We start from the raw sequence: 72,089 nt of genomic DNA on the forward strand, positions 1-72,089 counted from the left end.
AGCCCATCCGGGTAGGAACCTAATGATGTAGCCTACATGGAATCACTAGAGATGGTTTACCTGTTATGCGTAGGCTTACTTAGCCGCATAATGCCATCATACCAAGCACTTGAGTGTGTACACAGCAAGTGAGTAAAAAGCCCAGTATGGCACTCACAAGCACACTGCAACGATAGTTCAGGTATGTGCCTCTGGGATCCGTGATCAGGGCAGTCCCACGGACAACTCCAGGAACCACGGTCCGAATCGTAACTTAGTACCTGGTCTACTTCGATTCAGCATTCACGCATATCAAGCGCCAAAACACGCAAGCACACAATCCCAATTGTTTAACCGAAACAACGGGCATTAATAGAATTTTCATATCTCATCACAATATAGCATTCGCATTTCAGCATAATATAGCAATTAAGAATAATAAAGTTAATTCAGTCTAACTATACATAATTCACATGTAACAAAATTAACACACCCATGGTCACATAAAACCTTAGTATGTACACATACTCGATAGAAAAGTCTCACTAAGAAGGATTCTTATATTATTAAATCAAATATTTTGGTTTAGGGACCAATTTTATTAGAAAGTACACGTCGCTAGCTTTCCAACAATATAAAGTTTGCGCGAAACGGACTTACGACGCAAAAGTTACGAATTTCTAAAGTTGCTGATTTTTGCACTTTTGCCCAGGGTAACCGGTTACCCAAAATCCAGTAACCGGTTACTGGCATGCAAAATGCCCTGTAACGCAATTTTCTACAGAGTAACCGGTTACCCAGAAGCCAGTAACCGATTACCTTGAAGCAGAATCAATTTTCTGCATTTTAAGGGTTCTAAACCAACCCCAATTGCTCTATAATTGATCCCTTGCATCATATATATAATTCCAACGAATTTCTAACATATTTATATAATCAGAACCACCAGCATGCAAGGATTAAAATGAAAATTAGCATACTTAGCATCATATGTTTATCAATTATCTCACAATCCCTAAGCCCCAATCATAACCCTCACATGCAACCCCAAAGCATCTAACTAAGGACTCACCTTGCTAAAAAGAAGGTTGAGATGATGATTATGCAGCCATTGGGCTTCCTCCTTGATCAACTCTTCACCTCTAACATGATCAAACCCGTAACCACTCTTTAACACACAATCAACATGCATGTCCCAACTTCAAGCTTGCTTTTCTCCTTCAAAACAGAAGCTATGAACGCGAACCATATGTGCAAATCGAAGAGAAATTCGTTAGCTTTCCAACGAGACCAGAATCGTTATGATCGGAGTTACAAGCATAGAGTTGTACCTGATTTAGTGGAGCTGTATCAAGAGTTGCGAAAATGGAGAAGATGGTGATGAATGTGAGTTTCTCTCCCTTGATTATGTCTCTCTCACCTTCCTCTCTTACCAAGAATTCTGGTTTGGAAAATATATCTCTACTAACCATGCCTTAAGTCCATGCAAATATTATTTAAAATCCATAATGCCCTCCAACTAAGTGGTAATTACCAAAAGGCCACTTAGTTGGATTCTAACTAATCCACTTACTTTCTTAGGGTCACACTTAGTATATATGTATACTACTACTTATCCAATTGGAACAAGACTAGTGTATACGACTCTCTTGAAAGTTCTCTTTGGTTCTCTTTGATTTAAATTCACTTTTGATCCTTCTAATTTTATCATTTTTATCTTTTAATCTCTCTATTTTAAATTTTAATTTTTTAGTCTCTCAATTTTATTTTTTCTGGGATTTTGCTGGTCTCCCTCTAATTTTGAAGATGAGGCGATAATGAGTAGGACATAAAATTTATTTTTTGAGGCTCTCGATATCTTTAGGGTTACATGTAACCCTAAAGATATCGAGAGCCTCAAAAAATTTCTTATTAATAGAAGTTTACAGTTCAGTACAAATGGATTTTCGGTGGATTGGAGGAGTACACAATTGGAGTAGGTTCAGTTAGGTATACAACTCAAGAATTAGATAGGAGGTCTGAAGGTAGATGAGTTTCTCATGTGACAGGATAGATCACACTTCCGAAGTCGACATCCTTGAGTTACCCGTTGTTACGCTAACCATGAGTAAGCGTAGGTAAAATCTCTATTGTTAAGATTAGATGTAGTCATTATATTCATGTACTAAACAGGTCACGGCGTTCTATGTAAATCTACTCATGTTAAAATATTGGTGGCTCTTTAATCTTAATGCTTGTCTTTGCTTGCAACCTAAAACTTGTTTTCATGGTGTGTCTTAACATCGAAAGGTGTTTGCCATTACTAGATCCAAGATAATCATCTATTGAGTACTAATCCTAGACATAGGTATAGGCTCATTACCCACGTGCATTGTAGCATGATCAATGTGGAGTCTTACTACTTTGCGACTGTTAAGACTTAATGCTTTATGCTGGTTAACAGTAATGTATGTCGTTCTATTGGGTAAGACATTGATCTCAGGGTGTGGAGACCAAAAGGAAATACAAATAAGGGTAACATGAGGTATTATTATACGTTGAGTAGAATGGGCATACTATTGAACTATGGATGTGCATAATAGATACGTAATGATGAAATCTACCCCAGCAAGCATTCTTACTATTAACACCGAAATCTCCAACTTTACTTTCTGTCATTTACTTATTTGCATCACAACAAACACAAAACTCCTTTCTTACTTAGAATAATAAATTATTTCTACTATGTCTTTAAAACCACCATTTTTAGGAAATACGATAATTGTAAAACTTACTTTTGATACAAATGCAACAATCACGAGTGGCTAAAAGTTCATGCGGTGGGACGCGTCGTAGAGATAGTTTCTAGCCAGTTTCAAGAGAGAAGGAGGCGGAGGTCAGAGATTCAAGGTTACCTACTTGTTTTTATTCTCTCATTCATTTTTTTTTCTTTTAGTGTCCCCTTCTTTGTAATAGAGAAGGTGTTTGTTTACTAAGTATTTGTTTAATTTGTTGTTGGTGAAAATAAAAGAAATCTGTTTATAAATGGTAGAATTTTACTAAAGGGGTGATTATCCAAACAATGGAATATCATTTTATTCCATTCCATTCCGCTCCATCCCATCCGATTCCATCAATCCAAACAAAGCCTTAAAGTAATTCTCTCTACTAACTTTTCTGTTTATATTTTTCTTTCTTTTTCATTAATTTTGGTTTTGATCAAGCAATCTCTCGATTCTCTCTCTTCTCTGATATTCAATTTCAATTCCTTTTTTCCAAAATTATCCTTTTTTATTTATTTGGTTCTCTTAGTTATGTTTTATTACTCAGAATACTCTCTTGAAAGTTCCCTTTGGTTCTCTTTGATTTAAATTCACTTTTGATCCTTCTAATTTTATCATTTTTAACTTTTAATCTCTCTATTTTAAAATTTAATTTTTTAGTCTCTCAATTTTATTTTTTCTGGGATTTTGCTAGTTTCCCTCTAATTTTGAAGATGTGGCGATAATGAGTAGGATATAAAATTTATTTTTAATAACATAATTAATTAATTTAAATATTTTAAAGAATAAATTAATAATTAATTGTTTTAATTAAATTAAATTAAAATAGAAAAGAAACTACTGGGCCTCAAGCATATTACGTTTCAACTGTTGGCATCTTTTAATACTACACCATCATCTTTCCTAACAAATTCATGTTGCACCATCATCTTTCCTAACAAATTCATGTTGCACCATCATGCTAGAAAGGCACTCTAGCAACTCTACTGTTAAGGTTCTCTACAAGTAACTACAAGATAATGAGTGAAAATTCACACAACTTAAGGACCGTAGTTTCAATCGAGTGTTGAAGAAATTATGTGCTTCCGTAGAGCCGTCTTTGAGGACGTGCAAGACGACCTACAACACAAAGCCTCATACTTTTTCATGTTTAAGTTATGGAAAAAAGAGTCTCCGATTATATATTTCACTGCTAATTTACGCTTAAATAAGACTCTTTAAAAAATTTTCACAATTCAAATTGAAGATAACTTCAACTTCTTACACAAGGCCTCTCCAAAATTTGAGACAGCTCTGTATTCTCGTAGGTCCATTTTGCCATCATATTCCTTCATCACTAGAAGTAAGAATTATCTCAGTATTGGCTCTTTTCCTTAGCTCCAAAGCTGCCAAACATCTCCTAATATTTTCACTTAGTTTAAGGATTGGTTACATGTAACCCTAAAGATATGTTAAAGAAATAAAAAAAGAACCACCTGAAAAAAAGTTGTTTCTCACTTTGTCTCCATTGAAAGATTTCTTTATATTTCAAGTGAGGTTTATTTTAAAATACAACATCTTTAAACTTACTTTAATTATTCATAAACTTTCCTCATTGGATTTAAAGGCAAATGTCTTACTAGTTGCCAAGAAATGAAAACATGTGGGTTTTCACAATCATGATATTGTTAATCTAGATATTTGATAAAACCAGGGACCTAACAAACTTGTACTTTAAAAAATACTTGTTTATTCAAAATAAATTAGTGCATAACAAATGGCAATTACATATTCATTGAGGAGTGATTGTTAATGGAAAATTGGATCATCATACTTGACAGCTAAGCAATCAAAATTTCATTGCACACTCAATGAAAACACTTTATTTCTTGCTTGCCACCATTTGAACACACAAGAACTTAGTAGATTAATTTATGGAATCTGGTTTCCCTCATTTTACATAATTTTTTCTTCTTTCTTACAAATTGAATTTTGCCTTTTTAAAAGATATTATAACTATAATATGTATGTTTTCCATTTAAGAGTAAGATATTATACTATCCACTTCAACAATTTAAATTTAAATTATGATGCTCACATTATTCTATCTAGACGTGACAATAAAGTCCAACTACAATCCCTTATTGAAAATGGGAAAGGTGTTCAATAGTCATCCCTAACAAAGTTTGGAGGCGGAGAGATAAGGAAGGAAGAGGTATTCATTTGATATATTGATTTATTTAAGAGATATTCTGCTAAAAGTATAATAGGTGATAATTTCTAATGGTGTAGGGTTGTATGAGAATGTAGGGTTGTTGTTGGTGTTAGAGCCAGCTCACGTGGGGACGGTGAGAAGCTTTGTGTTTACGTAGTTTTTTTTAGTGAATTGAATATCTCCATCAACTCTACGAATGAGGTGATTATAAACGTCTATTGGGGCTAGATCTTTGGACCCATGAGATGATTATTTTGTCCTCCAAACGAGAAATTTAAGTTGAGTTTCTCATGCGAGACTTTTAAGTTGAGTCCATCAAACGAGACTTTTAAATTGAGTCCTTCAGGCGAAATTTTTAAGTTAAGTTACTTGTTTTTTTTGTTTGTTAAAGGATACATGGTATACTTTATGATTCGATGAGAGGATTAATTTTGGGTAAGGTGAAGCTTGGGAATTTTTTTGTTGGCCCAATAGTTGTATTGCCCCCATGAGCGCCAAGGATCTTCCAATGGAAGTCCAACATTATTATTTCCTTTAAGGAAGACAAGGATCTTAATGTTAAAGTCTAGCATTAATATTTCCTCTAAGTGCGGCAAGGATATTCCATTAGAAGTTCAACATTAATATTGTCTCTGAGGGCGGCAAGAATTTTTTAGTGGAAGTCCAACATTAATATTGTCTCTGAGAAAGGCAAAGATCATCTAGTAAAAGTCCAACATTAATATTTTCTCTAAGGAAGACAAGGATCTTCCAGTGGTATCCAACATTAATATTTCCTTATCAATATGTTGACATTATGTGAATAAGGTAATAGACAATTTTTAAAAAAGTTCATACATTGACGGGTTAAATTCCTTCTGCCTTATACAAAATAGAAAAAAGAAGTGATTAACTGTAATAGTATATCGAGTTAACGGAGTTCATTGCTATTGGGATGAGTTTACATTTCATCTCCTCGAGTTTATAAGCTCCACGATGTAGCTTCTGACATATGCGGTATGGGCCTCTCAATTAGGTTGTAGTTTCCCTAGTTCGGCTAGCACGATAACCTATCTGAGTACTGGGTCACCCTACTAAATTTTTCTTGAGACCACTTTTGAGTTGTACCATCTGGCCACCCTCTCTTTGGCAATAAATTCCCTAGTTTAGTGACATTGTGGGTCTCGTCGATGAGGTCGCTTGCACACCTAAGTTTTGTCTCGTTTTCTTCTTTGTTGAATTGAGAATGCCTTCATGTGGGTGTGTCGATTTTGACATGTAGCATGGCATCAGCGTTGTAAATCATTATAAATGAAGTATATTTGGTGGTTAAACAGGGGATCATGTGAAACGATCAGAGTACTTTGTGGAGCTTTTCAGCCCAAATCCCTTTGGCTTTGTCCAACTATTTCATTATCCCTTTGGCTTTGAACAACAGAAATAAAATTCGCTTGTACTCCTAGGTCGCGATAGAAATCGACCACTGTGGAGTTGGTGAATTGAGTATGATTGTTTGAATGATAACCCCTAGAAAACCAAACCTAAACGTGTTTTGTTTCCAATAGATGCGACGAACCCCTTTTGTTGTGATCTTGAAGACGACTTCAATTTCTATCCATTTAGTGAAATAATCCACCCCAATGATTAGGAACTTCAGTTGGTCAAGAACTAGTGGGAAAGGGCCAAAGATGTCCATACCCTATTGGTAGAAAGGTTAAGGTGAAGTGACAGAATGAAGTATCTCAGTTGGCACATGATGTATATTGACATGCTTTTGGAATTTGTCACATTTTATAACGAATATTGCATTATCCTTCATCAGAGTGGGCCAATAATAGTCGACTCTAAGAAATTTATGAGCCATTGCTTTCCCGCCAATGTGACTACCACATGTCCCCTTGTGGACCTCTGTAAGAACCAAGGTAATTTTATATTCTCTGAAACATCTTGGCATGGGGGAAACCCTAGCCGTCTTATAAAGCCTACCTATTATCATAGAGTAGTTTGTTGCACGCTTTCGACTCTATTTTTCTTCTATCTCGTTTAGTGGGAGCTCGTCTGAGTATAGATATTGTATTATAGGCACCATATAACCGTTGGTATTTGATACTTCAAGCATGTTGGTTTTTTCTGCCTCGATACTAGGGGCAACGAGAGTCTCTTGAACTATAATGAGGTTATGTTCTGCTCTTTTTGTGATGGAGAGCTTAGAGAGAAGGTCGGCCTTACAATTTTGTTCCCTAGGTACATATGTTAACTCAAAAGCCTTAAATCATTTAGATAAATTGTGCACCTTTATCAAATATTTAATAAGTTAAGGCATTTTCTCCTAATATCCCCCGACAACTTGATTCACCACCAGTTGTGAGTCGCTTCTAGATTTTAGACTTGAAACATCCATCTCAAGGGCGAGGACAATGTTAGTGATGAGAGCTTTATACTCGGCTTGATCGTTGTTAGCCTTGAATTCAAACTTCAAATATTGCTCGATCAATAGGTCATTTGGTCCTTCTAAAACTATTTCGACGCCACTTCCTTTCAGGTTTGAAGCGCCGTCCACAGATAGTATCCATGTGTGAGTGGCCTCCTCTCCACTAGCAAATTAAACTCTACCAAAAAAATCAGCTAACATATGTGACTTAATACTTCATATGAGTATATATTGGATATCATACTTAGACAACTCAACTCCTTAGGATGTCATCCTTCCAGCAAAATATAACTTCTTCAAAACTTGTCAAATAGGATAGTTAGTGTTTCTCATTACCAATGCCCTTGAAACTAGGGGTTTGAGTTTCCTTGTCATTATCATGACCCTTAAGGCGAGCCTCTTAATATTCTAGTACCTGGTCTCAGCTCCATTGCAAACCTTTCTCACAAAATAGATAGGTTGCTAAAATTTATCTTTCTCTTGTACGAGTTCAGAGCTCATCGTCTGATTTGTAACATATAAATACAGATAGAGGTCCAAGAAAGCCATTGGGAGTTTCTATATGGGAGGAGGCACTAAGAAGGTATTTAAGTTAGAGAATTCTTCCTCACACTCGCTCGTCGATTTAAACTTGTCCTTCTTCCTCAAAGTGGCAAATAAATGGAATGTCTTGTCACATGCACAAGAAAGGAAACATGTTAGGGAGGCTAAGTGCTTTTTTAGTTGTTGAACTTCTTTAATATTGAATGGGATTCTCGTGTTCATGATGGTTTGACATTTTTTTTATATTCGCCTGTATCCCTCTCGTAGTTATCATAAACCTCAGGAACTTACCAGTCTATACACCAAAATAGCACTTGGTGGAGTTTAAGTGTATGTTATACCTCTTGACTGACTCAAGAATGTCCTTCATATATGCAATGTGAATTTTTTCTTTCTGACATCTTTACGATCATATCATCAATGTAGATTTCCATGTTTTGTCATATTTGCTTTGAAAATGTAGCATCCATAAGCCTCTAGTAGGTGACACCTGCATTTTTCAATTAAAAAGGCATGACATTGGAATAGTAGTTTCCATGATTGAACATGAATGTTTGTCATACCCCAAAATTTTCCCATCATATTTCAAATAATTTGGCTCAAGCACTAAGGAATAAGCTCACTTACCTGTCTCCTAAACAACAACCCTCCAATTAGGGTTTTGCTTTTCTCAAGGTAAAATCAGATTCTGATACCTCAAATGGACTTCATGCCTCTCATATACTTCAAATAATACTCACACCAAGTTTCAAACTCTGATTCACAAGATTTCTTAGTCAATGGCTCAAAGGATCAATAGTCGACTAGTTTGACCTAAAAGTCAACTATGGTCAAATCACAGTCAAAACTCCTGATTTTTTGCCAACATCAATATTTTGAAGTTACATTCATCATTTGATCAAAAGTTGATCATGATTCATCAAGGAAAGTTCAGAAATCAACAAAACTTAAAGTTTCTAAATTAGGGTTTTTGACTAAAAGTCAGTTGAACTTTGACCAGCCATAACTTTCACAAGGTTCATCAGAAATTTCCCAACAAAATCTAATTTTGAAGGAAATTGAATTCTCTACAACTTTGTCACTCTAAATCCAAGGCCAAAAATGCTTCATTTGAGATATATGAGCCAAAACATTACAGGTCCTTTCGAAAGTTCACAAAAAACTATTTTTTGTCAGGAGCCATATCTTCAAGATAAAATCCTCAAATGCAAAAAGTATTCTAAAGTGTCTTGTAGAGGACATCTTGGGCTTTCCAAAAAGTCCTAGAACATCTCCATACAATAAAAATTGAGAGAGATATGATTGGTACAAGTTGGTTAAAATTCAAGGAAAGTGAGAAACCCTAATTTGCAAAAATTCCAATTTTTTACTAATGGGCCAAAGTTTCTTGATTTTAAACATGTCCATGGTATATTTAGAAGTCCATCACGCCATTATTTCATTCTTATCATTATTACTTATTTTATTTTGAATTATATTCATTATAATTCAAAATTTAATAAAAGAAATCATGGTAATTATGAAAGATATGATGTTGACTAATTTCTCAATCAAATATTGAGCAAATATGACCTATAAATCATGTGATATTGATTGAGGAAGATTGAATCAAAATTGGGACAAAAATATAATAATTTTCATACATATTTAGTCAAATCTCCAAGTCACCAAACAAGCAAAGATCCAAGCTCATAACTTGACCTAATACACTCTATTATATATGCTTATCACGTTCAGACCAAAAGAGGAGGAGAAACCTGAGCCAAAAAACCCTAACCAAGACTCCATAAAATTCAAGAAGTTAGGGCAAACTCAAAGGGAGATTTCCATACATTTTTAATCGTATTCATTGATTCAGACTTATTTATGAGGTGTTAAGGAGTATTACCCGACTCAGAGACACGTCCAATCATCTTAGAAGCTCTCCCTCACGATTGCATCGGTTGGTAAGATTTTGAGACTTTCAAACTCTTGATTTAAGCGTATTCCATGCCATATTAATGCTTGCTCAAGCTTGTGTGTATATTTAGAGTATTTCTAGGCAATCAAATCGTAAGGTTCGCGCAGCTATCGCGTTCCACCATGGCCATACCGTGTGTCATATTTTTTATCGCATCTCACTGTACAGGCGTTTTCAAGGCAAAAGGGCAACACCATTGGATTCGCATACCCCCAAATAGGGGGTAGGGTGGTCTTGGTTCTTTTATTTTTTCTATTTTGAAGGTTACAGAAACGCACCATCAGAGAAGATGGTGGTTTCAGCCACTCACTGTGACGCTGACCGGCCTGTAAATGGTGTGGCAAAAAGGATGCCCACGATTGGTTTATTTGAAATCTGAGGGACTCACGAACGCGCGCGCAGGAACCTGATTGGCTGGTCAAACGTTCAAGACGCTCTCTCTTCTCATGATTGGTTCGTCAACACACACAGGGACCCAGGCTGACCATTCCTATTGACTATTCATAAATGCTTTTTTATATATATTTATTTATTACCATGCTTTTAGTTAACAAGTCATATATGCAGCATAACTGGTAACGAAGGGAATGATGTATCCATGAGGACCTGGGTTCGATCCCCAAGCTAGACATTTATTTTTACCACTTGCAAACTTTGCAGGTCCCGTACACGCAATCAGTGCAACCCCATGCTGCACCCTTACGCACCAGCCCTCAGATCCATCAAGCTTCAGATCTAACGCCCAGGAAGCATGGCCCCACAGTGGACCTTCAAGAGCCCCCCCCCCCCCCCCCCCCCCCCCACACGAGATCCAGCACCCCATCAGCTTGGTTTTTCCTTGTTTATTTTGTCTTTTTGTTTCTTTTAAGTTATTTATTTTTGTTTAAGTTTAGTCACTCTTTTTTTAGGTTTAACCCTTTAACTCATCTACTATTTAGGATTAAGGTTTTTGATAGTTTTTTTATTTGTTCCATTTAGTAATTTAATTAAATTTAGTTTAGTAGTTATAAATTAATTTAAATAATTAAGTTTTTAGGTTAAACTAATTAGAAATTAGGTTTTAGTAAATTAATTAGGCTAATTAATTTATAATTTAGGTTTAAGTAATTAGGTTTAATTTTTACCTACAAATAGTTTTTTTTTAGGTTTAGCCTTTAACTTTAAAAACCATAGAAACCCTAAGGCATACATTAGGTAGGTGTTGCCCATTAACTGTAACCATTAGGTTTTTACCCAGTTTTCTCCCGTAGGTGAATGGTGTCATTAGGGTTTTAGCCATAAGGTTTGTAACCATTAGGTTTTTTAAAATAATTTAACTTAGGTTTCTCATTAACCTTGATTTTTTTCTCTAACTATGATTTTCTCATCGCGATCTTCTCTTCTCATCTTAAAACTCTGTGATTGTCGCATGCCTGTTAATTTTTATTTTTATTTATTTAATTTTTGTAATTCAAATTCTAGAAATTATGTATAGGCTGCAATGTTTTTTTTTGTAATAGTAATTAGGGTTTTATTTTCCCGATTTACTTTTTCGCACCTCTAAATTATGTAACTGCCCCAAAGCCATGTAATAGCTTAGGACTTTTATCTTTCCGCATTTATTTTCCGCACACTATAACTATTTTATTTGTTTGCTATTAACTGCGTGGTTAGTAAAATAGGGAGCGACAACAATTAATTGAATCTAATTCGCCTAATGCAAGATAAATATTTGAATCAAATTCACATGATTGTTGCACCCACACACCTTTAAGGTAATCTCCCTTATGCTGCCTTTTGATCAAAAATAGTCAAGTCCCTCGGATGTAAGGATACCTTAGCACATGTTGCCTTCAATTCAAAATTATCATAGTCCCTCGGAATAAAGATCATAGTCCCTTCGAGTTGCCTACGATAAAATGATCTCGTCCCTCGATGTTGTCGCGATAAATGATGATAGTCCCTCCGAATGCTAAGGTATCCTTATTTGTTGCCTTTATGAATATTCTCATCAATTCATATGACTTCCTACCCTTCTTATGGTATGGATAGCCTTATGGAAAACGATGACCCTCGATGACCCGATCACATCCAATGAAAGGACTACCTGCCTAACAATTGGTAGGATAGCCCCTTCAAACGAAAGACTTAAAGAACAAGAAAGACGAACTTAGGGTAGGTAGCTCTTAACTGCTTGCTCTCAATCAATTCAAAATTCAAAATGCTTTTCACACCTCCTTTTCAAAACAATTTCCAAAAGCCTACACTTATTTACAAGTTAAAGTCCTTATTCAAAAATCTTTTCTAATCACACACTACACTTCTTTCAAAAGATTCAAAAAGTGAGCTAAGCAATTAAGAGTCCATGGATAACCATGGATACAGATGGTGCTTACACCTTCCCTTTGTATAACCTACCCCCCGAACTCAATCTCTTTTAAAAGGTATTTCCTGTTCTTTTTTTCTTTCCTAATTGGATAAAATAAAAGTCGTCGGCGACTCTTGCTATCCGCATATTTCTAAAAGTTAGTTCTCCCACCGTATTACAATGTTATCTTGGACGTGTCCACAAGATCCATCTTAATCTAATTGTAGCAAACATAGGGTTCCTTAAAGCTCAGCTTTTGTAGCAAAAATAGGTAGTCTATATTGGATAGTGGATATGGATCTTTAAGGCATGTGTCATTTAGGTCAGTGAAGTCGACGCACATGCGTCATTTGTTTGATGACTTTCGCATTATGACTGTGCTACCCAACTAAAATGGGTACTTGATCTCGACTATAAAGCCTGCCCTTTTTAGCTTTTGAACCTTTTCATCAATGGGTGCCTTTCTTTCCTTGTCCACCTTATGTTTCCTTTCAGAAACATGCTTCAATGTGGAGTTAATGGTGAGGCGATCAAATACCTCTTTGGTGTCTATCCCTAGCATTTCAAAGGGCGCCCAGACGAATAGGTATATATTCTTTCTCAATAGGGCAACTTGCTCTTCCCCTCGGCATCAGACAAGGAGGTGCCTAGTTTGGTGACTTGATGGTCTAAGGGTCCAATCTGGAACTCCTTTAGGTCCTATGTGGGAGTGGACCTTTCGTGTGTGCATGGTCGTGGGGTGGCGCCTGTAGCGTTTTGCTCCCATCTTATTTCCAGACTGTTTTGGTAACATTCTTGGGAAATCTCTTAATCCCCTGAACCACTGTGACTAGCCTAACGGGTAGTGGGTACTTCTTGCTCAAATGGAGGGTAGACAGGATTTGCTATAACCTTATCTTTGGACAGCGAGAGGTGTTAGTCATACGCTCACCCCCAACTGGCTTGCCTTGCCCTCCTTTCGTTTACCTTCTTTGGGGAAAAATGGAATTATCTCAATAAAAATTCAAATAGTTCAATTAAAACTTTCATTAGATACTGAAAAGCATGAATGTTTATGAAATTTTGTATTAATGAAAAATTGAGTTATCTTTCATCACAAGGTTACTTTCTAATTGGAAAGACAATGTATGAAAAATACAACAAAAACAAATCTACTTTTCAAGATAACATTTGCTGAGACTTTTTGCAGTATGCAATTGCTCCTTGGATTGAATTCTCTATCTCAGAACTTGTACTGCTGCATCTTTTGAGAAGCTGGGGAGTTTGATGACATCCATATAGTTTGTTTGAAACTGAAAATGACGACGAACTCGATGATGATTTGTTTCCAGAAAGAAGCTTGATTCCAACAGAAAATGACCTTCTGTGATGATTACTTCCATCCTCACTGCTCTTTTCTTTGAATTCTCTCATAACAGAAATTGAAGACTGATATCTATGCCTCTGAATTTGGCCATATGGATTTTTATTTGCTCCTTGAACATGCTTATTCATAATTTCCCTTGCTTTTGAAACAGAACCTTCATCAGCAACTTTTGTTGATGATGTTACATAGTTTTCATATGAACAACCAGATTTTCCAAACAAAGACTTAAGATAAGCTCTTGAAGCCTTCAACTTTGAACCTAAAGAAGACTGTTTCAGCTTCTTTGTCCACGACTTCTTCTGGTTTTCGATAACGAATCCGCTTATATCTGTTGGTTGGTAGCCGAGGCTATAATACTCTTCAGCATTTAGCTCTCGGCTAACTTGACAAGAATCCGACGGTGAGATATTGCAGGACTCAAATGGCGTACCGGTAACTGGTGTTGTAAAAGCAGTAGTTGCTAATGGTGTGCTGTAGTACTCTTCGAAGATGTATTTTTCTTCTTCATAAGTTTTGTGAGGGTTTTGAAGAAGTTTTTCGACCATTTGCAACCGAGGCGGGAGATGAAGAGGGAGAAGTTTTCCTTTGTAGAAAAGCTCGTCAGCCGGAGAAGTTGTCGGCTCCTTCTCTTGAACAACAGAGGACATTTGGAACTCAAATTCTCTAGATTTTTCAGAATGATGATTGAAGAAGTTGGAATATGAACTAACTTCCATGTCAATGTAATCATCATCTGAAGGGTCACATGCTAAGAATGTTTCTGAAGCTGCCATTTTAGTCTTTTTCAAGTATTTTGAGAATTCTAACTATGGTAGCTGAGCTTTTATTATGGAAAAATGAAAGCTTATTCAAATTTTAATGCTTTTAAAAAGTAGTATACTAGACTTAGTGGTATTCTAATTTTATTGATATTTAATTTCTTATTTTTCATTATTGAAGGAGTTTGTCTGCACTGCAGGCATCCAAATGTAAAATTAAAACCTGATTGATTTTCTTGTGGGGGGGAGCACTGACCCACAGGACATTGCCATTGCAAATTTTACAATATTTTGTATGACATGCAATTCTGCATTCACTAAAGTCATCATTATAGTATAGTTCAATGCATCAAAAATAATATTATCAGAAAAAAGGGAAATATCAGTTGGCTGCATTTGATGATTAAATAATAATCATAGAGCTAATCAACTTCCAAGGATTACATACTTTCCACTTTTTACTGAATTTCTGGTTTTGTTGTAACATACTTTAGTGTAACTAGCACACGGGTAAGGTAAGGTAAAGGACCTGCTAAGGCCTTTTTATGTAGACAGAAACAAAACATGGGATTCTTTTTCATGTTTTTTCTAATTATTCTGTCTGTGTTTATTGCTGCTAACTTATTTTGTTTTCTGTTTAACAGTACTATTTTATATATTTTAAGTCCTATTGTAAGTGAATAAAGTATAGTAAATGAACACACTGAATAAATTGACTTGAGGAATGTCCCGACAAATAATGGTGGAGGGAGTGGAATGAGGCCGGAATGCCTGCAAAGCTCAAGACTTAGGTATGTTATTAGTATTTTATTTAACATATTGCTACCTACTTTGTGTTTACCACTTCTCTTCTTTTTTTTTTCAAAGGGAAGCAACAGGGTCCTATCTTTTGCTTCTTTTTCTCCCAATATGTAATGTTTGTTTGAGATGAGTTAGCACACATTCTGAAAAATCACGAGCAACTGTTTAGTGCTTACTGGTTCATTCTTTTTTGGTTATCGACCCTAGTTATGGTACTACTACTTTCGATCACGGTCAGAACTAATTGATTTTTCCTTTGCATCATAAATAACATTCATCTATTTACCCAGCTTAAAATTTACAGCTATGCTAAACATTTCAAATCATTTGATATTCTGTCTACGGGTTACAAATTAGGTGTTTTACAGATAAATTAATAAATTACGATCATTAATCTTTACAAATTCAGAGGCCGTCTGATCTTGCAAACTTCATCGATGGCCGATCTATAGTTTACAAATTTATATGATACTTGCACTTGCTTCATTATAAAATTACAGCAGCAAGCATTAATGTCTAAGAAAAGAGATGGAAGTAATCACTTGGTGCTACCAGATGTAAATTCTCTTTCAAGCTCATCGAATTCCCAATCATTAATTTCCTCCGTTGAGTAATCTTGAGTAGTACTAACCTTTCCAAACTCAGATTCCAGCTGGGCTAATTCAGCTTCATGGTCCAATACCTGATCTGATTTAACTGAAGGGGATTTTGGTTGTTCATCTGTTTCTGTCTTTGAAAACTCGGTACCTTGAACTGAAGCAGAAGGTGAAGGAGTACCATCTGATTTTTTCTCAGATGGCAATGTTTCGGTCTTTACAGGTGGGCTCTCTATTTCAAGAATTGGTCTCTCTATAGACTCAAATTTAATTCGTAACTTTTCAATGGCATCAAAAAGGTCTTTGACTTTCTCTTCATCTTTCCTGTATTGTGAACCCGATAAGTGAAGGTAAACGGATATATTGTAGTGTATAAGAAGAGAATCGACAATAATTAGCGAAGAAAACCAACAAAGTTACTTAGAAAGAAAATCCAAAACCTGGTAATATTCCCCTGTTGAGCATAAAACTGTTGTTTCATGTTATCCACTACACTGAAAGTGGTAATAATCTGAAAGAAGAAAACATTGACAATCATGGACAACGAAGCATATAGTGTGTAACAGATATTAAGGGTTGGGTATGCTAAGTAAACAGCACAACATTAAAAAAAAATAGTATAAAAAAACACACAACTACAAAAGAATTTACAATATTGTTAGGACAGTGTACTATGAATTGTAGCCACCGAGCTGAAAAAAATATTCAAGAATTGTTAGCTCAGTCAGTGGTAAGAGGTTATATTTGTAGCCTTGTAGGTCAAAACTTAAATCTCATCTGGAATAGTTGTAAAATAGTCATTATTGTCATCGATATTAATAATAATTCCCCTTCTCCAATTTAATTTTAAAAAAAAAAAAGAGTTGAAAAAAATTTTAAAAAAAAAAAATCCAGGATAAAGATGCATTTTCTCTGCTAGGGAGGATATAATATGAAAAGGTACAGATGAACATGCCAGCAATTCAAAATCACTCGAAGTTGCATATTACCTTGGCTTCATAGGTCAAATATTCCTCCTCGAGATTTCTCCTTGGACTTAATAATTTTGACTCCTCAGTATCTGCACTGGGCGTCATTTCTAACCTGTCCCCTCGAGAAAAATTAAGGAAATAGATAGATAAATACATGACAACACATGCATAGGCTTTAAAATAAAGTGTAATATTTGTGCGCAAATTAGAGTACAGACAATTTGAAATCTTTTTTTTTTTTAAATCTAATTTTTTTTTGTGTATGAAGGCATCTATACATATATAAATATGCATAAATGCATATTTATATTTAAATAGTAAAAAAAATTTCACAGTCAAAGAAATTGCCAGCTAAACAAGTGCCCATGTAAGACAAAATTTAATAAAAAATAAATTACCTCTGACTCAAATTCTTGAGGTTCACAACAAATGTTTGGATATGGTTAATACAAGGCTCTAACTCTTTCTGCAGACAACAAAGTAGGTCATATTACATATGGGGAACAAATGACGAAACAGAAATGAGCCCTTTCCACCCATTGTCTGAATCTGTAAAGGAAATTAAGTACCTGGTAAGTAGTAAGAAGTTGAATGACCAAGTTCACAAAATAGTCCTCATGTCTCTCCAATTCATCACTTCACAAACAAAAGCATTAGTGAATAATAATAAAATAAAGAATAGTGGGATAGGTATCTAAGGACTTGGCAAACCCTCCCTTAAAAAGCTAGATATCCAGGGGAAGAACCAAGACACCTAAATACATCACCGAGCATTCCATACTACTCAATGCGGGACTTGGGCACCCCCATAATGCTTAAGTCTCGATCACAACGGAATAATGATTATTCCAGATCTCTGGTTGACAGATACTTTGGTAGAGACTGAGTATATGTGGTTGTAATAACTTGACTGTGGCTATCACTTACATATCGAAAGTATATGTGACTAATACTGAGTATATAGGAGACAGCTAGATGAGAGGAAAACAGTCTTGGGGTCATTGGAAATGGAACTAAAAGATATCATAGCCTTTCCAACACCCTGAGAGCTTAAACTCTTTCAACAGTCTTGTTACTTCAGCACAAGTAACAGTATAAGATCGATGCTTTTCTTATTATACTAGTAAACCTCACTGTATAATAAGAATAGAGTATATTCACTCAAAAAACACTCCTCTTATAGATAGTAAAACAGTCAGTAATTAAGTTCAGCATGTGAAGTTACATACTTGACCTGCTTCTCATGGATTTCTGTATTTGACTGCTGGAGAACCCAGGTATCTTCCAGAAAGTTAATCCAGGTTTTGATGACATCTGATTCAACCCGACATGAGCTAATTGATTTTGTAAGTTCATCTTCCTGTCAATCAAGCTCAAATCAAAATTTCAAACTTGATGGTGAAAATAAAACTGTATTAAATGACATTGATTTAACATGATACTCGGCCAAGAAAAAGAGAATTTCGAACCTTTATCTTCAGGTGTTCAACTATCTGATTGTTTGCTTCCTCGAACTGCTCCCTCTCTTCCCTCGCATTCCATAAACGTGCTTGAGCAGCAGCCAAAGAAGTATTAACCTACAACACAATACCAATTTTAGTTATTATTAAATTACTTACGAAACTTTGATTCACTAAAAGTGACAAAACATTATGATTTGCTGTTTTATCCACCGTGTTTTCCACCAAACACAGTAGATAACAACTTTTTGGTTTCTCTTAGAACAAGACATGTCAGCAGTCGTGTATTGGGGGGATTCATTAAATTCTAGTAAAAAATGGTTTCACAAAGAGTTACCCATAGACAAAGAGTTACCCAACAACTTCTACTATCAAAACAAGAGTCATAATACAATGTAAAATTGGCACGTAGAGTGGAGATGTAAAATATATCACATAAAAGATTCTAATGGTTTCAAGAGTAAATCACCAATTTGTCCCTTAAAATTGTAGAGGTCGAATATTACACCCCTAAAATTTGTGAATAGGTAAAAAAGAACCTGATTTTGAATTATGTCAAGCAACTTGGTCATTATGCTAATTTAAATATAATTTAGTGTCAAATTAGTCTCTGAGTTATATCACTTGCTAGCAAACTAGTACCTGAATTATATCACTTTACTAGCAAATTAATCCCTGAATTAGATCACTTAATGTTAAACTAGTCCTTACAAGTTACAAGTTAACATAAGGACCAAATTGTCTCTCATCTCATCAAATTTGGGATCTTTTATGCCTATTCACAAAGTTCAAGGGTGTAAATGCATGGCCCCTACAATTTCAGGGGGCAAATTGGGGATTTACTCTTGTTTAAACTATTGATAAACATCGCACACATGTAAAGAGAAGGAAAAAAACAGTGAAACGGAATCATAGGTGAGAGGCAATTAGTTCAGCTGAAATTATTTAAAAGAAAAACATGTTTCCATAAACAGTAAAACAGAATCATAGATGAGAAGCAACTAGTTCAACTGAAAGTATTTAAAAGAAAAACATGTTTAGCTCCATAAACAGTGAACAGAATCATAGATGAGATGAGAAGCAATTAGTTTAGCTGAAATTATTTAAAAGAAAAACATGTTTAGCTCCATAAGGGTGGATGAAAATACTGAAGGGTTAGAGGTTAGTTGATCTGTAGATAAAATTTTGCTCAACTTGCAGAAAAGCACTAAAAAAAGTACCAATATATTACAACCTGATTTTTTTCCTAAAAATAGTATAATAGAAAGCCCACAGTTTCAACATAAAGAATATGGCAGGTACCTTTTTCAATTCAGTTTCTAGATCTTCTTTTTTCTGTTGGAGTTCAGATATCTCAGCTGTCAGTTCCTGAAAACAAAAGGGAAGAAGAAAAGAAAAGTCAAGTGTCCCTCTAGAACAGATGGAAGATCTTGTATTCAATATTCATACACTAGATGTTTATGCTTTGCCACAAAACATAAACCCAACCCCAGCCCCCAAAAATATGAACCAATTAGAAGCGATAAGGTATCAATCTTGCAAAGCAATTTCACCACCTTATATTATATAATTGTATATAAAAGGAGGAATACAAGAAAAAAACCCTCAGAATGATGGGTGTGCTGTGAACACATTTGGGAAAAAGGCTTCTCGCATAGACGATAAAGCAAAACATATGTAGAAATAATAAAGGAAAAGTTACATTTCACGGCACTTCACTCAACAAACAAACAAGAATACCCTCCATCGATTAAACACTCATACTATCCATACAATGTTTATTACTGTTGAAGTGATGGATAAAAGATAAATATTGATGGTTTTGAATCATATAAGTAGTGTTACTAAGCCCGGACCGATCATCAATTTGGTTTACAGCTGGGGTACTGGGTCAACGGTTGAAGAGTGCTCCACTACTTGAACCACTCGAACCGGTCTATATTCAATTTATAGTTTTACTCAACATATGTATTTATGTGCGCTTAATATTACTCATTAATGGTGCTTGGTGTGTTTGTAATGTCACTAGATATCTTTTTTATCATGGGTTTGAATGCTATAGTATACTACCTTCGTCTCAAAATAAATGTCGTTTAAGGTTGTTACACACAGATTAAGAAAAGTAATGATTGAGTCAATAAAGATAACATTTTTACAAAATTACCCTTAATTACTATTGGTTGTTATATATTGTCATGACTTGAAAAGCGTGTAGATAAGGGGTAAATTTGGTAAAAGTTAGTTAATGTTGCATTGGGAAAGTAAAGAGACTATTATTTTGAGACAACTTTTTATGGCTAAAAAGACACTTATTTTGGGACAGAGGGAGTATTTTTCACACTTATTGCTATTTGTTTAGATCCTGCCGCCTACATGCTACAGCAAATAGTGCCTTGAGTGACAACCATCTCCTTTTGTTTTTTTTTTCCTCAAATTTCTTTATTAGTTATTATTATATTAATATGTTACTTTATAAAGACCCAAACCCAATACCATGACTTGTCAACAAAAAAAAAAAACACTAATCTCTTTCATTTGATATTCTATCCTCTCATATTTGATATTCTACAGCCACTGTTTTCTTTTGTCCTGCTGCGTTTTTTGACCATTCATTTTTTCTACCATGGCTCTTCATCTCTTTTGGCAGCTTCTCCCCCCATCTTCTCCAATTTTTTTTAAACTTGTCTTGTTCAAGATGTCTTGAGTCACCAAATTTTTCAAAAACCGAATGAGTTCTATCAGTTTGTTGTTTCAAGTTAAATGCATCTCTAGTCTGATGAGACGCACAGATCGCCGTAACATTGGTACAAGATAAATTAAAATGCGCCAGCATGATATCAAGTTATAATATGATATTTCCTATATTCTAACAATAACATTGACATTTTAGACAAGCATAGCAAATAACAGCCTAGCCATGTAAATCGTCAATCTTATTTGAAATATAACACATCTGTGATAGACTAGCGATAATTGACACAGTAAATGTAATGCTGGTTTGCTGAACACATTACCTTCTCCTTTTCACTAGTTTCACCACTTTTAGTCACACGAACTTTTAATGCCTCCTCTTTTTGTTGTCTGTCAAAGTTTTGAGATGGAGAAGATATGATTTAGTGTTTGGCATCTGAAGCTAATTATATAAACCGAGCAAAGTACTAGAAGCATAAGCAGAAGATAGAATATTCTTCACTTTTTATTTTTTAAACTTTTGGCATTTAGTACAGCTCTCAAAAATATGGCCTTTAGCCAACTTTATCCTTTACTCATCTAAAGCTATTGGACTTGTGTTTCTGTTTTCAAACTTTGAGTAGCTGGTTTATTTATTTTAAGCATTATTTCATCGACTACTAATGATATAACCTTTGGTCTCTCACTAGTTATCATTGATTTCATTTTCATCTAATGACTCAAGATCATTCTAACAAAGGAAAGATAGAGCTAGGTGTTTTACACTCTTACATTAATAACGAGAGATTAAAAAGTATAATAGTGATGAAATGTCTAACAGAGTTATGAGTGATGCCACTAACATTACAATATTTAAAGGTGAGTGCATACTTTACTCGCATTTGGGCCAAGTTTTAAATAAAAGTAACTCGTTCATAAAAAAAACTGAAGAAATAAGAAGTTTCAAAGCCAAAATGCAATGCTTTCAACAAATACTGTTTCTAAAAATGAATTCAGATAACAGAGTTAAGAGAGAAAACTATAAACGAAAATCTCATAGTCTTAACAGTGTACCTGTTGTCAGATATACGCTTTTCAGCTTTTGCAGCAGAGTTAACAAGAGACTCCGTTAAGACTTTCAGCTTGTCAACCTACTTATAAACATGACAGTTGTGTTATAAATAGAAAATAATATAAAGATACTACTTAACTAGATTCAGTTACAAAAAATTCCATTGGAAAATATAAACAAAACATAACATTCCCATGAGTCTGACAATATCACCAAAATAAAATAACCCCTATTGCACGTTCTGCTTACAATAGTTGAGATATGTAGTCAAGGGATTATCAGTGGACCCCCTCCTTAAGGCACATGGTATTTTCGTTGTTCTGTGGTTTGCGTCCTTCTTGGGAGCAAAATATGGAGGGAATGATTAGAATGAAATTAAAAAATATAGGCAAATTCTGCCCTGTTTGGATGCTCGGTGATAACAAGCTAGTAAGGTTGACGACTTTTTTTGACGGGAAAACTGACAGCTAGAGAAGGGTAGTTGTGAAAATTATAAATAGTACAAATATCTTTTCATTATATTTTAGTTTCCATCTTTGAGAGATTCAATTTTTATGATACTAAACCCGAGGTAAACCATTCTTTTTTAGATTCATTTCAACCCTTCCTATAATTAAGTTTTCATACAAGATAGTACAACTTGCACATCTTGTTTTTCTTTCTCCTACCCTTCCAAAAGAAACCCCCACAGAAAGAAAACAATTGTACCTTTTGGGCATGAACCTCAGGAGAATCTCCATTGCTTATATTTTTCTTCTTCAGCAACAATCCTTCCAGTTTGGAGCAAATTCTAATCTGTCCTAGTGCAACTCTTAAAGCCTGTAAAATGGTTGGCTGGTTACACTCCTTTTTTAATTTAAGAACATGGAATGGGATATATAAATAAAATAACTAAATATAGACATGTATATTAAACGAGTCAGAGGCAGAAGCATATTGAATGGTTTTGGAGATTCTTTTTCTATCTTCTGAAAACAAGCTTATTTTCAGGTTATCAAGAACTTCAATATTTCTTACAATTTTTTAAACACTTCCTTCCTTTACTTAAAAAGAGCTTTGCTTTTAACAGCACAAGAAAAAGGCACACAATCAAACGGGACAAACCGTGATAATTTTAAAATGTCATTCCAGAGCTTATTGTTGAGAGGTTAACCCACATAAGTTTGCAAACAATCTAATTCAATTACATACATTAATATCCAATCACATAAATTATTATATTAGTCGCACTGTAAAAATTCATTACTGACAAAACAAACAGCTACCAGAAGGAAGTTATGACAGAAGCACACCTCTAGGGTTGCTTGCCTTTCCTCAGCAGCATTATAATCATCTTTATTTACAAGCCCCTGTGAAGTTGTTATCTCAATGAGACTCTTTCTAAAACTAGAGGCTTCAGCATCTATTCTGCAGTCAGAAAGAAAATCAAGATCTAAAGTGAACTAGAATGTAAACCATTTTTCCCATTTTAAATTTTAGTAGTAACCATGGATCTGATTGGCAAAACTCAAAATTACTATCCAACAAAAAGAGGGTGTGATAGCAAAGCAACCCTTCCCTTACCTTATGAACTTATACCAGCTGAGGTATAGCAGCATGAGAGGTGGGTCAAACCACCTCACCCCCACACTGCCACATCCGCCATCCAAAAAAGTATCATGTCTAACTAAGCAATAGAGTCAATATTTATTCATATTAAGTATGATCTTTTTCAGGAAAACATGACAATCTTACTAGTTTTAACATTTATCCTTAACATGCTTTCAATTTATATATGACAAGGTGGATAAATTTTAACAATGTAAATCTTTTGTATAAATGTATTTAAAAGTATTCACAATGTAGATTGGATTCGAGTTTTCATCTCTAAAACTTTCAGAACAAGTGAGGATGGACTAAGTATTATCTTGGAGGGTGCAAGGCAGGGTTGAGCACACGGGTCCTCAGTTCAGTGATGGGCTTGAGCCCAACAGCTCAGAGGAGCACAAGTGATAATAAAAACTTAAAATTTAATCTGTTAAGTTTTATGACAAATAAAAAATATTAACTGTTGCTAGTTGAATTGAATAAAAAACTAAATACTTGTATCAGCATGAGTTTCCTACATGAATGATGACAGTAGGGAATATGGAATTTAGCATTGATATGTAGAAAGATTAGACAACTTCATGGCATAGTATTGGGTTCACTTTACTCTCAGTTTTCTATATAGGTTGATATGGCATCATCCACCATCTCTGTAATCATCTTTTCTCTAATAAATTTCTTGTTATCCAAGAATTTAAATTAATTCTTAGAACACCCTTACTTTGATATTAGGAAAATGACATTTAAAGCCCCTGTTTCATACTGACCTTGCATGATCGGAATTGATTTTCAACCCAGTGATGGCGCGTTGCGCAAACTGAAGCAATTCCTCACGCTTCACCTGAAAAACAAGGTAAACATATAAGAACTTATTATATGCATGAATGAACATACAAAACCCCACAGCTATATACCTAAAAAATTTCAGTACAGCTAGTTTTATAATGGATGCAGATTTTCAGCACACCCGCTATCATGTACATATACTTTTTTGAACAAAGTTTCTAGATAATTTATATTTTGGTCCTAATAATAGTCTTTCATACAGCATTAAGTTAGCTTACACATTTTAGATATTTTCTAAGCTTAAGACTCACAAGTTAGCTGAAGAAAATACTACTCTAGGAACTAAAAATGTGTACTTTAAAAATTGAACCATAAATGTGAATGAAAATATTGACTACCAAGGCATCAAAGTTCAACGCCCTCCAAAGATTTCATGAAGTCAGTTTGACTCAAAAAATACAACTAATCAAAGGAGGAGAAAACATAGGAAGCATTTAGTGCTTAATATTAATATAACTATTGAAATATGTGAGGCCACAATCATCCTTACCAATACTTCATCTTGGTAGCTTGAAAAAGCTGTTGCCAAATCTTGTAAGCTGCTTACTATGGCATTATGAACTTCTATTCCCCCAGTAAGACAAAGCCTGTATGAATGAAGTGGTAGAAAAATGATTTGGACATATCTTTGGCACAACTGAAATATTAAAAACTTCTCATAAGGATGCAGATGAAACTAAAATTCCAATGATGAAGACAATATTTTCAAAAGCCACAATTATAAAACACCAATCATATAATTCATACACAAAAATATAGAGATTTTAAATACAAGAAGAGCCGCAAGTCCCAAATGTCGCATGCATAAAATCCAGGAGTCGTGCCTATACGGCTATACCACGTGTTGTCAATTCCGAATCATCATGAGATCTTTGAAAAAATTATAAAACTAGTAGACTCACCCAAACATCTCCAGGAGAAGGGAAACCTCTTCCTCGTTTGGAGCTTCAATAATCTGAGGAATAGAAAAAAGTTAACCCTGCGGTTAACCTCCATTATCAGCGATTATAAGAAAAGTATACTAATCCATAATGATCTTCTTTTACCATTATGAGGATACTACCGTAACACAACGCTGCAATAACTTTGTATCAAAGAAAAATAAAGGAACAAAAAGATAAAACCAACATAATCTAAATACCACTGATGGAATATAAACAAAAAAGTTATTAACTACTCTTGTGAAAATATAAAGAGATTGAATCAATTTTTCGACTAAATTTATTTACTGGACATACCTACGCAAAATAATATACTAATTTCACCCCCCCCCCCCCCCCCCCCCCCCACCCCTCCCTCCCTCCCACGCAATCAATTTTTGCTAAGACTTCTTGAAGTACTACAGTAGTGATAGGTATACATGTTAAAAAGGGAAAAAATATGCCATATGGGTTTTGTCTTATATTAAGTGAATTTGAAAGATAGAACAGAACTGAATATAAAATTTAAAAATCGGTACAACTTGATTCCTCTGGGATGGAAGAATTAAGGAAAATTAACACCACCCATATGGCTATGCTCATAATGAATCATAAGCTTACATACCAATATACAATAGGAAATTCAGCTTTCAGTATAACTGTACATAATAAATAATTAACATAACTGAAGCATACCATTGATAGTGTTATACCCTCCAGTGCCTGACTTTGAAGAAAGACATCGCGAAAATTTAGAGGTTCTCCTCCAACATCAGAATCATAATAAAGAATCTGAAAAGAACCGGTAGAATATTAAAACAAAAATTTAATTAAAATTGAAGTCATTGCATTCACGATTTAAGGACTGTGTTAACAAAATAAAATTTTATGTTTCAGCTATATACAGTGATACACATAATATTTTGAAATTGTGTTAAATGAACATCAAATCAGACACTGTATGTGACACCGTATATATTTATTTCTACTTCTCTTACTTTGTGCTGTATCTTCAACAACTTACACCCATTTCAAAATACGCATAAAAACAAAAGGACACCATGTTTGAAGCAGAAGACAAATACACAATAAACCAATTATCACCCAAAACAAAGAAAGACCATGCAGCATTTTGGCAAACAATAGTAATGGGAAAGCAGAGAAAGCATTTGTAATCTCTAGAATTAGAAAGCACGATAACAAATTCAATATATCATAATTTCAGTTAATCTCAAAAAAACCCTTGGTAAATTGAATACTCATAATTCCCTAAATTCAGTTACACCAATGCAATGAAAGTTTCTAACCAGAGAAGGTCTTTGTGGGTTCTCCTTTATTTCTTCAACGACAAGGTGCTGCTCGAGAGTCTTCTCTTTACCTTCAGCCAATGCTCCAGACAAATTCTCAATCTCTTTAAGGACAACAAGCCATCTCCTAAGCAACTGTACTCTCTCAGGTCCCCTATGCGAAATAGCAGCTTCTTCCAATCTTTTAACTGTCTGTGCAACACTTCTATAATTCCTAGCTGCCTGCAAGATGCCCCTATAGTAAATTTTCTATTCTCATTGCTCTCATTTCAAAACAATCCATAAATATTGTAATTAGATAAACCAGAATTCAATTGAGTTCTCAAACAGTTGCAACGTGAGAAAACGTGCCGCAAATTATTGTTAATTTTTATAACAGTAACTTTCAACTTCATTAATACAATCAGTATAATCAGAAATAGCATGTAAACGGACAACAAGTTGCATCGGCGTCGGCCATTGGTTTCGGTGTATTTGACTACAGATACACTCTAAGCGGAAATTTTAGTTAAGATTATCGAGATAACGATTAGGTCTAAAATTTCAAGCAAATACGAATATGAAATTAGAAAAAGGATATCAGGAATGAAGATTTTACAATGCGATCCTGAAGGATTTTGGCGCCTTCAGCAACGGCTTGTCCGGCGTGTTGGACGACGGTGTCGGCGTATTTCTTAACGGTATTGGTGAGATTGTTCTTGTTGCTGGCCTCGACGGCTTTGTTGACCGCAGATCTTAGCCAATTCGACATGTTTCGCTACAGAGGCTTTGTTGCGTTGTGAAATTGCGAACCGGAGATGGAAATGAAGCGTGCAACGGAATTAGGGTTTGAAGAAATGAAGAGGATAACAGAGCGGTTTCGAAATTGAAATGTCAAAAGGATGAAGACGACGATGGGTTGTTTCGGTGAACGAAGATACGGTACGACGTCGTGTTTTCGTTTTTATTTTTTACTGTTTTTTTTTTACGCAAAAAAATATTACTCAAATTAGAAAATTATTATTATTATTACAGCTATTTATTTTATTTTAATGAATTTAATCCTTAATCCTAACTTGTATATCTTAGAAAAAATAATAAATAGAGGAAAAATGATATTCTCAAAGCTTGTATATTACCTTCAATCACTTAACATTTAGTATGCGTTCGATTTACTGAAAAATAGGGACGGGACATCATAATTTTTCTCTTATTTGATGCATAAATACATTGGAAAACGTCATAGAATAATTTTTTGTCCCAAACACAAATTTTTAAAAACTATTAAAATATCATATTTTATATATCAATAATAAATATTATATAAAAACATTATATTATTGGATTTAATATATAGGCTTATCAAATAAAATAGATTAAAAGAGTTGTCCAATGTCTCAATTATAGTTATCTTGTACTGTTATAAGGCCAGTTTGTTTCAGCTTTAAAAAAATGGATTTTTCCTTTGTATTTTTGAAAATAAATTTTCTAAAACCGTTTTTCAAAATATTACAAGTTTTTTTATATTCGTTTCTTCTAAAATGAAACACTTAATTTGACATCCTATAACATAAACATACATAATTGAAGAAAAAAACTTAGTCAAAATCATAATTTTTTCAAAAAGTAGTATTTCAAAAATGATTTTTATGAAAATCTATTTGAAATAGCTTCAAAATTAAGTGATTTTTTGAAATTTTGATATCCAAATTTTTTCTCCATAAATAGATGAAATACCTAAAATCACATTTTAAGAATAACTATTCAAACAGATTTTCCATTTGAAGCTTTTATAAAAAGTTTCTTTGTAAAAAAAATTTTCGCAAAATTTAATAACACTATAAAAATCATTTTTAAAAAAAGCCAAAACAAACGGGCCCATAGTGTTATGTACTATTCCCTTCGTCTTAAAATAAGTGTCATAGTTGACACTTATACGAGAAATTTTGTTAACATTTCTTTTCAAGATAAAAATAAGGGAGCTTGGCGTCTCACTTGCTATTATGGTTATCCGGAGCATAGTCGGAGGAAGGAAGCGTGGGATATGCTACGTGAGCTTAGAAATATGTCGGCCGTACCGTGGTGTGTTATCGGAGACTTTAATGATTTATTGTCGCAGCAAGACAAATTCGGTATTCATCAACATCCCAATTGGTTGTGTGTCGGGTTCCGAGAAGCGGTTAGTGATTGTAATCTTATGGACATGTCGTTAGAAGGACATCCGTTTACTTGGATTAAAAGTAGGGGAACACCTCAGGTGGTTGAAGAAAGGTTGGATCGTGCTCTTGTATCTTCCGATTGGATAGACATTTTCCCGGATGCGAAGCTTGTCAACCTGTTAGCCACACACTCTGACCATAGCCCCATTCTGTTACACTGCGACCCAGTGCTTCAGCGGCAGAAAACTTTCACTTTTAAGTTCGAAAATATGTGGTTACGAGAGGAGGAGCTGGGAGATGTTGTGCGGAAAGGTTGGAACCGAGATAGCGGAGGTGATGTGTTACAGCAGATTAAAAATTGTGCAGGAGAGTTGTCTACTTGGAATAGGGTGCGGTTCCAGCAGAAAAGAGAAAACCCATCCATGCACATGGCTGTTCTGGAAGCGACTCGGTTGTCCCATGATGAAGTAGCGGCGTCGAGGTTTATCGAAGCTCAGCGAGAATACAATGAGATCCTTACTCGTGAGGAAATTTTTTGGAAACAACGTGCAAAGATCCATTGGCTGCGTGATGGAGATTCGAATACAAAGTTTTTTCATAGAACAGCCACTGCCAGAAAGCGTTTTAAGAAGATTAATATGCTAAGTGATGATGCAGGGGTGGAGGTAAATGATCAGGAAGGTATTTGTAGTATCTCGAAGGCATATTTTGAGAATCTATTTGAGGGTAAGCACGGAAGTTATGAACCGGTGTTAAGTTGCATTCAGCCGGTTATCACATCTCAGGATAATACCAACCTGTTGAAGCCCATAACCAGATTAGAACTTTTTGAAGCCCTTACTGATATGCACCCGGATAAATCGCCGGGTCCTGATGGTTTTAACCCGGCTTTTTATCAAAATTTCTGGGATTTGTGTGGAGACGATATCTATGAAGCTGCTAGCACTTGGTTGGCAAGAGGTTTTTTTCCAGCAGAGCTAAATGAGACTAATATATGTCTCATCCCTAAATGTGTGAATCCTAAGAATATGAAGGAACTTCGGCCTATATCCCTTTGTAACGTGGTATACAAGCTGGTGTCTAAATTGCTCGCCAACAGATTGAAGCTTGTTTTGGATAAATGTGTGTCAGAGGAGCAATCGGCGTTTGTGGAGGGTAGGTCTATTCTGGACAATGCCATGGTTGCGACAGAAATTATTCATGCCTTAAAGAGAAGGACGAGAGGAAACATAGCACACCTTGCTCTCAAAATTGATATCAGCAAAGCTTACGATAGAGTTGATTGGGGTTTCCTAAAAGGAATCCTTGCTTGTATGGGTTTTGATGGTAAATGGATCCATTGGATCATGATGTGTGTGACCATGGTGCATTATTCTGTTCTTGTTAACAACGATAGAGTTGGGCCAATTATCCCAGGGCAAGGGCTAAGGCAAGGAGACCCCCTGTCTCCTTATTTGTTCATTCTGGTCTCTGAGGGGCTTTCTACCTTAATAAGATGTGCGGTGAATCGAGGTGATTGGCATGGAGCTCAAATCTGCAGGGGGCACCTAGTGTGTCCCACTTGCTTTTTGCTGACGACTGTTTTTTATTTTGCAGGGCAAATCTCTCCGAGGTGACTAAGCTTATGGAGACCCTTAATATCTATGCAGGAGCGTCGGGCCAAGAAATCAACTTAACCAAATCTGAAGTGTTCTTTAGTCGCAATCTTAGTGGACCGGCACAAGAAGACTTGGCAAAGTTGATGGGTGTAAAACATGTGTTGGGTACAGGTTCATATTTGGGATTACCATCCATGATTGGGAGGAGTAAAAAGGCAACGTTTGCTTTTATCAAAGATAGGATATGGAAAAGAATTAACTCTTGGAGTGGTCGTTCTTTGTCACAAGCAGGGAAGGAGGTCATGATTAAATCCGTCCTACAGGCAATTCCGTCTTACATCATGAGTATCTATTTAATTCCAGATGGGGTTGTGAAGGATATTGAAAAAATGATTAACTCGTTCTGGTGGGGGGTGGTAGCAATAACAAAGGTATCAGGTGGATGGCTTGGGAAAGATTGACGACGTTGAAAAAGGATGGAGGGATGGGTTTTAGAGACCTTAAGGCGTTCAATAGAGCGATGATTGCAAAGCAAGGTTGGAAGTTTGTATCCAAACCAAATTCTCTGGTGGCCAAGGTATTTAAGGCTAGGTATTTTCCCCAGTCATCTTTTGTTGACGCTAACATTGGGAATAATCCAAGTTTTGTATGGCGGAGTTTATGGACGGCAAAGGATGTGTTAAAGGTGGGTTGTAGGTGGAGCATTGGCGATGGTAGTAGTATTAAGGTTATGCAAGATCCATGGCTAAGGGATAAGGAGTTGCGGTGGGTAAATGGTCCTCAAATGCAAGAAGTGTATGATCTTCGCGTGAAAGACCTATTGCTTCCTACTTCAAAGCAGTGGGATATTACTAAGGTGCGTAGTACTTTAGATCATATTGGGGCTGATCTTGTTCTTAAAGTTCCGTTAATGGAAGATATTGTGGAGGATAGGTTGATTTGGCAAGAAGAGACGAACGGAGAGTATAGTGTGAAGTCGGGGTATAGGATGTGGCGTCAGATGCAAAGTAGTAGTTTGGTGGGAACGGTGTGGAAGGAAATTGGAATGCCCCTTGGAACATAACCGCACCGCCTAGAGCTAAACAGTTATTATGGAGGATTTGTAGGGGATGCCTACCAACGCGTTCTAATCTACAAAAACATCACGTCCAATGCTCGTCTCTTTGTCCTTGGTGCGAGCTTGAAGACGAGGATGAATGGCATGTTTTTTTTTTATGTTTTTCTACATCTCACAGTTGGCGGGCAGCAGGTTTGTTTTTTCTAATTGAACCCCGGTTGTCTTCTTTCCACGATGCTAAATCCCTCATTTTTGATGTTTGTAGTCGAGAGGATACTAGAGACGCGGGTAGATTTGCCGTGTTGTTATATAATCTTTGGAGGAGTAGAAATAAGGTGGTCTGGCAGAATACTCGAGAGGATGTTTCTAGCATTGGGATACAAGCTTTTCATAATTGGCAGGATTGGTTTCTAGCTAAAGAAGATAATAATATCACTACGGTTACTACGGTGATGGATAGTTGGAAGCCGCCGAAGTATGGTCAGGTGAAGTGTAATGTCGATGCAGGTTTCAATAATATGTGTGGTACCACAAACAGAGGTTGGTGTTTCAGGGATCATTTAGGGAGATTCCATTGTGCAGGTGTGGCGTGGGATGTTGGGTTCTTATCGGTTATGGAGGCTGAAGCCATGGCTTTGAAGGAAGCGATCCAGAAGGCTATCTCTTTTCAGTTATCGCATGTTATTTTTTAGAGTGATTGTCAAGGTGTAGTCCATGCTGTTTACTCTAAAAAGTTAGGAAACTCTGAATTTAGTGTTATTATTAAGAATATTAAGAATTTGTTGCTTTTGTATCCGAACTTTGAGGTAAAGTTCATTAAGCGCCAAGCGAATTCGGTTGCCCATTTGTTAACAAAGGCGGCCAATTCTTGGTCTAGGCGTAGTACCTTTAATTTGATACCTCCTTGTATTGAAACTTACTTATTGAATGAAAGTCGTTAAGTTGTTTTCTGTCAAAAAAAATATATATAATAAATGAATGAGAGATAATGACAATTTTACTAAATTATCCTTATTTGTTATTGGTATATTCTTATCGTCATTAATGAAATGTGAGAGAAATAATAAATGAAGAGTATTAATTAGAGGATACAATTGTAAGATAAAAACTAAAATTGTATTGGGAACTAAAAGTGACACTTATTTTGAGCCAAATAATTTTTACAAAACATTTATTTTGGGACAGATGGAGTATCATGTAGTGTTCTGTCAAGTACTTATCATTTTGTTGCAAATCAGTATATTTCCTTACACCAAACTTTTAACTCTTAAGTGAGTAGACACTTTTCTCTTTTTATTTTCATTTGCTTTGTTGGAATATTGTTAAAAGTTATTTTCTTATTTTTTTTCTGAAGTAGCATTTATTTTTATCTTCTTCCTCCATTTTTTTTAACTAAGTTTTTTTAAATAAAGTTCCATACATTGAGAAAGGAAGATGTTACAAAAGAGATGGAACTAAGCCATCAACTCATCATAAAAGATTATATCAAACACTCAATCTCTAAATTCGAATTGGTATTCTCTTCTTGAATTTAAGTATGGTGATACTAAGGGACTGATTCAGGATCCCACTTAGATAGTAAATATGAGGAATTTGTCTATTTGGTGGCGAGATCTTAGAACCTGTTTGGGTGAATGGGGGAGGATTCAAACTAGTTTGGGAACAATATTTCCTGCACTAGGAAATGGCTCCAACATTAATTTTTGGAGTGGTTAGGGGTGGAGTCTCTGAGTCTTCAATTCTCGTGTGTTTTTTATCATGTGCACGTGAATAGAATCAAGATTTAAAATGTTGGACATTGAAGCAACGAGGAATGATTATGGAACATTAACTTTGATCTAGCTCAACTTTCTAGTCCAACCGCAATTGAATGGGAGGATCTTCGCAATATCATAGATTTTATCAAGCCTTCCCCTACTGAGTTAGATGTGTTTGTTTGGTGGCGTAAAATATGTTCTTTCACTGTTAAATTCGTGTATCAGAGGTTACAGTTTTTATCTCAAACATGTTCTCAAATTTTTCATGATCTAATCACTGCTTTAAGTATTCTTTATAAATCCAATGTTCCTTCCAACATTCAAATTTTTGCTTAGAGACTCCTCATCAATCGCCTCCAAACAAAAGATGAACTTGCAAAACAGAGAATCATTTCGAGACCCCATAATCTAGTGTGCCCATTGTGTGTAAGCACGAAATAAACTCGTACTCATTTATTTTTCTTCTGTCCCATACCAGACCTAGTATGGATCAAGATTTCAAATTGGAATGGTGCTGGTAATATCCCTTCTTGCAATAGCACCCTTGATCACTTATTCTTACACAAAATAAATTTGAAGGGCGAAGTCAAGAAGAATTTTCAATTATTGTTTTGGTTGACCATGGTTTGGCCAGTTTGGCTAATCCAAAATAATATTTTATTTAAGGGGGCATAAGAGTGTCATGGATATAGTTGTTTTCGAAAAATCTCTCTCTCTCTCTCTCTCTCTCTCTCTCTCTCTCTCTCACACACACACACACACACACATAAATTGGTAGGTGTTAGATCTAAGAATATTATAGTCGGTGATAAGGTTCTTTGGTTCTTAGATCTGTTAGCTTGTATCCTTTAATTTGTTCGGATTTACTTTGTCTTTGTTCTCTCTTTGTATTAAGGGTTGAGTACCTCTTGTACTCTCATTAATATAATTTTTGCTTATGAAAAAAATATAAGTTTAGCCTATTTTGTACATAATTCTTTCTAATTCTTAGAGAAACTGACTCCAAAATGGTTAGAGAGATCAAAGGAAGACCTAGATTAGCAAAAATAAAATCTGCAGAGAGTTCCCTTTTCTATAGACGTGAGAAGTAAAAGTGTCTATTTGAAAAAAAAATTGTACAAGTGGACACTTGTTTCTTACTTTCCAAGGCACTAAATAAAGCTTAGAGAAAGTTTGCACCACTATGTTGGAATCAGTTTGCACCAAATAACATTTTTTTGAATAATTTGTGGTGCAAACCTGCCACCAATCTTCTAATGTGTTTGGAGGGTTGGATAAGTTGGTTATAATGTAGAACCTGAACCAAGTGTGTTTAGTGAAAGAGCATTCAAAAAATATATGTTTAGTTGTTTCTTCACCCTTGCTACTAAGACTGCACATTATGGCCAAATTGCAACTTCTATACTTCTGTTTGTTGCAAAGACTGCACATTATAACCAAATTTCACATCTATCATCTTTCATCTTCTCTAAACACTCAACTCCTCTCTCCAACTGCACATTATAACCAAATTTCACATCTATCATCTTTCATCTTCTCTAAACACTCAACTCCTCTCTCCAACGCTATATCCAATTGTTCATCTTCAACCCATATTTTTTTGCAAAAATGATAGGAACATGTCAAGGTACCGACACCTTAAGCATAGAAAAGAAGAGTGTATAGAAAGCAAAGAAATGTTTCAAGGAATATAAATTTATAGTCAGTGTACTTGAATTTAAAATGAAGGGTGTTGTGATTGGAGGGATGGCTGGTGGTCAGACCGGAGGTCCTTCCCCCAATGAACAACCAAAAGAGGTAAAGAAGAAGAAATTGAAGAATTTCAGTGATCACACTCCTTTAACTTAACATACACTTCGGCTTTAACTTAACATACACTTCGACTTTATGTGACCCTTCTTGCAACACCAGAAGCAAGTTAGATTGAAGGTGATATTTCTAAACTTTTTCCTAAAATTTTGGAGGTTGTCTTTTGTACCTTATGAGACTCCCTTGAAACTACAAACTTGTAGTCTCATGTCTTCATCACTTTCATTTTGACTGTTTTCATCTTCCTGCAACATTTTGACTTGATTTTGATGTTGATTTTGGCTCTTAAAAAAAAATTTGATTTTGGCTCTTAAAAGGAATTTTCACCAGTCTTCTTGTTCTAAAAGGAATTTTCACTTGTCTTCTTGTTCAAGGATGTGTCACTACTACAAAAAGGATTTTTTTTCAGTTTTAGAAAAAGGATATCATCACGGATGATGCTTAGAAAAAAGATATCATCACAGATGATGCACCATAGTAATAAGGTGTGATACAATGTTTGATTCCCAATAAGACAGATTTTTATAACGCCCAATTTATTTATTGGTTGCATGCATTTTCAACATAATAATGGAATTAAACAAAAGAATCCCATGAACCAAACATATTTTATAAGTTATCATGAGTTTTTTTTAGAACCAAGGCAATATTCGTGTTATTATTCTTTTCGCAAATCGCAATCTGTGATTTATACAGATACATGCATACTTAAGTCATGCTCAAGTGCAGCACACCACTCAACACTTACAATAGTGATCAACCCTTCATTCCAACTTCTCATGATCCTACCTACAGCAACAGCACCTTTCAGAAAAACTATATGTACTATATTCAGTGTACACTATGTTGCATTACAGTTTCTAAGTAAACTCATGAAGTGGTAATTTGAAGAGAAAACTCTTAACTGTTTCCTTTTCCAACACAAAAGGTTTCCAAGTTCAAACTCAAAGTGCGTAAATTCGATCAACCTCGGAATTAGAGAATTCAGAATGATGCCATGAGTTAGATCCACTTCTCCTAGCTTGTTGCTTCTCTTTCTTCCTCATCGATCTTGTTCTCTTAGACCTCACTACATAGTAAGTCATAGTGCCGAGAACTCCCGATATTATAACTCCTCCAACTACTGTGACCAGAATTGCAGCCCACCGGTTATTCCGACCCACAACTATGTACGAAGAGGCAATAAATGCTACAGAGGTGCAAACAGAAGCCAACCACATGAGCTTGTTAATCACTTCCACCACCCTTTTCTCTGCTTTTGTTTCACCTCTAACCAAGGTGATTTGAACCACCACAACAGCCAAAGAAGTGAAAAGCGCTATTGCGTTGAATATGAAGAAAATTTTAAATGAAGAATAGCCTGCTACCACTCCTGAACCATCGTCGTTATCCCCGCCAGGTACGGTGAATATAGCAGCAAAAGCAACTGTAGCAAACAACACGGCCACCACTGTCACTGAGTTTGTAGCATTGTTAATTCCTTCCCTGTGGAGTTTCCTTAGCTCTTTGGAAATATTATGAACATTTTTGTTCGTTCTTCTGGTTTGCTCCAGCTGAGTGTGAACATCTTTCTTAATTTGTGTAACGGTTTTCCTCAGTTCGTCCCTCGGTTGGTTAAGCTCGTTGGCTCTAAGTGCCCCGTACCGAGAAAGGACGTCTTTTATATCTGATGACTCTTCAGAGAGAGGAAGATTTTCAGCAATGTCCAGGGCTGTTTTGTGGTCTCGCGTTAGTGCATTTACGTTAGTGTCTGGCAGGAGTAACAACTCATTCACTATCTGTGCAGCAAATTGACAAACAATATTAGATTTTTATTTTGTGGAAGTCTAAATATGGACGGTGCTTGTAATGCTGTGCTACTGTTGACATACCTCGACTCGTTTTTTCCTAGTTGCCACGTGTAATGCGGTGTTACCGAATTTGTCTGGAAGCATAACAATAGCAGCATCTGCTTCAAGAAGCAACTTCACCACGTCACAGCTCTGTCCTTTTACAGCCATATGCAAAGCAGTTTGCCCTTTCTTGTCAGTCCTTCGAGCCAACTGAGGGTCTTTACTAAGCAAAGCTTTCACGATTTCTATATGACCCGGACGAGCAGCTAAATGCAATGCATTCTTTCCATTAGATCTTGCTATTTCCAACAAGCTGCCATCCTTCGACAGAAGCTCATTCACCACTTCGACGTGCCCTCTCGTCGCGGCTGTTATAAGTGGAGTTGAATTGGATGGACCAATGGTTTTGCTTAAGCTTGGATCATAGTCTAGTAAAACCTGAACAATGGCTGCAAATGAAAATTCACAACAGATTATTACAACAAACCGAAAACAAAGTACTCACATTTCAATTAACATCAACAATCAAGAACATCGTAAGCAACAAATTGAAGCTATTCAAGGTCTAACAACTAGAACAAAAATAAGCCAGCCATTAATGTTTGGAAGCAACGACGGAGTCAAAAGACTTGTCTACATAGCATTAACTCCACTAATGAAGAATAAAACACCGAACTAGCTTCATAACTTTCCTCTCGGAGCTTCCATTAAAAGCATCATAATTGATTTTCTTTATTCGATAACTTAAACAAGATAGATGACAAATCTACTCACATATACTTCTATTGTTAATCTAACTTAAAATCAACAGTCAGAGTCCATTCGAATTGACTTATTTGAACTTATCTACTAACATAAGCTCTAACTTAACTATTTGAGCGAACTTATGAAAACAACTTACGATTTGTTCCTAATCTACTTCAACTTATTTCCATAATCTTTCCATTTTTAGCTTATACAAACAACTTACACATCAGCACTTAATTAAGTAGTTTATCCAAACATGACTTGGAAGATGTTCTAAAACAAGTACAAAACTCACTCAACATCAAAACTACTCAAAGTAACACAATCAAATTCGCGAAATTCAGCATCAAATCAGCATCAATTCAGCATCAAATCAGCATCAAAACAAAGGAAGAAACCAAAAATCACCATGATGTCCTTGACTAGCAGCAATATGCAAGGGATCAAACCCAGATCGATTCTTTTTCGCAACGGTTTGAAGCGTCGAATGCTTCAACAACTCCTTAACAACATCAAGGTGTCCCTTTTCAGCAGCAGTAAACAAAGCTGTCTCACCAAGTTCATTCTCCTCATTAACAACCAAAGCACGAACCTCCGCAATCTCAGCGTTAAGATCAACATCATCCCCACTCAAATTTCCCATTATCTGAGAATCAATATCCAGAAGGATCTGTCTCACAGCACCAACATCACCCCTCTGAGCCGCCAGGTGAAGTTCGGTGTCGTTGTGACGGCCGGTCACTTGCTTCACGTACTTCTTCTTTCCGGCTTGGTCGATCCGTTTGCCGGAGTTTGATAGGACTAGAGCGGGAGCTGTTGCGGATGACGGAGATGGCGACGGGGATATTTCGGAAAGGGGGTTTTGTGTTGGAGTCATGGTTTCAGTTTGATTTTGTGATCCTCCTGCAATTAAAGTAAAAGGGTTGTCAAAAAATGTAAAATTTAAGGGTTACAGTGAAGAAAAAGTGATGGGTGTGTATAGAGAGAGAAAGAAGAAGAAGAAGAAAGAAGAAGAACCTGGTAGGTTGAAATTGGAGGGCATGAATATGATAGAAGAAAGTGTATGTATCTATCTATGTATCTAATTGTGAGGAAGAAAGAAAGTGAAGGAAGTAGAAAAGAGTCATAAGGGTTGGCTATGAAATGATGATTGATGATAAAAAGAGAATGATGAGTGGGAATAGGAAAGTGGTGGGAAAGAGGGAGGAGGCATTGAACATGGACAAAAATAACATTTTGGATTTTTCTTTGCTATGTTTTTTTTTTCTAGAGAATTATTCTATCAAAAGGAATTAATATTTATTTAAAGAATAAATTGTTAATGTTAGATGAAAATGTAAGTGAGAACATATTAAAATTGAACTGTTAATTTTTTATTTAAAGAATATATATATATATAAAAGACATGTTGGTGGGTGAAACATTTTAATGAGAAGAAAAATATAGAATAATAAAAAAATAAAAATTATATTATTCATTTATACTGTATAAATAATGATACAAATGAGTGAATATTTATATATAATTTTGGTTGAATTTGATCTTACACAACTTAAATTATATTTATATTATTAAATTAAATTATATTTAATATTATATTTAATATCTAAATCTAAATAATATATAATTTCAATAATATTTCAACAAAACCGATGTAAGTTAACTTCAAAAGGGAAAATAAAAATGAAAAACTTTGATCACTAAGATAGGCAGCATATACAGAAAACCAAACTCTTAATTAGTTGTGTTCTTCAGCAAATATAATTATTCTATATTTCATTTAAAGAATATGTTGGCTAGCTAATAATGATTGTTGAATTTGTACTACAAGTAAGAAAGAAAACTAGGACTCTTAAGAAGTCCACTTAAAAAATTTAGAATTCGTACAAAGAGGTAATATGAGAGCTGCTTTTGATTGGAACAGGAGAAGATGAGAAAAAGAGCTTAAGAGGAGATAGAAATACATAAAAGAAATAAAGAAGATAATTTGATATTATGTGGGGCCATGAACTTTTTATTTCTCTTCATATTTTGAGAAGTGCTGAGAAATGAGTGAGGTTGTACTATTAGAAAAATCCTTATCAAATGTGGCTAATTAGGAGTGTTCATGGGTTGGATAAACCCAATAAACCCAGTAAAACTCACCCAAACCGATCCAAAAAAGTGGGTTGGGTCGGTGTATTGTGTGAATACGGTTTTCAAAAATGAAAACCCATTAAAAATAATTGGGCTATGGATAAAACCACACTCAACCCATAAAATCCATGGGTTATTGAGTGACTATTTTTTTTCTTTTTTTGTAATTTGACAAGTGATGACTTTGATGTTTTTAATTTTGCTTGCTTCAATTTCAACTTTTTTTTTTTTGTAAGCAAGGTTGAATTAATAATGAGTACCAGGGGTACTCAAACCCTGTTACAAAAGGGAAAGACTAAAGAAAATTACAAAACCAATTGAACCTTTAGACAAGATAAAACAAAGGATCTTTGCAAAAGTTGTAGAACTTTTTGAACATCTTTTATGTAGTAAGTAATGATTTTAACTTATTTAGGATGCCACATTTTGATGCTAATTCTAATAAATTGCAAGTATTTTATGCAATTCTAGGTTTTACTGATGTAACTTTGGATTTTAGTTTATAATAAATTTCATTATACATTTTGACATTTGATGTTAAAAAAAGCAATAATATGTTAAACTATTTATTAAGAAAAAATGTAACATATCATTAATAATTATATAAGGAAAAGTAATATTGGGTAACCCATTACCCAACCCAATCCAACCCATAAATTTGTGGTTTTACCCAAACCAACCCAATGATATTGTGGGTGGTTATTTTTCCTCACCCAAACCAGTGTACCATGTACGGGTTGGATTATGGTTTTGGCTAAATTCAACCCAAACGGACCCATGAACACCCTATGGTTAATGGTTGATCAATCTATCATACAAGAGCATCTCTAACCATGAATTCATTTTTGAGTTTTTTTTTTTGGATCTATTAAACCACGTCAGTTTAAAGTAACTCAATTAATTTTTTACTCCAATTATGCAACTCTAAAAAACTCATATTGGATCCAACAATTTTACTTTATAAATGAATATTTTATTCATATTAAATTTTATATTATTTAAAATAATAATTTTAATTATTTAAATTAAAATTGATTATTTAAATGAATATTTTGAAGAACTTCCAATCGATTCTTCCATCCATTTAGGTTCATCTTTTAACAGTCGTCATGCGTACTCAAGATTGAATGTTGTACCTTGATCCTGAGCAAAAAAAGCATGTGTAGCGGCCATGATCTCGTTCTCCGATGTCCCACTTTTCTTTCCATTAACAACTTGTTTGTAACACCCAACAAATTTTTGAACCAAGCCATTTATTCGATGCCATCGACATTTTAATTGTTCCCCTGACTTTTCCCGCGATTGCCCACGATACTGGTTATAATTGGCAGCAACTCTTACCCAAAAACTCTCAGCCTTTTGGTCAACTCCCACAATTGGATCCTTTGAAACATTGAGCCATGATTGGATAAGAAGTATATCCTCATCCCTTGTAAATTGCTCACGAGATTTTTTTTTTAACGACAACACTTTTTTCTGTTTCACCACCAACTAGAGTAGAAAAAATTTCATACTATTAGAATTCATTTGAGGGCTAGGAAACATATTTGGATTGTTTGGTGACGGAAAAAAATGGCGGGGTTTGTTGACACCGATGGAATTTGAGAATTTTGAGAATTAGGATTTTGAGAATTAAGATTTTGATAATTTTGCATAAAATTGAACATAGCTTGTTGATAATAAAAATGATTAGGATCCATTTGACCTAAACAATTTTAAGTTGAAGTAAAAAGATGAAAATTTGGATGAAATTTTGAGAGAGAAACTTGAAATTTAAAAGAAAATGAAAGGGAATGAAGATTGGTGTTGGTATTTTTTTCCTAAAACACTATATTTATAATTGAAAAATTAAGTTAAAAAAAAAGCAACTAGTTGTTCAACGGCTAGTTTGAATTTTATAATATAAAAAAAAATAAGAACGTTGCATGTGGTTTAACCGATGACCAGTTGGAGCTATGGGTAAATGAAAAAGCTACTTGTCAGGTGGAAAACCAATTGAAAAACTTGTGAGTAACTGACCATTGAAGCTGGTCTAAGGAACTTTACTACTCCCTCTGTCTCATAATAAATGTCTTATTTGAGCAATGCGCGGTTTTTAAGAAAATAATTGGATATGTTGGTTTTAGTAAAAAAGTTAATGTCATTTACTAGAATACCCCTATTAATAGTAGTTGAATAACGTGAAAGTTAATAAATAGGGGTATAATAGTGGAAAAATAATAATAATTGATGCATTAGAATTGTAAATGGACAATTAATTTGAGACAAGAAAAAAAATATAAATGAGACACTTATTATGAGACGGAGGGAGTAATATGGAAAATACAAATTTGACCTCCTGATTATACAGCTTGTCACCTGGATGACTTTATTGCATCACATTTTCTTGACTTATATTTTACAAACTCACTTTGCTTTTTGTTGAGAAAAGATGTTTTTAATTGTTTTTCTCTGCTTTCAAAATAGACATGTCTACTCAACCTCAATAGTTGGTCTTTTTCATTCATATTTTTCTTAGTCCTCTTCAGCCATTATACTTGGTTCTTCTTTCAAATATATTTTTTCAACATTTCATAATTTCAATTTAACATCAGATCTACTATTCAAGATAAACAAATTTTTTGTGTGTTTACGTGAGTCTCTATTAGTTTACATAACTCCAGTCTAAATTGCATTGGTAACATTCTATTTTTATATTTAACTGTTATCCCAAATGTAAAGTAGCACATGTGCTTCTATTGTGAAATGAAATTATGCTTGCTATATAGCTTGAAATAAAATTATCCCACAAGTTTTAGTTTAAGGTTTCAAAAAGCCATCTTTATTATTGATTTTGAAAATGTTGAATTGTGGTACATAATTTTTTTGAATTGCTCATTTGTTTTTTTACAATGGCTGAAAAAGGATTGCAATGTCCGGGGTAACGACGGTCCGTGCATTCAAAACACACTTGTTTAGGAAACATAAGCGAGAAAATAAAGTCAGGTAAATCTTCATCATTATATTGTAATAAAAATTTACTATTAAGATAATCAAGCAATTGGGCTTTGGTGATAAACGAGCTCATGCTAAGGAACGAAGGTTCGGAGAATACTGAGTTCGATTCATGATTCGATTGTTAGACTTCCATTTTGGTAAAAATGAATTATATAAGTCGTTGGCTCAAGATTCGATTGTTCCAACTTCATATTTGTAAATTAATATTTTTAAATGCTTTTAATGATTTAATAATTAGGTTAGTTTAGTTGATATAATTTGAAGTAACTAGTACTTTCACCCGTGCGATGCACGGGACAAAAATATAGATAAATGATTTATTTTTTTAAAACAAAAATGAATATAAATTAACAAAATTTTATATCTTTATACTTTATCAAATACAAAGTTATAGGTGTATCCGTACAATAGAAACATATACAAAAACATGAAAAAATATCACAAAATTTGAATAGAACATGAAAACATACATTTCTCTTTTCTGAATTGAGCAAAATAAAACTATAGAGTAAATTCATCATGAGACTTGAAAGAAAAAAATATGAATGAGAATATAAAACTCATTATAATAAAATGCAATCAACAACTAAAGATAATGATAATTACATTTTAACAAAATCCTTTAAAGTGGTAATTGGCGTCATCCACCGCAAATTTAACCATGATATAAAATATAAAGGAAAAGTGATCATTAATTTTTTAATTTTTGTATACTTATGATATATATGATATCAATTTCTATATTCGAGAGTGGAATTAAAATTTTATATGGTTGGAGGATCACACTAAGATTTGGAAAAAAAATTAAAAATCTTCTTTATGGATTAATAACATAAAAGCATATATCTATCATTGTCAAAGACAAAAACAAAAAAATATTGATATGAATCAAATTCAAAATATGGATCCATCTAGATGTGAGCCTCTCTCACACAATCACATAAATAATGATAGTTCATGTGAAGTCACATGATTCATATTTAATTTTAGTTTTGGATTTCAAAATTTTATAAAAATAAAAATCAAATTCTCAATCGAAACAATTACAAAGTTTTTTTTCTTAGAAGTTTAATGACTAAAAATATTTTTTTTAATATTAAATAAATAGAGTGCACCGAATTCAAATTTGCACTACTACACTGGAATACGATGCAGTTATTAATTTTTATTGAGGAAGTTTTTAGCCACAAAGTGAATTCTCTAGTAACATAATATATTGCAACTTATATAGTATGAGTCCTCTTTAAGATGACTTAAAATCACCAAATAATGCCGGTTTAACTGAAACTTGGATGTTTGAACACTGAAAAAATTACATTGAAAATATAATAACTTGGTAAAATATGAAATAACACATGATAGGTTATAAACAACAAATGAAATACTCACATTTTCATCAAGCAAAATAGAAATTCAAAAACTTCTATACCAGAAATTTGGCGAATCTCGGTGCAATATTTGTCTGTAGAATTCAAAAATAAAAATAAACAGTAAACCCAATTAAAAATCAAAAGAGAAGGCAGAAGATGAAGAAGAAAAATAGAAAAAAGTTACTTACCTGCTGAAAATTTTGGAGAATATGAAAAATAGATGGGGTGTAGATGTATTTGTACTAAAATCATTATGTGATAATGTGAATGGACGCAATAATACAATTAATTAGTGGAGTTGGAGTTCTTGGAATTAGTAACTGACAAAACATAGTATTGAAAATAGAGAAAAATAGAGAAAGAAAATATTTAAGCGTGAGAAGCTTTTTTTTTTTTTAGAATTTTGTTGATTGAACGGTTGAAGTACGTAGAATTAGTGGTAGAGTAATGAGTTGAAGTAATTAATATTGAATTTTAAAATTAATACATTAATTAAAATTTGTTGGACTGTTTACTTATATTAAAAGACATGAAATAAAATAATAATTATAACTAATTTAATGTTTAGTAACTGAATAAGAATAATAATAATTATTATTATAATAGTAACCGAAATATACAAATAATTATTTTAATATAGTATAACCATTATGAAATATAATAATAATTGTTACTAATTTAATGTTTAGTATATGTGATAAGAATAGTAATTATTATAATAGTAACCGAAATATATTAATAATCATTTTAATATAATATAACTATTATGAAATATATAATAATAATTGTTACTAATTTAATGTTTAGTAACTGCAATAAGAATAATTATTATTATAATACTAATAAAATATATTAATAATATTTTTTATAATATAACATAAAAATAATATTTAATATTTAGTTATAATTAAATGATAACACAAAAATAATATTTAATTACTATATGCATCATGATAAAAGTATTATAACTATGAAATTAAGATTTTAAAAATTAAACACGTTTATATTTTTAAGTATAAATATAAAATATGAAATGTTGTCAAGATTTTGGATAGTTTTAATTTTTAACTATTTTATTATAATAATTTAATCTATTTTATAATTAATTTGAAATGCTGAATTATATAAAATTGAAAATTGTAATATGTTACCAAAGTTTTCATCATGACAACCTTGGAATTACAATTCATTAAATTGATAATAATAATAATAAAAAAAAATTTAAATATATTTTGATTCCAAAAAAATATATCAGAATCTTATTTATGTTTTTTTATTTCTTCTCTTTTATAAATTAATTTGATTGTAAAAATAATTTTGTATATTCCTACTCCTAATGATACTTCTCAAACTATTAAGACAATTATTGACAGAATAGTTTATAGGGGTTGGAATTGTAAAGGCCTTAAACCTCAGATTGCTAACCTTATGATTGGTTAGTTAGGTTTGTTTTTTGTCCGGTTTGCTGCTGGATCCTTGTGATCGCTTTGTATTCACTGTTTTTGGTAAATAAAAGTCAATTATTTCCAAAAAAAATAATTTTGTATAATTTAATCCTGATTATTATTTATTTATTTTTATTTTTATAGCTAGCTCATTATTATTATTATTATTATTATTATTATTATTATTATTATTGTGTCTATTTAATAAATAATATATTATTTATTATAAAATCCTATTTATTTTTTTTATTTCTTCTCTATCATAAACTAATTTGATTGTTAAAATGATTTTGTATAATTTAATCCCTACCATTATTATTATTATTATAATTATTATTATGATTATATTTTTTTATTGTTATGGCTCAATATTAATAATATAGGTATAATTATTATTTTTATTATTATTATTATTATTATTATTTTTATTATTATTATTATTATTTTATTTATTATTATTATTGTTATTATTATTTTTATTATTTATTTATTTTTGACGTAGGGACAAATTAGTAAAAATACAATTAGGGTTTGTGTTTAGAGTTGCTACCAAGGTGACATGTGGCTAGGGTTGCCATCATGACAACCTTGGATTTATAGTAAGTAGATAACATTTGTGTTTTTCGTGCATTATTTCATATTCCGAGCCAAGTTCAGACTGTCAAACAAACCCCACAACTCCGCCATATAAACATCCCCTATACAAATGACCTTGGAAAAACCGCTTAACCATTCCCCGTCACTTCCCCGAATGACACCACCACAGCCAATCAACCCACTTATACACGCCCCATCGACATTCAAACAAACCCCTGCTTTAGGAACCTTCCAACCCAATTGATTAACAACCTGAAAATATTTTTTCTTTGAGTGAATGACATTATCTTCTAAAGGAATAATTGCTAGCAACTTAGCAACTTTAAACTTATCCGGGATTTGAATATTACAATTCACTAACTGAAGCCCTTCTTCTATCCGAGCATCATTACAAAATCAATACTATGCCCATTCCCTATGATCCACCAGCTGTAATCATGCAATCTATGCCAAAGCTTAGCAATAGTTTTCCATAAATGGGAGTCTCTGTGGCCTTGGAACTTGGAAGTGACCGTGGCTTGCATTAGGATCGAATTTATATTTGCCAATAAGCATTTCGCACCACAAATCCTTCCAACCTGCTTGAATTTTCCTCATAATCTTCATTATGCAAGTTTCATCCATTGCTTTTAATCTCCTTATGCCAAGGCCACCAGTATTCCTAGACCTAGTAATCATATTCCAACCAACTGAATGTCACTCCTTTCTTTAAGCCAAGGCCACCAGTCTTTTAAATCTCAGCCACCATCGTGCTCCAACATGAGTCTCATGGCTTTAAATGCAAGCATCATGAATTCTAACATTCCAACATAGCTTGTGCTTCCACCGTGAGGGTGTCGTTGAATTGTTGCATAAGAATATTTATTATTAGAAATATATAGTATAATTATAAATATGTTATTAGTAAAGTAATTAATACATTTAAAAAATTGAAAGAATTTTATTACACATAAAAAAATAAAGATAACCAATCGTTAGTTGGTTTAGTGGTGATTTGCGCTGAAATTAATAGTGAGGGTATTTTAACCTTTTACACTTATTAAAAAAGTTATCTTATTAAATCAACTCAATTAATATCTACGAAAGAATATTTAATTACAAGGAGGTGTCCCACTTATTTATTTATAAAGTAAAATTTTGATTATTAAATAAAAAATTTGTTATAAAAAATAATTATTAAATTTTATTAAAATTTTGAACCAACCATGATATTTTGTTTAGGTTGTTCAAATACATCCCATATATAACTTACTCACGCGCCCATTAAAATTTTAAAATACTTCTAAAATTTAAAATTTAAAATTCAGATACATTAAATACACAAGAAATTCTCTCTGGAATACGTCAATGCAAATGTTAAAATAAATTCAAACTTTATAATTTGAATTCGTAAGTTGTGGAGATTAAAATTCTTATGTGACTCAATACACCACATTTATGCTCAATCTCTAAACCATGCATTTAAAAAAAAAAATGAATTTCAATTTCTAGAATTCCTACAAGATTAAAATTTGGGAGCTTTTGTTTAAGTATTCAACTCATATATTTCCCTCTACCTTCCCTTTTTCATTTCAACTAACAGAGCACAAGAGCAAACCAGAGCGTACTCTTGTTCTAACATTTTTCAAGCATTCTCATAACTACTACTATATTGCATTAAAGTTTAACACGTCTCAGAAGTTCTACTCCTTTATACTATAATTAATCCAAGATCAAACAGAGCAGAAATTTGGTAAGTTACTTATTCTCTTACCTTTTTTTCTTTGACATGCATGTCTTACCTAAATAGTTTATATGTATGATATATTAGGTTAAATGCAATATATATGTCATATTTTGTTTGTCCCGAACTGCCTTTCTTTGAGACTTTGAACATTTGAGCTTAGAGTTCGTGCATGCTCTATTTCTGCTTCGTCATTGTTGGTTTTCTACAGTCCAAATTTGGAAATCCAGGCTCTTAGTCTAGATAATAAAATATGGATTTACCTAGTTATGTTTTTTGGTTTGGTTTGTCAATACCTTCTTTGATTATGATATAATTTTTCCAGTTTGATTATAGGAAAAAGGGTTGAAACCAAAAAGGAATGAGATGTGGTAGACTGACCTAACATGCTTTCGTTAGCAGCGAGAAAACTAGACCCTCACAATTCGTAGTTGAAAAAAATTTCATTTGATGGTGACACATTGTCTTCTCGGGTTCATGTGTATATGACACCGTCTTTTCAAATTCATGTGTCATGTGCTGCCCCAGATGCTGCCACGTTTGATGGTTTTTCTGGGAGGCCTATGAGACCTTTCACTACTTTCTTTATATACAAATTATGATTCTAGGCACGTGTAAGATGGAGATGTAGTATACATCTTTAACTACTCTTTTAAACATTTGTGATATGATATTTGAATTGTTTGCTGATGATCTATTTATTTATTGTAATATTGTGATACATTAAAATGTATCAACCACGGTAGGAAGGTTACAAAGTTGACGCAACTTGATGAACCATGATTTCAAGATGTCTTGTAGCTATTTGGGTTGTATGATTTATGCAAGAGTGGATATGATTACATTAACCATGATTTATTGTTTACATTTGTCGAGAGATGATACAAAGAGACATTCTCATTTTATCTTCTGATCAGTGAGATGTTCATCACACTTAATAATTTATCACGCCTTCTGATCATAGAAAAATTAATAAATTACTTCATAACCAATAGACCAGAGGCATTGAATATGATGGTGACTTATTTGGAAGCTGATACGGGAAGACTACTTCGGCTAGACATATGTGGAAGACTACTTCGAGGCTTTTCCACATGTGTGCTAGATCATCTTGCTCAAATGGAATTAGGCGGCCAAGTTGTTCCTAGTTGCTTTTGATTGCATCATGTCGGATGATATCTTGTTTATGTCGTACAACGATCAACGTGTGACACGACCCTTTAAGGTGATATCCTTGTACTCTGGATGATTGGCATGTGAGTCTCGACTTATGTAGCCACATCTACCTGAGCGAGGCCAGCATTAGTTCGATTATGCGCATGGTATACATAGAGACCCCGTCGTTGTCGCTCCTGCCACTATCATCTGCATATATGCTGATGAGATACTTGCGAAGTACTATGATCAGTTGGTCCTAAAAGATGTAAATCGTGTATCATCTCCTCATCTATGGAGTATAGTATAAAGCTACATCTAATAGTTTTATAGAGTGTCACATTCTTACATGACACTATATACAAAATGAGATCCCCTAAGGCTAATTCATCAGGAGATTTTAGAAGAGGAGCACGCAATCATGCCGTTGACGTGTTACCAATATGTCATCATATTGTGGATATTAGGAGATATGTCATAGATATGGGCGAGTTTGAAGAAGATACTCCTCAAATGGTCATTCTACAAATCATCTTAGCATATGCACAACACGTGTTGCAGTATAAGAGGTGGAGGACAAACATGAACATCAAATATATGCAATAGTTATCTTTTATTCTACATTTTAATATTAACATTTTGGCAATAGTTATCTTTTATTATACATTTTAATATTAACATTTTGACTTTTGGTATTATGCTTCGATTTATTATATGAACACTAATGTATAGTTTACCAACATTTTTATTTGAATATTTGATTTATATTGAATGACAAATATGTGTGATTTATTATGATGTGAGATTGAGTTGTAAATGACTTGTAATGTAAGATTTGTTAAAAAATATCAAATTTCTTTTAACTAAATGTCTAATGATGTAAAACATTGTCACAGAGTTAACTCGAAGATTAAAATTCAAAACTTTTTTTCCTATTTGTAAAGATAAATAATAGCATAAAAAAGATAAATTAAAAAACACAAATAAAAAGTAAAAATATTTAAAAATAAAAGAAAAAAGAATATTAATTGGTATTGTAAAACAGCTTATAATAAACTTTTCCCAAAGTGAAACAATAAAACAAGAGGGAGTATCTCATTTCATATAGCTTAAACAATGATCCGAAACTGGCATGAATAGCTAGCTAGGTTCGAGCACACAGATTTCAACAATACAAAATGTCCACTTGGGGAGAATGAGATTGAGATTGTAAGAACAATGAAACAAATAAAGTTCACGGACATCAATGGAGAAAATAATCCTGTAATTTAACTGTTTAGAGCCTTCAAGTGTAAAACCAAATGCATCTACATGTATTTCCTTTTCCAACTAGTAGTAATCTATAACACTAAAACAACTTACAAAACTGTAATACCATCATAACCTAAAATAAATCAATAGGAGTAAGGTAAGAACTTCACACAAATATGTCATTTCTATTTCAGTTGTCAGAAATGATAGATACCTAAAGCATATATATACAGCAGCATCATGATGGATCAAATCGAACAACGACGCAGGTGATGTTGTCCGAGCTTCCTCGAGTATAAGCTTCTTTAATAAGTGCTTTAGATGCAGCTTCTGCATCAGTGATATTTTGAACTAAAGACACCGCCTCCTGAAAAAAGGTAGAGACTGCGTAAGTAAACGGAGCCTTAGCTATGCACTCTTTTCAACCTACTTCATTATTCGGTAAAATTCATATAGGTCTAGATATGACAAGTCTCACATTGTTTGATATAACATTCCAAAGACCATCACTAGCTACAATTAAAAAATCGACGCCTTCAATGTCTTCCTCCTGAGCCAAAAGAGTGTACAAAGGGAGCGATAAATTAGCAGACATAATGTATCAGAAAATGGGCGATCAAACTTAAGACTTTAACCAACCTGAATTTCTGGTTCGGCAACAACATATGGTCTAAGAAACTTGTCTCCAAATGCACGGGAAACGGCAAGAACGCCACCGACCCTCCATGTTCCTAGATAAACCAGTAATAGAGTAAATTATTTATTGTAATCATTAATTTATTATGAACCATAAAAACGACGATGAAGACATTTACCTGCCCATAATACGAATCCCCCAGCTTGTTCAATTCTCCGTCGCTCATCAGATCTATCAGGTTTGTGATCAATAGATAAAGGAACAGCTGCATAACATGTTCGTATCAGTGAAAAGAAAAGAAAAAACAAGGATGAAGATACAAAACTATTTCGCTTCTTCAGCTGCTACGTATATCAGACTAATATAAGCAATTTGTACGTAACTTGGCAAAACTGTAGTAACCAAAAATAAGTGCTTGACAATGGTACCAACCTAAACCAGCTCTAGATGCAACTACTCGGGAATCACCAACATTTGCAACAAGAATTCGGTCGCCTAACAATACAGCTGTTGATGCAGTGGATCCAGCATCTCTTTGATGCCCCTTTTCCGCATTGAGGTAATCAATGTCTGTTTGTTTAAATGCTTCGACTGCAAAAGGACAAATAATTAAACATAGCAGAAGTTCATATTTAGACCATCCAGGTAGCATACCAAACCAAACAACCATAATGTGATCAGAGTAGTCAATCCCGGATAGCGGCACGGAGCGGCCGACCCCAAAAGTGGAATAGTGGGATGACCGCTATTTAATTATTTTTTGGATGAATTACATATAATTATTATAAACATATATGTAAAATCAAACAAATAACTCAACCCATAAAATATTCATAAATCAAAACACAACTTAAAAAAAAAAAAACACTAAAAAACAACCAAGTACTTTTAATCAAATTCTTAGTAAACATCAACAAGTCTTAATTGAATCATTACCTCCCAAAATTCAAACTTAGTGCAGAAACGATGATGGAGAAAGGATGGGGTTGAGTCTCAACTCAAATTTGATTGAAAACCTTAAAATTATCCTTAAAACGATTTAAATTTAAAGGTTAATTCGGTTTTTGAGAAGTGGTAAAGGATAGTGGGCCAGAAACCTCTCCGAGTCGGGAACCGCTCTGCTATTTACCCTATATTATAAGCGACCGCTATAGTGCTCTGCACCGCTAAGACTCTTTCCATAGCACCCAGCCTCTGCTCCGTTATCATGCTATAGAGCCCCTACTGGTTACTCTGAATGTGATAAGATAATTTCATGATGTCCTATTATTTAATGCAAATGAAGTACATACCAATAGCCGTCTTAGTGTCTTTGATAAAGTCAGGATGACTACTCAGGTTTTTGAATAAATTATTTCTCAGATATTCTGCAGTCTGTGAACCTCCGTGGCCTACAAAGATGAAAAGAAATAAATTTAAAGAGATGCATGAAAAGGACACGTCAATATCAAATAAACTACATTCTTTTCAATTTTAGTATGGAATTGAAAGTTGTTATTTTATCAAATCTTAAAAGAGTTTGGTATCGCGGATTTGCACGCTCCCTCTTTGCTGTATAGAGCATTGTGAATTTCTTTCAGGTTCAAATGATAGTCGATCACACAGACCTTTAATACTCAATACACATTTACTTGTTTGGCTTAGAAACAATCGTACTTTAAAGGAGTCTTATTATGGCAAACCGTCCTATGACGAAAACGAACAGAATGAACCGTAAAAATATGGGGAAACAAATATAACAAAAAAGTTAAAGCATTAATTATAAGGGACACAAAATAATAAAAACATAGGACATACCATCAAAAACACCAAAAAAGGCAACCATCTGACCGTCAACCTCTGATATTTTGGCCTCAAAGAAATCCTCCATTGAAGCTCTTTTACCCTTGAAACTGGAATATCCATAGCTGATCTTTCCATTTCGGCTTCCAGATAGAATGCTATGAAAAAAAATGCAATGCAATTTACTCGTTTTCTAAGTTTTAAATATTTGAGAGTTGAAGGCAATTATAAAAACATAAAAGGATGGGATGACATTCGGGGGCTTTGTTGGCTTTATTGACCCCTGAGATTCAATTGGCTTAACCACCGCCTATAATGACTTTGGGTGCAGCACCGCAGCCCCTAAAGCTAGGTGTGGCACTGAGAAACCTAAAGGAAATAATATTGCACATTTTCACTGTTGCAATTCCTTTTAGCTTCTGGACCGGAAGTAAGCACTAAACACTTGATCCAACACGACAATTTCATAGGTCTCGAATACGCCTTTTAATGGAATTTAATAGAAAAGTTGCTATTGACAGTTAATAATAAACAGGCAATTATGACATTATCAGGCTTCTCAATTCTATCTTCCCTATTTAGACAAGATTATGGTACATATCAAATACTGTTTCCCAAATTACCAACACCCCTCCTTCTTCACTTGCGAACTCACTATATCATCTCTTTCCCTATTTTTTACTAGTACATCTTACTTCCCTATTTTGCAAGCAAAGAATTAAAGTAAGATATCATTTTGTTCACTTATTAGTTATTTGTTATCCTTTACTCTATATTGTCAATAGCACACTATAATAGTGCTATAGCCGAATAGGGTAGTGGTGGTAGGGTTTAGAACGACGCTATTGGTCTGCCAGCCGCTTTCAACAATAGCGGCTGTAGCGTTCGCTAATTGTGGCCCCAAGCTGCTATCGCAGCCGCCATTGCGTCCACTATTAGAGTTTTAGGGATAAGTTCCTCAAATTCTTTTTTCTAAACTGTTGTCTTTTTATAGAGGGTATAAATTTCAATCGAAACCATTTAAAGAGTAATGTTATATTCTTGCTCACAAATAATCTTTTTGTTCTTCTTCCTACCGTCAGTTCAGTTCTATTCTATTCTTCTTCTCCTCTGCTAACGTGTTAGTATTACTCTATACTTCAGATTTTTTATCAATTAAGTATTTATGTTTACTTTGTACACTGGATTTTAGTCTTAACAATAGCGGCTATCCTTGATATCTGCTATAACATTTTCGGGAATCATTGCTACGCAACGCTATCCGAGATTAACATCATAGCCTTTACATTTTAGCTTGAAAGTCATAGATTTGAAGACATTTTTTCCAGTACACTACTATTGTGATTGTGATATAACCTACACACAAACCCAAGTGTCCGACACCGACTTATGTAGTTCATCCACTTTTGTTATTATTGGTGTCAACGTGTCTAGTGTTCTACGATGAAGCACTGACACATCCACGCTAGTAATAATTTGAAAAAATAAATAAATTAAATGTAATCACAAGTTTCGATGTCGGTTTCAAATACTGGCACAACACGAACACACTTTTTCCAGAGGTGTCGGTCCTACAGAGCTACGTTGTGTCAGTTCCAAAGTCTACCATAGTCAACATATCATTATATGATAGATAATTAAGCAATCAATTTATGAACACAACAACAAGCAAAAATGAAAAACCTCCAATAATAACTAAAGCAAAATAGTGATAGAGAATTAAGTGAGGAATGAAAAAAAGCACCTGATGCCGCCACCGCTGGAGAGAGAATCGTGATCTTTGTAAGAAATCACAACGTTTTGACGTGGCGGCGGATGTGCGGCGGCGGTAGTGGACGCGGCAGCATGTTCGAGGCAGTCGGTGTCCGCCGGGACCATTTTATTATTTACTTTCTTGTTCCCTCTTTTCATCTCTTTTACTCCCATTTCTTTTTAGCTTTTTCTTTTTGTTTTGTTTCACTTCATAAAAATTCAATTTTAATCCTTTTATGATTTGAATTCAGTCTTGGAAACTCAATAATATTAAATTTTTTAAAAGAGAATTTTATTATCTATTATAATTCTTTGTGCGTAAAAATATTTGGTTTTTTTTTTAAAAAAAAAAACCGAGTTTAGTGTCAGTCAAAATTAGAGATTCTCGTTACACTTTATAAATTTTTCACAATTTTCATGAAACTCCCAACACACTTCTATCTGGACATTGTATTCTGGATGCACTATGTCCGGGTGTTATTTTTCATAGTGTTTATTAATTTTACATGATTCAGCCTATTCTCAATATTCATCAATAATTTTTTAAAAAACTTCAATCCCCAAAATAATAAAAATCTCATTTTTGGGATCTAAACATAGACTCTCTCTCTGATGACGAAACGGGGGCGTGGGCGGCCACGAACCATGGTGCCACCGCCAACTTTGACTCAACCACTTTCGGAGAAACCACCGATAGTGCAGATTGAGAGCTCTGCGAGTGCAAAGAAGCCGCAGACTGAGAACGAAGGGATAATTGCTAATGGAACCGTAAAGGCAAAGGATCCTCCAACTGCGGGGTTGGAAACGGAGATCCCGGTGACACGGAAACTATGGGTGGATGTTCTGAATAACAACCGGAATCCAACAAATGGTTTGACGATGGAGTATGTGATGCCAAAGTATGTTAATGGGCAAATTGAGATCGAGATCGAGAAAGATGACATCGTATCTGAGATGCAATTCTGGGAGAACGCGTTGATCCTCTATGTCCTAGGTGGAGATCTAAGCATGAACACACTGAAGAACTACATGACTTCAGCATGGAGTTTTGTCAAGTTACCTGATATGGTATATCATGATGATGGGTATTTCTTACTCCGTTTCAGTTCATTCGTAGACAGAGATCTGGTTATGATGAAAGGTCCGTATACTTTCCGCAATATGCCTCTTATCCTTAAGGAATGGAAACCAGATTTCAATTTGAGCAAGGATCTACTTCGCACTCTACCTATTTGGGTGAAACTCCCACAGCTTCCACTCCATCTGTGGGGGGCAAAAAGTCTGAGCAAAATTGGAAGCGGAATTGGAACTCCCCTAGTGACGGATGAATGCACAGCCAACAAGCTTCGAATCTCTTATGCACGCATATTGGTTGAAGTGGATGTAACTCAACAGTTGGTTCAAGAGATTTCGATTAGGGACTGTGAAGGCAAAATTCGAAGGCAACCTGTGGAGTATGAATGGAAACCAGCTTTTTGTGATAAATGTCAAAAGTTTGGGCATAAGTGTGGTGAGCCAAAACAAGTTAAACAATGGAAACCTAAGCCAAAGCCTCCTGAGCAGGTACCCGTGGAAGCTTCACCAAAAACTCCCAGAAATAATGAGGAAGAGACAGAGGCTATTTGGATCAAGGCTAACAGGACTACCTCAGGTAAGCTAAATGATCAACCTGGACCTTCTGTAGTAAATTGTGCTAATGGTTTTGACGCCTTGGGAGACTTGAACATCTCCTTAGACGCCGTTAGCACTGGAACATGATTATTTCTTGGAACACTAGGGGGCTAAATAAAAAAGGGAAGCTGAGGGAGATTAGCTCCCGTCTCCTCGAGCTTAAACCTACTATTGCAATCTTACTTGAAACCAGGGTAAAAGAGAGTAATGCCAATAGGATTAGAGCTGAGCTCCATCTGCCTAATAACTATTTGGATAACTATATGTATCACTTTAATGGTCGAGTGTGGATTGAATGGGATCATACTAAAGTGAATATTAGACACATAAGTAGTACCAGTCAATTCATTCATGTGGGAGTTTTTGATATTAATGGCAGCTTTAAATATTGGCTCACTGCTGTTTATGCCCACAATCAATTGAGTAAAAGGAGGGAGCTTTGGAAGGACATTGAGAAAATCCACAACTCTCAGTCTGGACCTTGGTGTGTGTTGGGTGATTTTAACAATGTTGCTAAGGCTCAAGACAGAATTGGAGGAAGAATGGTAACTGAATCAGAGTATATTGATATGACTAATATGATGGACAACACTAGTCTGTTTGAGATGGAAAGCCTGGGGGATTACTTTACTTGGGCAAACAAGCATGTGGTGGACCCTATATATTCTAGAATAGACAGAGTCTTGGGGAATCCTGACTGGTTCCAGATGCATTTAGAGTTTATTCTGATGATTCTCCCCCCCAGTGTTTCTGACCATAACCTGCTCTGTATTACCAGTTCTGCCCAACCTGTTAAACCTAAAGGGCACTTTAAGTTTAACAATTGCCTTGTGGAGCTGACAGACTATGATGAGGTTGTGAGAAGTAGCTGGAATAAACCTTGCAGAGGCAAACCTATGAAGGTGTTGTGGACTAAACTTACTAGATTACAATCTCACTTGAGGAGACTTGGTAAACCTTTTGCTGGTATTAAACAGGACATCCTTAAAGCTAGGAATGAGTTGCAGTTAGCCCAAACTGAACTGATAGCTGACAGAATGAATGTGCATATCATTGAGAAGGTTAAATTACTCACAGAGGAAGTCATAAATCTCAATGAAACTGAAGAGAAAGTGATTATGCAAAGAGCAAAAATTGACTGGCTCAGATCAGGGGATGGCAACAATGTCTATTTATATGCTACTCTTAAATCCAAAACTGCTCTAGAAGCATGAAGTTGATTCATAATAGTGAGGGCAGACTACTTGAATCCCAGCAGGATATTGAGAGAGAGGTACTGAATCATTATGGTGGCTTGATGGGAACTGATGAGAATACACTGTACCATATTGATCTTGAGGCTATGAGAATGGGGACCTGTCTGAACATGGCACAGAGGGAATTCTTGATTAGTGCTATCAATATCCAAGAAATAGAACAAGCTCTTAAAGGCATTGGTGATACCAAATCTCCAGGTATAGATGGTTATGGATCTAAATTCTTTAAAGCTAGCTGGGGACTATCAAGGATGATGTTGTGGCAGCAGTAAATGAATTTTTTGAGACTGATGTAATGCTTAAAGAGTTTAATAGAACTGTAGTCACACTTATTCCAAAGAGTGAAGCTGCTAATACTGTAAAGGATTACAGGCCCATTGCTGGCTGTACTACCTTTTACAAAATCATTGCCAAAATCATGACTTCTAGACTAGGTAAAGTTCTACCTAGTATCATTAGCCCCTGCCAGGCAGCTTTTGTTCCTGGTCAAAGCATCCACAATCATATACTTCTTGCTTATGAACTCCTCAAAGGGTATGAAAGGAAGAGTAGCACTCCTAGAGTCATGGTGCAATTGGACCTCCAAAAAGCATACGATATGGTAAATTGGAAAGCTCTTGAGTGTATTATGAAAGAGGTTGGCATTCCTAGTATTTTCATTAACTGGACCTTAAGGTGTGTTACTACAGTCAGCTACAGCTTCAATATTAATGGGAACTACACTGATCCTATGCCAGCTAGAAGAGGGATCAGGCAGGGTGATCCAATATCACCCCTGCTTTTTGTTATCATTATGGAATACCTCCATAGACTCATGCAGAAGATGCAGAAGGATCCTATGTTTAAACACCATGCAAAGTGTAAGAAACTTGGCCTCACTAATTTGTTCTTTGCTGATGATGTGCAGCTGTTTTGCAGAGGTGATCTTGGTTCAGTTCAAGTGATGATGAACACTCTTAGGAAGTTCACTGACTCCACAGGTCTGAAACTTAGCCCTTCTAAGTGCAAAATATACTATGGTGGTCTGAATGAGCAGGACAAAGCTATTTTGAGGACTGCAACAAGTTTTAATGAAGGTACTTTGCCTGTTAAGTACCTTGGTGTGCCCCTCACAAGTAAGAAGTTATCTATCCACCACTACCTTCCTTTGATTGACAAAATTGTGAATAAAATGAAGCATTGGACTACTAAACTTTTAAGTTATGCTGGAAGAGTCCAACTGGTTAAGAGTGTGTCTAGTGCCATTGCCTTTTACTGGATGCAATGCTTCCCACTTCCTAAAGCTGTGATTCAGAAGATTGATGCTCATTGTAGGAGCTTTATCTGGACAGGTAGCCATGCTATTAGCAGGAAAAGCCCAATAGCTTGGTCTCGAGTTTGCAGCTCTACAAAGCAAGGAGGTATCAAAGTTTTTAATCTGGCTATGTGGAATGTTATTTGCCTTTTGAAATGTCTCTGGAATGTGTGTTGTAAGGCTGATAATTTGTGGGTTAAGTGGATTCATACTTACCATATTAAGGGGGATGATGTTATGAGCACAGTGGTGAAAAAAGATAGCACTTGGATCTACAAGAGCATTATGCAGCAGAGAGACATCATAGGTCAGGTGCAGCATCACTGGGATTTTGCTATTAGCCACCAGAAGTTTGTCATGAGGAAGTTTTACTTGACTCTGAATGAGGATCATACTAGAGTCCCTTGGTGTGGCCTCATGTTTCACAACAGAGCTAGACCTAGGGCTATTCTATGTCTATGGATCACCTGCCATGGTAGATTGGCTACCAAAGTTAGGATGGCCAAATTTGGATTTCTTCAGGATCGTATTTGCTGTTTCTGTAAGGAGCAGGAGGAGACCATCGATCACTTGTTTTTTACGTGCAGTTTCACTAAAGATATATGGCACACTGTCCTCCAATGGTTGAATATCCCCCATATTCCGCAGGCTTGGACTCAGGAGTTGCTATGGATCACTAGGTATACGAAAGGCAAAGGGTGGAGAGCCATGCTCATGAAGATGGCTATAGCTGAAACAATCTATTGTATTTGGCAGCATCGAAACAATATTTGTTTTGATCATAGTGTGGATAATACAAATATAGAGAGAAAAATCATAGACAACATAGTGTATAGAGGGTGGAATACTCCCAACCTTAGAAACCATATTGCTAGCATGATGGTAGTCTGCTAGTTTAGTTTTTCCTTCTTGGATTTCTAGGTACATTTAGTGGGTTGGATCCTTGCGATCACCTTGTATCTTTCCTTGCTTTTTTGAATTAATATATTCCCTCTTTGATTCAAAAAAAAATCTCATTTTTGTATAGAAGAAATAGAAAAATCATTTCTTTGATCACTCTCACACCTCTGTCTATCATCTTTATCTTCGTCTATCGTCTTTATCACTCTCATATCTTATTATAATGTATTTCACTTGCAATTATAATTTTCTTTAATACAATATGTTGAGAATAACAAGTGTGAGTTTAAAATGTTGAGAAATAAAGTGTGGGAAAGTCCCACATTAATTAGAAAAGTGGAAACTTGGACATTTCTAACTGAGAGAACTCACACACATATTACCTTAAGATTTAGCGTGAGTATGTGGTGTGTCTCTCACAAGATGTGTTGCTCATAAAGAAAATGTCCCAACGAAAAATGTTACTTCGTGTTGAACCCCCGAATTGATGACCTAACACAAGCCTTCCTCACATTTTGTTTCTAGATTTAACGAACAAGCAATAACCATCCCCACTTTTGTTATCTTCATTGCCTTTCGTATATTTGGTTAGTAACTAATTTCTCTGTTTTTTTAGTTTTGTTTAGGTTAGGTCTCAAACCATAAACCCCAATTTTGCTTTTTTTTTTTTTTTTGGTTTTGCTCTGTCTTTGAACAATTTGATGGACCCATGGTTCAAGTTTGACATTGTTAGCCACATAGTGTTATTTGATTTTGATTTTCTTATTTGATTCCAAAATAGGTTTTCTATCTAATTTTAGGCGATTGAGAATGTTACATCGTTGAATTTTATTGTTAGCCATGTGGTGTTATTTGATTTTGATTTATATACAATTTTATTTAATTATTATTTATCATAATTATATTGGCATTAAACATATATGTTGATATCGTCCATAAACTCATTTTTTTAGTTCCGTGAGACACTGATGCGAATCACTCTTGGTATAAAGATAACAGGCTAATGCAACACAATGATGCATGATTCAAAAAATATTAGTAGCATCTATAAGCATCTACAATTTTGTCAATGTATTTGTGAATCAATATAAAACTTGTTGATGCCAAAACCATTACTTGCAAATATTCTGGAATGTGAAAGCATAAAATCTATATAAAATGTGTCAATATGCTCATAGAATGATGAATGATGATGATTGCATGCATTCATTATTAATGATCTAATAACATCAATTAATCAATCAATTTATGAGCATAACAACACGCAAAAAGAAAAACCTCAATTAATAACCAGAAGCAAAATACTCAGAGAGAATGAAGTAAGCAGTAAAAATAAGTACATCATGATACCACCGCTGGAGAAAGAATCGTGATCATTGTATGATATCATAATGTTTGAAGGTGTTGGCGGTGCAGGGTGACTTTTATCAGGATGTGCAGAGGTTTTTATCCGACGACAGTAGTGGATGCAACAACATGTTAAACGTAATCAGTGTCTGAGACCATTCTATTATTTACTTTGTTCCCTGTTTTCATCTCTTTTACGCTCATTTCTTTTTTTTAGTATATTTTTTCCCTTTCCTCTTTCTCTAATGTAAGTTGTTTGGGCAAATTAAAATGTTAATTTAATTATAAAAAAATCTCAATTTCTGTTTCACCTTATAAAAACTCAATTTTAACCCTTTTGCTGAAAACATGTTGATATTAAAAATAATTAAAGTAGTTATTATTATTACACTCTATGTATTTCTCGCTATCTTTGTCAAACTCTAAAAATATTGGAATAGACTCATCATGTCTATATGTTATCTTTTAAGCACATATTAATATTATAAGACTTAGCCTTCCCATCTCTCATTCTCAATATTCATCTTTTCAAAAAACCTCAAAATCACAAAACCCTCATTTTTGTACCAAAAGAAATAGAAAAAGCATCCCTTTGGTCACTCTCAAACCTCCATCTACTATCTTTGTCACCCTCACCCTTTACTTCACCATCTTTCACTCGCAACCCTAATTCTCTTAATTCCAATCCTTTCCCGCCCCCGTTTGCTAAATTTAACAAATAAGCGGTGACTCACCTCATGTTTGTCATCTTCATTGTCTTCCTAAATATCTGGTTAGTAACTAACTCCTCTCTTTTTTAGTTTTATTTAGGTTAGGTCCAAAATCATAAACCCTAAAATTGATGGCTTTTCTTTGCTTTTGTTGTCTTTGAAAACTTTGATGGACTCAAGATTTAAGTTTGACATTATTAATCGTGTAGTATCATTTGATTTTGATTTTCTTACTTGCTACAACAAAAAAGAAAATTTTCTATCTTATTTAAGAGATTAAGATTGTTAGGTCGTAGATTTTTGTTGTTTGCACGCGTCTGAAAGATAACTTATGGAAACATCCTTAGAATACTTACTTCTAGACTATGACTAAATGTTTGATTTTTTGTTTATTCTTGTTTTACATGTATCTTTGGTAGCTAATTAATTTTTTTAACATATCACTATATAAAAATGGCTGGTGAAGAAGAAATGTATAAGCATGACAAAGTATCAAAAAATGCCTCAATACATAGAGAAAGATACATTGTCTAGGGCTTAAAGTCAAGGTTCTAGGTCTCACAGACAGGGGAACCATTTGAAACTACTAAGGAGCCATCAACCCATAGTCAGTGTTCTAAGTCTCATGGTAGGCCTCAGACTCATGCTTAGCCTCATGCACTAGCTTTTCTACATAGTCCCATACCTGCTCCCGTGCTTGATGGATTTCCCAGGATCACATCAAACATATCACTTCTTTTGCTCTATGCAAACCATGTAGCTCCTCACACATGGGACAAAGAGGAATATTTTACTATATTATACTTTATCATAATTATATTTACATTAAACATGTATGTTTATTATGTCCCATGATTTCATTTTCTAATCTCCACTTTCAGTTACACTCATCTTGAATCTTGAACTGATTTGGGCGTTGGAGTGCTAACCTTGGAGATCCACCATGCGCCTCCTATGACACTCTGTCATTTAATAATTTTTACGAGCAACTTCGATGTAATTGAGTTATCTTCAAGAAAAATTTACAAGACTTTTGAATTTGAACAAATGAATTATTTTGAAAATTGTTATGAAAGAGGTGAATTGAAATGTGAAAAATTCTTGCTATATATACATTACAAGATGCCTCTAGAAATAATGGCAATGTTTTTAAAAATGATCATGAGAATTCGCAATGATTTGGAAAGGTATCATGATCATATGTAATGAAGAGGTATTACAATTTTATTAAATTTTCACGATGTTTCAGAGGTCTATCGGTTGTACTAGGATAACAATCGACTACTTCACATCCAACGTTCAAAGAATATAAATTTTTTCACTTGATCAATCGATTGATGGGGATGTTCAATCGATTGAATGACCAAAGAATAACCCACAATCGATCGATGCTTTTGATTATTCACTTTTTTATTTTGCAAATGTTGTTGCGCGAAAAGTACCCTAGTGTATCACACGCTCAAAATATAACAAAGTCGCTACCTAAATATATTTATTCCAAAAGGAAAGGGAGAATATCGATAAAACCCTCTAAAGAAAAGAAAATGGTCTTTGCAACCAAATTAGGATTTAGAAGTTGGTTATGCAAGGGGAAAGTATTAGCACATCTCACATCAGTTGTACTCAATGAGACCCATTTATTTAGTTTAGCGAAAGAGTGTTAGCGTGATGTTATTTGTTTCCTTCGAATTATTATGTGTTACTGTAAAAGGAAGTGAAAGACTAAAAAATAAGTTTTTAATTAGGGTGTCTAACTAGACATTGAAACTTGCTCCTACATATTCTCTAGTGCAATGAAGAACTCAAGACTATGTAGTTCTTAATATGAAAGAACTATTTTTGGATTTTTTTAAATAGTGCCTGACGAGACGTTCATCTCGCTCCTACGTATCCGCAGGTGCGATGGGGGAACTCAAGGCTATGTAGTTCTTAGTAGAAAAACTACGTATGTGTTGGTTGATTTTAATGAATGATGCTTAGGTCGTATTTGATGAGCAGTTAAACATTGGTTGGTGCTCGTGCATGGGAAGTTGAAGCATTTGTTTGTATGTTGCGTCGAAATAGATCCTTTTGGACCGCATTCGAGCGGTTAAATATTGCTTGTTTTTCGCACATGGGAGGCTGAAGCATATGTTTTTTTCGCGTCGAAATGAATAATGCATTCACTCATTTATGAAAAAGGTTTCGGAGTCGCGCTAAGGCGGAAAAGAAGTTTGATGAGTTAAGATTGTTTTTAGGTGGGAAACAAACATTCTAACCACAAGCTAAGTATGACTAGCAATCAAAATACTCGGGAAATAGAGAGGATAAATACGTTCAAACCATTTCATTTTCATCCCAATTTTTAAGGAAATTTGTGGGGCGGATTTAGCCATAAGTCCTTAGTGAGAGACAAGCAATCTAACCACAAGTTAGGTACGATTAACAATCAGAAATACTCGGGAAACAAAGAGGATGAATACATCTAAACCATTCCTTTTCGTACCTTAAGGACCGAATTGAATTCATTCATTTAACTGTTTTGAATGGAAGACAAGTATTTGAACCACAAGTTAGATACAACTAGCAGTCCAAACCATTTCTTTTTCGACTGATTTTATTATGAAAAGATATTGGAAACAATTTTAATTATGCGGGAAAAAAACTTGGTGTTGATTAAGTGTTTATTTTGTGCTTGTTTCAAAAATGATTTGACTGCGTTTGAAAAAACGACTTGATATTGATCAATTGTTTGATTGATTTCGAAAAGATTGATTTTTTTTGGTGTTTTTTTATTATTAACATACATCTATTTAAACAAATAACTAATGAAAATAAATATACAAATAAAGCATAACAAATAAAATAAAAGGGAGAGGTGCACTATCAATACATTAATGAAGTGAGAGTAAAAAAAAACTAAATGGACTTAAGGTCTACTATGCAAGAAAAAAACATAATATAGGAGGTGCAACGAACGAGCTTAAACCAAACGATCAAACTAACCCAATGATAATCATGCATTTTAAACTCAATCTCAAAGTAAATAAAAAATAAATAGGCTATTGAAATCGATAGTCCATTTTTAAAACAACTATACATCTTCTTTTATCTAAAAATAATAAAAAGGATTTTTGATATTTTCTTTTTAATTATTTGCTTAAAAGCACAATTTTCCTTAGAAAAAAGAAATTAAGGTATAATGGTTTTTATGAGATGATGCCTTGAACACTTTCAGCAACATGGTGGGCTTGTACAAGCCTAAAAGCAAACAAATCCTGTAAAATTAAATAACCACATTTCTAATAATGAATTTAATTCGTTCCCCTCACATCTCTACTCTCTGTCTCATCTCAAAATCCAACAAGCAAACCTTCTTTCATAGTTTTCCCTTCTCTCAAATTCTACACATGCATTTATAGTCCAAACTTTTAGGGTTTCTCTTTATCAAAAAGACATATTTTGTCCTTAGTAATTTAATTACTTTATTTTTAAACAAAAAATATAATCAAGAAATAAACTAAAACTAAAGATATTTTATTTTATTTAAATAAATAAAGAAATGAACAAAAAATAACCGAATCGAATAAAAAGAGAGTGTGTGCAAAGGCGAAAAATTAAATTAAATGTACCAGGCTAAACTACGTGCAATAAAGTTTGTAGCTCAGATGAAAATTGTAATTAAAAATACCTTGATAAAAAGGCTCAGACTAATCAAAATGTGAACGCGCACGCGAAAAAATAAAATGAGCGTACCAAAATTTCCTACGCGCAGCGAAATTCCGTAAAACAGTCCGGTACAAGTTCAAACTAGAAATTTTTTTCACAGACTTTACACGCGATTGGAAAATGAATCAACCGATTTGTTTGCAAAACTGAAAAATTATTATAAGTGCAACTTAATTAGTTGCTTGAAATTTTTTAAAAAGTCGGGATAAATTTGGGGTATGATAGTAGGGAGCTCAAGCAATTGATTGAGGGATATGATCAATCGACTGACTGCCTTAAAAACTTAAAAAATTTCTAAGTTAAAAAATGAAACTTGAAACAATGTTATGCATTAATGATAGATGAAAAGTCTTGAGCACCTAAGGTTTATACCTAATTGAATTGCTTATTGTGCATTAGCAAATGATATAGTTCCATTGAAATATTTGATATAACTATGATTATTCCTTTCTTGAGATCTTTTCCTTCTTTGCATAGATTTGTCTTCATCAAAACATCATTTTATAGAAAAACTTGTCTCCAAAATCTCCCCCTTTTTGATGATGACAAATATGTACTTTGATGAATGTATTTTTTTCAAAAAGCTCTCCCTAAGATGAATATCTCCCCATTAATAGATAACACCTTGAGTCCATTGAAATTCTCATCTTGATATCATTTGAAAACCTTAATTTTATATGGACAAGGACAAAAATACATACACAGATCCTTCTTCCCTTTTGACATTATCAAAAAGAAGGGAAAGAAAAATGACAAAAAAGATGAATGAAGTTCAAAAAGAGTGTGCTTAATATTTGACATGAAAAGTGCAATAATGTATAGATGAGAATTATGCTGAAAATTTCAAAAATTATGATTACTCTTCTAACCTATGGCCATTTTTGTTTCAATTATTCTTACAAATGACCATTCTTTTGAAATCCAGCCAAATTACAACCTTTGAAAGTCTTAGTGATCTATGCTTTTGTATTTTCAAAAAGATTGCTTAGATGAGTGCATGAATCAATCAAGATGTTAACAAGATTATTGGATGAGAGTTCATATTCCTCATGATTGAATTTTAATGTTTCATCCATTTATGAAGAAGTGTGTAGGTGTGATTCAAGAATGGAGAATGCTATTGCCTTAGAAAGTATATAATAAGATTTGTACTGAGAACTTCTTTCATATTCATACTTTGGTTCTAAAAAGGTGATGAGTATGACACTTGTATGTGAATTCTACATTTGAACCATGCATTTTCATCCTTCTTCCTTTAAATTGTTGATCATTGATAAGAATATGGTTATGTTAGGATAATAAGTGTGTTGACCATTTCACTGCAGATTTCAATGGTTTTGTGTAGGTATTTTGGCTCTGGAGGAAATATGGTCACTCAAGCATAAGGAAGAACATAACTAAGCTCGCCAGACGAGCCTCCAGCGAGACCCAGGGGACACCTAACCCAGCAAGCCAACAACAAGGACTAAGCGAGGAAAAACAGAAACTTTCTAGAAAGAAAAATCATCATTCTCGCCAGGAGAGAGCCAAGTGATCATTCTTTCCGAGCGAGGCCTTTAGCAAGCATCAGGTGATGCTAGAACAGAAAGTTTTAAAGTTGGCAATTCAGCCTTCTTGGCAGGCGAGGTTGCAGCGAGAAAGCTCTCCAGGTGAGCCAAATTCTCACCAGGTGAGACAAAGCGATTTAGAGGATGAGCTGGTAGAAACTTCATGATGAAGAAACATTGCTCGCCATGTGAGGCTACTGCTATCGAGGCGAGATAAGCAAAATAAAACCACTATAAAAAGGCATCAGACATAACCATAAAGCATTCCATTTTTACCAAATATTAATATAGAGTTAGAAACAGGGAAAAAGTGAAAACTTGAAGGATTGAAGTTGGATACGCATAAACCGTCGAGAAATAACTATTGATGCTCATTTATCTTTATTCCTCTATCTTTTGTATCAAGCTACCATGAGTAGCTAATTCTTCTCTCTTGTTGAGATTGGATGTAATTTATCGTAACCGTATGTATGTTTATTGATCAAAACATTATATATAATCTATTTATTCATGATTATCGATGCTATCTTTGTTTTACCGTTTAAACTTCATAGATTATAATTGTTATTGAGAAATACTATTCGAATCTTGATCTAAGATGACAATCTGTTAAACTATAAATTCTAGATATAAATTTAGGATTAAACATTCACATCAAGTATCAAATATTAATGCTACTTGATTGTTTAATAGATTTAGAAATCGTCAATTAAACAATCCGATAAAAATCTCATTAGGAGTTTAGACATAAACACTGTTTTGAGCAATACGCGGGGATAATAATTAATATCTAGGTTATGTAAAAGTCATTAGTAAACTACGTACACATTCGATGGATGAAATCCAAACTCAGTAAGCTGTCATATTTCTGAAACTTTATTTATCAATTACTATTTTTACATTCCGTTACTTTTACAATCAACACATATTATAATTCTCTACTTAAAACCCTATTAACCATTGAACGACAATGATATCACATCATTCCTTGTTGATACGATACAAACAATACTTACTTTTGATTACTGCACATCATACAAGCATGTAAAAAATTATGTTGGCATCCCATTTCTTCAACAATGTAGCCTTAGACCTTTGGAATACCTGAGAGTTTCTTACTCTAAGCTAGAAACAAAGATCTGTTATAAACCTCATCCTATGGACAGTATCTAAATGTTGAATAAATCCTTGTTTAATTTCTAAGTCCAAATTTTTAATTTTCTCTCTTAAATAAGAAATTACCAAAAACTTAGTTATACTCCAAACCTTTATGACACCTTTTTTTTAGCGAATTAAGTTTCTCTTTAAGAACAAACTCCTTCAAGCCTGATCAAATATGATTGGTCCAAATAGTATAAACCATCTCGCATAACTAACTATTGGTCAGCCAATGATTTTTGAACCTAAAAGGCTTATACCTCCACAACTAACTAAAATATAGAAGAATAACTACATCTCTCACACCAGGTGTCCGAAACCGTATCCTATCAAGTCAACTAGCAACCCTTCATTAGGTTGGAACCAGGATCCATATGATGCATCCGAGATAATCAGAGAAATAAAGTTAATGAACCAGAGACAATCAACTGCCCCATCTAGGTGATGGAGATCAACATCACCTATTCTCTAACACTAAGGCAAACCTAATTAAAGTCCTCAGAACACACCACAAGCCACCCCATAGAAACCCTTTGTGAAAAAGAATATAATTTTACATGACTTTTTTCCAAGGCAAAGTACACATAGATTACATATTGACCATAAAACACAAGGTTTTTAGTCCTCCCTCCACTCGAGGCAAACGACAAGGAACTCCAACCCTGAGAAAGAAAATTAAAGACCCTTTTTGAGCTATACTAAATAGAGAATAAACATCCATTATTGCCAAATGAATGGACAAAACTCCATTTACAAAAATGATTTCCCCCATAAAAATGCGCAGCGAGGCAAACGTATAATTGAGTTTAGTCTCTTGGATTTATATATATATATATATATATATATATATATATATATATATATATATATATATATACACTTCATAAAATTGGAAAAATTAAACTTCTTTACCTTAAATTTTTTTGGGTAAAATATGTTTAGAGTGCTTCTAAAGTTGAGAATTTTCACTTTTCGTCCCTCTAAAATGTTTCGTTAAAGAATCGTTCTTCTAAAATTAGGAATTTAACTTTTTCTCCCTCTTACAACTTAGCGACGTTTTTTACAACTTAACAATTGAATTATCGACGACTTTTAACATGGGAGACCAAAAGTTAAAATTCTTAACTTTATAGAAACAACTCTTTAAAAAAATATTTTAAAAGACGAAAAATAAAAATACATAACTTTAAAGAGATTTGAAACATATTCAAATTTTTAATACTACTGCAAAACCCACAAACATTAAAGAATCATATCAACATTTAAACACAACACCTAAACGACTACCAAAGAATCTCTACAATACACATTACATTTAAATAATACGTGTATATTTTACTTTAATGATTTAAATATTAAGCAACTCAAGTGAGGATGTCTTAAATATACATATAGTTTTAGAATTGTTTGTAATTTTATCTAAAATATAAAATTAATCAAGGAAGTCTTAAACTTTTACGTGACAAAATATATAGAGACTCAAATTAACAAGATTTAACCATAATAAAACACAAACTCAATTTAAGAAGATTTTTTTTCTTTCGCACCGATTCTAAATTACATAATAGATCGACTAATCCGGCTCGTGCTACGAACGCACGTGCATTGACCAAACGTTGTTTCTGTCAGAAATCGAATTTCACTACGAATTAAATTTGACAAATGTGCATCCCACCTTATACTCCAACAATGGACCCTAAAATTAATTCAAATATCTATAATGCATTGCATAACCTTAAATAAAAGAGTGAACCATCATCTTAATCTATAAAATTTGTTTACGATGTAACTCTTGGAGAGATACTTTTCATGATGCTTTAACCTATACTATTGATTATGATAGTTGGTCTTTCATTTTCAACGAGCTTATTTTGGCTCTAATTAATCACTTATTAATTGCTAATGGTTCTTAATTAGCCCCTCCATTCCAAAAACAACAATAGTAGAATTAGATAGCATTGATTAGAGACCCCAAAAAATCATTGGAGAAAAATAGCACATGATTTAAAATAGATAAAATTTTCTTTGTAACAAACAAGGTACTATTTAATTAGAAACTTATCTATTCTTCTTGGTAGGTAAAAATTTAAAACTCAAATGCCTTATCGAGTTGAACAAGAAGTATTTCGTTAAGCCCTTCCTTGCACTAGTTGTATACATTTAACTGTGACATGTTAGATTCTCTTAAAGTAAAAATTAATTATACTTAAAATTAAGGTTTGTTATTTTTAAGGCTAAATATAATTTTAATATTAAAACTTATAATTTTAGTCACTTTACTTTAGGATGCTAAACGGGCATGTCGGTTCCATTTAGACCCGTCCAATAAAAGCCTGCAAAAAATAGAGTGGAATGAAGCGGACATAGTTTAGGTTGCGAATCTAAAACCTAGGTCCATCTCGCAAAAAAATGAGGAAAATGGGGGAAAAGCCTACTAAAACTATATTTTTTAAGTCTAAAATACAAAAGTTATGTAAATGACTGCGCCCGCAAAAATCCATAAAAAAATAAGACGGAACAGACGAGCTTAAATTCTTGACCTACCGCACACTAAATCACATGCAAAATAGATACGCCCTTAAGTTAGGCCCGTTTTATGACCCATACTTTAAGAAAATTTCTCACCCCACCCCATAACATTTAGGCGCACCACCAAAATGACAATTTTGCCCTCGTGCTTCCGTAGATGGATCTCCGGAAGCACCACTTTTTTTTTGTTTACGTTTACTTTGTTTCGTAGATGAACATACGGAAGCATTCAGTGGATCCATCTACGGAAGCAGACAAGAACAAAAGCATTTTGAACTATAAAAGACTCATGCATTGATTCATTGATTAATCGATATTACAACGAAATTTCAAACAGAAAATTAAGAAAGCTAATAGATCTAAGAAATTATAACGGTTAAAACAATGTCTTCTAACCCATGCATCATTTGAATGCAATCGATGTCCCATTTCACTTCAACCCACCAACGTTCTGTTTTTTCGGTCGCAAACGAGGTACTTGTTCTAAGCCTCTGGATCCTTTTGATTTCTTCTCCGGGTTCGTACTACCCCTCAAAAAAAGACATGAAAGTCCTCTTGAGTTGGTCGAAGGAATGGATATTCCAAAACTTCACTGGCAGGGGGGTTTGACGGGAGAGAAAATGACATGCCCATCCCTTATGCGATTTTCCGGTTCAGGATCGGGACGCTTCATTGATGTTCGGTGACATCCATCCGGCCTAATACGAGACATTTTTGTGTTTGTGTTTAGGGTTTGTGTGTAACGCAAACCTAGAAACCCCAAATTTATAGAAGCCTTTGGAGACTATGTACCACACAATCTCTGTCACAGAATGTTCCGTAGATATATCCACGGAAGGGTTTTAAAATTCCCCTTTCCGCAGATGCATCTACGGTAAACACCCATAATTTTTCAAATTAACACCTTCCGTAGATGCATCTACGGAAGTTTCCCTGTTTGTTTTTGCAGCAGAAGCAGTGCAGTAGCTAGCAGTAGATTGCAAATGGAAAAATGTATAAACACATAAAGACATAATGACATAATGTAAGACTTAAAAAAATTATATTGCAATGTTATAGAGGGTATATACTACACTTTGAAACTACATAAATACATTAAAAGAGCTATCACCGACTAAATCTATTGGAGGTTCTAATCTTGACTTTTCGGCATTTGATTCCTTCTCGGTGTTGTTCATCTTTTCAAAATCGTGCATCCTATCCACCAAACGGTCAGGCCACGTATCAGTAACGTCGGTGTGATAAAGTGCCCATTCCGGTGAAGTATGTGGTATGAGGCATCCCGGTTTCAAGTAAACTTGTACAAAATGACGCGATTTGGAGAGCCATCCAACACATATAATACGATCAATTGGATTTGTAGGAGGTGTCGTGCGGAGCGGGAAAAAGGTTTCCAAAAAACCATAACGCATCAAGTCAATATACACGATGTCATATGCAGATGCAATAAGATGTCCCATGTCCGGTAATCTCATCCAATGCGAAACTAGTGCGTAAGCGCCACCCCAAGGAACAAGAGCCTCGTTTACCAATTCAAATTTCGTTTCTTATCCAAATACTCGCGTGTACGAGTCTTTATGGTTCACCAATTATTTGATAAGATCATGACTGACAAGCTCATGGGCATCCTTTCCCTT

General features: G+C 34.2%; 6 protein-coding genes across 6 annotated transcripts; 1 reads left to right on the forward strand and 5 right to left on the reverse strand.

The window, feature by feature from the left end:
* Positions 1–13,299: 13,299 nt before the first annotated feature.
* Positions 13,300–15,297, reverse strand: LOC131629629 (probable membrane-associated kinase regulator 4). The gene has a single exon (XM_058900414.1). The coding sequence runs from the start codon at positions 14,332–14,334 to the stop codon at positions 13,354–13,356; it is 981 nt and encodes a 326-aa protein (XP_058756397.1). The 5' UTR covers positions 14,335–15,297; the 3' UTR covers positions 13,300–13,353.
* A 169-nt stretch (positions 15,298–15,466) lies between these two features.
* On the reverse strand, positions 15,467–27,475 carry LOC131629628 (uncharacterized). Its single transcript, XM_058900413.1, has 18 exons — positions 27,148–27,475; positions 26,550–26,771; positions 25,939–26,034; positions 25,225–25,277; positions 24,813–24,909; positions 24,244–24,317; positions 23,182–23,296; positions 22,598–22,708; positions 21,892–21,968; positions 21,162–21,228; positions 19,450–19,515; positions 18,157–18,264; positions 17,917–18,047; positions 17,257–17,323; positions 17,086–17,153; positions 16,706–16,799; positions 16,157–16,227; positions 15,467–16,040 (listed from the first exon to the last, which is right to left on the reverse strand). The coding sequence occupies exons 1-18, from the start codon at positions 27,298–27,300 to the stop codon at positions 15,659–15,661; spliced, it is 2,052 nt and encodes a 683-aa protein (XP_058756396.1). The 5' UTR covers positions 27,301–27,475; the 3' UTR covers positions 15,467–15,658.
* An 8,022-nt stretch (positions 27,476–35,497) lies between these two features.
* Positions 35,498–38,701, reverse strand: LOC131629630 (ankyrin repeat-containing protein ITN1-like). Its single transcript, XM_058900415.1, has 4 exons — positions 38,505–38,701; positions 37,896–38,390; positions 36,780–37,189; positions 35,498–36,686 (listed from the first exon to the last, which is right to left on the reverse strand). Exons 1-4 carry the CDS (start codon positions 38,527–38,529, stop codon positions 35,853–35,855), a joined length of 1,764 nt encoding a protein of 587 aa, XP_058756398.1. The 5' UTR covers positions 38,530–38,701; the 3' UTR covers positions 35,498–35,852.
* An 11,372-nt stretch (positions 38,702–50,073) lies between these two features.
* On the reverse strand, positions 50,074–54,523 carry LOC131629631 (probable protein phosphatase 2C 11). The gene is made up of 8 exons (XM_058900416.1): positions 54,325–54,523; positions 52,596–52,738; positions 52,091–52,189; positions 51,231–51,389; positions 50,977–51,063; positions 50,801–50,892; positions 50,640–50,711; positions 50,074–50,528 (listed from the first exon to the last, which is right to left on the reverse strand). The coding sequence occupies exons 1-8, from the start codon at positions 54,504–54,506 to the stop codon at positions 50,400–50,402; spliced, it is 963 nt and encodes a 320-aa protein (XP_058756399.1). The 5' UTR covers positions 54,507–54,523; the 3' UTR covers positions 50,074–50,399.
* A 1,563-nt stretch (positions 54,524–56,086) lies between these two features.
* LOC131629639 (uncharacterized) lies at positions 56,087–57,217 on the forward strand. The gene has a single exon (XM_058900425.1). It carries the CDS (start codon positions 56,087–56,089, stop codon positions 57,215–57,217), a length of 1,131 nt encoding a protein of 376 aa, XP_058756408.1.
* Positions 57,218–71,321: 14,104 nt separating this feature from the next.
* On the reverse strand, positions 71,322–71,912 carry LOC131629641 (uncharacterized). The gene is made up of 2 exons (XM_058900426.1): positions 71,539–71,912; positions 71,322–71,418 (listed from the first exon to the last, which is right to left on the reverse strand). Exons 1-2 carry the CDS (start codon positions 71,910–71,912, stop codon positions 71,322–71,324), a joined length of 471 nt encoding a protein of 156 aa, XP_058756409.1.
* Positions 71,913–72,089: the final 177 nt, after the last annotated feature.

Source organism: Vicia villosa, unplaced genomic scaffold, assembly GCF_029867415.1.
Source record: "Vicia villosa cultivar HV-30 ecotype Madison, WI unplaced genomic scaffold, Vvil1.0 ctg.000587F_1_1, whole genome shotgun sequence".
In the NCBI taxonomy this organism is placed as follows: domain Eukaryota; kingdom Viridiplantae; phylum Streptophyta; class Magnoliopsida; order Fabales; family Fabaceae; genus Vicia; species Vicia villosa.

Bases quoted from the DNA above. Each gene is read 5' to 3' on its own strand.
- LOC131629629 (XM_058900414.1), bottom strand. From the start codon at position 14,334: ATGGCAGCTTCAGAAACATTCTTAGCATGTGACCCTTCAGATGATGAT.
- LOC131629628 (XM_058900413.1), bottom strand. From the start codon at position 27,300: ATGTCGAATTGGCTAAGATCTGCGGTCAACAAAGCCGTCGAGGCCAGC. The intron at 25,278-25,938 runs GTATGCTTCAGT...TCTATTCCTCAG, and splicing joins AGGGTATAACACTATCAATG to ATTATTGAAGCTCCAAACGA. The intron at 17,154-17,256 runs GTACTTAATTTC...TGTTGTCTGCAG, and splicing joins AACTTCTTACTACTTACCAG to AAAGAGTTAGAGCCTTGTAT.
- LOC131629630 (XM_058900415.1), bottom strand. From the start codon at position 38,529: ATGCCCTCCAATTTCAACCTACCAG. The intron at 38,391-38,504 runs GTTCTTCTTCTT...CTTTAATTGCAG, and splicing joins CTCCAATTTCAACCTACCAG to GAGGATCACAAAATCAAACT. The intron at 37,190-37,895 runs GTGATTTTTGGT...TTTCATTTGCAG, and splicing joins TGCTAGTCAAGGACATCATG to CCATTGTTCAGGTTTTACTA.
- LOC131629631 (XM_058900416.1), bottom strand. From the start codon at position 54,506: ATGGGAGTAAAAGAGATGAAAAGAGGGAACAAGAAAGTAAATAATAAA. The intron at 51,390-52,090 runs GTATGTACTTCA...GTCCTTTTGCAG, and splicing joins AGACACTAAGACGGCTATTG to TCGAAGCATTTAAACAAACA. The intron at 50,712-50,800 runs GTTGGTTAAAGT...CTTTTGGCTCAG, and splicing joins TTGCCGAACCAGAAATTCAG to GAGGAAGACATTGAAGGCGT.
- LOC131629639 (XM_058900425.1), top strand. From the start codon at position 56,087: ATGATTATTTCTTGGAACACTAGGGGGCTAAATAAAAAAGGGAAGCTG.
- LOC131629641 (XM_058900426.1), bottom strand. From the start codon at position 71,912: ATGGGACATCTTATTGCATCTGCATATGACATCGTGTATATTGACTTG. The intron at 71,419-71,538 runs GTAGTTTCAAAG...ATCTACTGCTAG, and splicing joins AGCTCTTTTAATGTATTTAT to CTACTGCACTGCTTCTGCTG.